Consider the following 72,089-nt stretch of genomic DNA (forward strand, 5'->3'; position numbering starts at 1 on the left):
CTTCAGCAAGGTAGCTACTTCCACTCAAGTGTCACTCCTCATTAAAAGCTGTGTTGTTTTCGGGAAGTGGTATGTCGAGTGACTGCAGCAAGAGACCAGCAGTCAAGTCACCCGGGGCTAGGTCCTCAGCTGGTGTGAACTGGAGTAACTCCTTAGAGTCAATGGATCCGACCCTTCAGTTCTTGGGCTGACTTTGAAAGGGAATTTTGTTCATTACAGAGGCTTGGGAACCACAACTCCTGAGTTCTATGCCCAGTTTTTCCCTGACTTACTGTGTGACCTTGCACAAGTCCTTTTATTTCTCCGTGCATCAGTTTCCCCATCGGTAAAATGGGGTATGATGATATCTCGCAGGGAATCTGTGAGGCATTAACATTTGTAACACGCTTGAGAACTGTGGATGAAAGGTGTACAGAAATGTTATTATTACAACAAAGGTTGCATAACAGTTTCCATTCTAACCCTGTTTTCAGATACTCGTAACTTTCTACCATGAGAAAGTTACACATACAACCTTAATTTTGCCCTCTTGTGTGCTTGAATTAGTATACCATCCTTTATTGAACTTAATGTTTTCCCAATAATATTCTGCAGTCTTGGAAGAACATTTGTAGTAACTGAATACTACTCTGGGTATGTCACACAAGAGAGTCCAAACGTCCTTGATACAAAAAGCAAACAGTAAGCCATGATTATACAGCACACCACACAGTTACTTCATAGCTGGAGCTGGGAGAAATTTGTTAATAAAACTTTTTTTTCAAGCAAAACAAATATTTTCATAGAAAATTTTCACTTATCCCTTTTTTGTTTTTGTTTTTTACAAAAGAAAAAATTCCCCAGAATTAATAGAAATTTTCTATTTTCATTAAAATTTTAGTTTTTGAAAACCATTTTTTAACTAAAAGTAATTTTTTGAAAATTGAAAAAAATGCTGGTTTTGATTTAGTTTTTTTCATTGAAAAACTAAAACATCCAAATATTTCTGGAAAAAATAGTGAAAAAAGTAGCATTTTTTGACTAGCTCTAATCAAAACACACATTAATTGGGAAAATTTGCTGGCATATATAGACTACCTATGTTTTCAATAAAGCTTTCTTTGTAGTTAATTGCCTTATCCCTGAGCTGTACCTAATGCAAGCTTAGATTGAAAAGAATTTATCATATAAAAGAGCTAAGTCAATACAGATATACTGGACCATATGTCAATGAAATTGGTCTAAGCATACAAGAATGAAATATATAATACAAGATGTGGTAGGTTGTAGAAAAACTGATAATATATTGTATTTGAGAAATAGAATGTGATTAAAGATAATAATGCATGTCCACTGAACAGAGCGAAGATTCCACATGCAGTCTTAACTTTTGCATCGCTTTTTGAGTGATTAACTCTGCATCCTTAACTGAAGTTCTCTTAACATAGATTTTTAAACTGAATTACATGGCTGCTCATTCATGCCGAGTAGTGAGTGGAATTTGGAGAAATCTGTGTTGAGGAAAATGGGTGCAGTTGCACCTTAAAGCGAATGATGATAAAACATAGCATTTATATATGGGTGACTGGGTGGATATTGTGATTAAGGCACTGGGCTGCAAGTCTGGAGATGTGGATTCTCTGTGTGACCCTGGCCAAGCAACAGTCTCTCTGGATCTGAGGTTCTGCATCCGTAAAACAAGGAGAATATTTCCTTACCTCACAGAAGTATTCTGAGGCTAAATTCATATATGTTTGGAATTTGCTTACAGATCCTTAGGAGAAAAGAGGCATAAAATTGCAAAGTACTGCTGTTATTATAGCACTTTACATCTTCATGGCACTGTGCAATCATTAGCCAATTCAGCGAAGATCATGGTGTTTAGATTAAACTAAACTAAACTACTGGATTCTTTTGTGGTACAGCTCACAAGGGCTAATGCTGTTGTGCAAATGACTCCCAATTACTTTAATGATGGGGTGCTCACGCTACAGAGGAAACCAAGATTTACACCAACACCACTCAACAATTGGTTGGCACATTTTCCTTTCCTTTCTCTCTCTTTGGAGTCGGTTTTCCGAGGGCTGGGTGGTGTTTTCCTTTTACTCAGCCTTGGTTGAGCCACTTGCTGCTTTTTACCCCAGAATCTCCTTTTTCATTTTTGCATTAAAAGAACAATGAATAGCACATTTGTAAAAAAAAATAAATAAAAATACACATAAATATTTGCTTTTCAAACTGCTGAAGAATTGTTTTGTGCCCAGACATAATTGGAGCACTGGTCAGTTTCATAAGTACTGTATATCTCTGACTCTGTAAGCTAGAATCAGAGCCATGCAGATAAGGCTGTCATCAGAGATAACAGCAGTCAACAACCCTCAGTGTCATTATCTCAGCAAAGGGAAAAAGCAGGCAGCTCCCCTCGATATACAAAGTGTGGCAGTTATATATGTCTCCTTTACAATGATAGATGGTGGGGGATAAAGGGAAAATCTAACAGAAAACCTTGAAAGCTAGCCTGCTTGCTCCCTCCAGTCCCAAAGTGTGAATATTTTTTATACACACAGTAAACAGGCACCCCTTCCCAACACACACACACACAGAGCAGAGTAGCTACAGCAGAAGAACTCACTGACATAAGTCCATGTGAAGTCAGTCTTTCTTTTTTTGTTGTTGTTAATGGAATTTCTTTAAATGGAATAATGAAGCAGTGATTGTCACACAAGCCTAACTGGAAGGCAAACAAATCTGCCAGATCAAGGCTTTTTAATTTGAAAAAATAAATAGAATAAATGTGAATTTATTTGCTATGGTTTGATTCCTCTCTGAAAATGCTAACCGTTAAGCCCCTTTTACCTTATAATCAAACTTCAACAGCATAACATTCTTTGGAGTGTAACTGTGCTATACAAACTGCCCAGGGATTTAACAGTCTGCATCCTTCTTTACACACACACACATACACACACACACACACTGTATAAAACAGAACACTTCACCGCCACAGACTGCTGCTTCCAAACACTGACTTTTGTGTCAGCACCAATACACCGAAACATCAACACAAATGTGACATGTTGTAATTGCCCTTTCGAACACGCAGGCGAGTTGCAAAGCTCCAATCTAGTTGATTCCAATTAAATGCCTTAATCAAAGCACAAGGAATGCAGGAGACAAAATATATAAAATGAAATAAAATAAAAAACGCACACAAAATAGAACAAGTTGAAATCATAAATAAAATGTTCTGGGTCTGTTTTCTTTATATGCATTTCTGAAGTGACAAGAAACACACAGTAGGGCATTTAATTAAATCAAAGGGTAAGGAGGGGGGGAGCTGGAAATGGCCACGCTGCCTGCTATTATGTTACAGTTCACTAAAATGAAAACTTATTTTTAAACCTCTGGCATTAATTTGAGATTATTCAGATACTTAATTAAAAGTGCAGCATGTGTTAAATATTATTTCAACAAAGATTATCATCAAACCCTATGTAATAAGATCCTTCAATGCTTAGAGCGATATTTTATGCAAATTTTGGTGCCACCAAATGAAGGGCTCTTCATTTTGCTGCAGCAAAATGTTCCAGCCAGGAGAAAAGTTTCTAGAACAACAGGGGAAACTATGGATAATGCAATGCAAGGAATATCATCTCAGTGATAACCAAGCTTCTGTGATCAGCTACTTTACTGATAACACTTTAAAATAAATGACTAGGGGGCAAACTGTGCAGGCTAAGACTCCCACTACATTTAAATGGGCTAAATTCTACAATCCATGGGCTGTCTGACAAGACTGACTTTGCGCTGATGGGAATTCTGCTGGAGTAAGGACTGCAGGATAGGGCCCTGTGGGTGTTAGGAATGGGCGAAATATTCAGTTCATATAGAAATAAGGCAGGAAGCCTTTTAGAGCAAAAAATACATTTTCCTTCCCGGGCTGATATTGGCCCTTACTCATGGGAGTAGCCCCAATGAAGTTGAAGGAATTGTTCACGTTAGTAAGAGGTGTGGTGCTAAGCTTTTAAAGGGCTATGTAGATGTACAGTGCTCTACGTAGGAATTTTAACAAAAAGGATTAATTACTTGCTATTCTGAGCAATCCATTTTGCCTGAATACTAAGCCACCCAAAAAATCCAAAATGAACATCTACTACTTACAAGGGCCCTCATCTCACATGATGGCCTCATCAGTCCTGTCTTAACAAACTTCAGTTATTGACCAGGGCCAGTTTTGCATTTTTTGTTAACTGATTAATTGTATTCCAGGGAAAATTTCCTTGTTTAAAGTGAAATGTACGTGTGCTGGAGAACTTCATGTAGTTTTTTTAATACAAAACATGAGTACTTCACAGTGTGATCTGGGTAGTAATCTGACCCAAATCATATTTGCTGTTCAACAAATATTCAGTAAACTATTTGTCTGAATACCAAGAAGTATTTCTACATAGAAGAAGCCACAGTTAAACTGCAGGAAAAGCGGTTACTGTCCATTTGGGGGATTAGTTTAGCCAAGTATAGTTCTCAAAGACTCATTGAAATAATCAGGATAAAAATCTTCAAGACCACTAATGACCTAAAATATATTTTTCTGATGCATTAAAGAATTTTTACATTTCTAACACACACACACACACACACTGACTACCCCGTTGCTGGTTCTTTGATCTGAATTTGATGCTGTAGCACACTTCGGGAGCTCTACTGAAATGACAAGACATATATTTTACTGAAAGCACAAGCCATGAAAATACAGTGATGGAGAATCCCCAGGCGAGATTACAGTGATTGGTACTTGGTCTGAGATTGTTGTAACATGAAAAATGTACTGGTTGCTTCAACAATAAATACATGGGAGAACAAATAATACAACAAATAAATACATGAATAATTAAAAAAGAAGAAAAATCAAAGAAGAAAAATGCCAGCCAGTGTTTCAGGCTCTGAGACAAGAAGTGGAAGATGGTGGCTCTTGGCGCAACAGACAAAGGAAAGGATTATTACATTGACCATCATCAAAATGTACTGTAAAAAAAAAGTGTATTAAAGTCTATTAAACACATACAAAATCATGTAACTGGCTAGTTGCCTGCCACATTATCATGCACACACAATGCTATTTTACCCAACTTTGTTTGTAGGGCATCTATTCAGACTGTGAACTCTCCACGGCAAGGATCTTGTCTCCATGCTTGTCTCTGAAGTTCCTAGTAGACTGCTTGTCCTATACAAATAAGAAATGACAATACTAATAGTTCAACATGTAACACAGGAAGTGTATTTTTAAAGGATCTACTTCACTGGCAATGAAATAGAATGTTCAAGAGTTGGCAAGATTTTTCCTTTAATAAAATAACTGCAATGGACTATAACTAAAAGACTAGGGAGCACCAGCAAGAATGACCATATTAGCTATAAGTTCTCTATCTAGTCTATATTCATAGCTAAGACTATACACACAGATATAATACATACACACGTGTACACAGATAGATACAAGAACATATGCTAATACATATTTTATGCAAAATAAGCAAAGGCATTGTTCTTGGGAGGATCTTTTAGCTGCATGCTTTACAACTGCATTTCTAGTTTGTTAGTATTTTTGGCAAACGTTAAATAGCAATTCACTTTCTGGGAGAAATATTCCCCCAACACCATGCATCTTCATTTGAACCAGAGTACAACAGTTAGTGGTATCTTACTATAAAGAAATCAGACTAGTAGGATTTTAACCCCGAGAACATATGATAAATACAATGATTTTAATAGTAAAATATTTGATCATTTCCTTGTCGCTCTAGTGTACGGCACAACGTAGTAAAGGGAGTTATATTTGCAGCTCCACTGATTGATGCAATCCAAATGCTATCATGAAAAGAAACAGGATACTACTGCCCTCTGTTGGCATCTGAAAAGCAAGTTCCCTAGGAGAAGTTTAGGAAGAACCAGGGTCCGATCTACTCAATCTCTACAATTTGATAATTAATGACTTCTGGGACCTGTCAGATTTCCTGAAGGAATCATTGATTCTTTTTATTATGTCATTTTCATCCCGATGACAACACAGTCCAAAGGAGAATGAAAATATACAGCGTGATGAAGCCCTTAAACAAATATGAAGCCCCTGTGTTTTGCCCACCAGTCTAAACAATTTGATAGTGGCGATAATAACTCTGTTCACAACACAGCTTTCCCAGAGCAGCTCTTGTAAACTTTCACTGTCATAACTGCTAAACAAAACTTGGACTTTATCAAGGACCCTTTGTGCTTTATCTCTCTACTTTATTTATGTGCTACGAAATGACCCAGATAAGTGATAGAGGCTACCCAGGAAAAGGGAGAGTAAGATTTATGCAAAAGTAGCTGTACAGATATTTAAAAAGATGCAGGGTTCGTTGCAATTAAAGAGATGGAAATGAAGGGCTGTAGGATGGGAGGAAGTGCTCAAAATTAAAACTGCAAAAGAAGTGCTGCAGAGTCTCAATAGAAGTAACCTCGTTGCAATCGTTTTCTTACATCTTGGACAAAAAGAGGGCACCCTGCTATTCTCGTATAAGGCTAATTCTCTTCTCTCATATAAGGTTAATATAGAAGGTTTTTCCGTCCTCATATAAAGCTAATATGTAATTATATCTTGGCATTCAGCATCAGGATGAACAGTCATCTTCAAGTAGCACAAATGTTCTTGGGGCCTGATTCTGTCTTTACCCTGATTATGAAACACTAGATGAATGCCAGAAAATTAAACCTATGTGAGTTTAGAATCAGATTTCCGAATGTAGTCATTTAAAAAAGTAAATTGCTATTCCTTCTAATAATGTATATACGATGTAGGGTTCAAAGCTGCTCCCACTGAGATCTCTGGCAAAACTCCAACAAATACATATATACAGGTGGGTGCATAATGAGAAAGACAAGTAAGAGTGTGTGTGTGTGTGTGTGTGTGTGTGTGTGTGTGTGTGTGTGTGTGTGTGTGTGTGTGTGTGTGTGTGTGTGTGAGAGAGAGAGAGAGAGAGAGAGAGATTGGTATTTCAGACAGACATACGGACTCCCTACACATATGTACATACAGTTGTGCAGGTACTCATGCACACACACAAACATTTCATATATTGCAGATATTTAAATCATCTGATTAATATGGGTGGGAATGTAAACTTTAAGGGAAAAATTAGAGTTCGTAATATGAAACAACCAAGGGAAGACTGACCCTTTTAAAAAAAAATGTTCAGATGACAATTACTGCATGCCAGTGCATCCTCTCAGGTGACAGTTTAACAGAGCAAAATAAACATAAACAATTTTTTTTGATAATGATAAAAACGCACGTTGCTATTTCAATGACATAGGATATACAATTGCAACAGTTTCCAAATGGATTCAGACTTTCAGATCAAAGCCAAGGTTTGTCCATGCTGAACACACATCTTCAGCCTAATATTACATTTAATAAAAACAGTCAAAGTTAATTCCTTTCTGAGGGTCTCTCAGTTTCCCCCATCTTATCTGGGTCCATTTATTGGCTCAAACAGGCTTCAGAGTAAGAATGGCATTCATTTCTGAATGTGATACAATGCAGAAAACAGTGTTTGTTTTTAAAAATAAGTAGTTATAATAGCTTACTGTGTGAGAAAAGCCTAGCAAAATCATATGCACAAAGTAATAACTCTTAGTATTGTATTTTGCACATTTTATCTTTGTTGCTATACCCCATTGCCTTTGGAAACAAATTAAATTAGATACATATTATTTAGCAGCGCAAAACTCACTCTTAAATAGCATAGTAAAACATACTTTAGGTTTGGCTGTGCTAGTAAAGATCTCTGTCTGAAGAAGAGCAGTACTCAGTGGAAAAACATAAAATGTTGGAAGTTAATGGGTTCTGCTTATTGAGTTTTATCTTTATAAATTAATACAATTCCAGCATATATATAAGATCTTACATTTGTTTTCCTGTATTTTACCTGCATGGAGCAGTGGTATCCAGGTCATACTTCAAATGCTAGAACTGATTACATATCTTAGGGAAAAATTACCTCTGGTACAACCTCCATTTCCTAGCAGTTGACATGATTCCCCGTATACATATGATCATGGGTACTGGGTATGCATAAAATACATGTTTGCTGGTATTTTTAAATTGTCTGTGTACACAGGAAGCTTTCTGTTAACTGATGACTTTATTAGTCTTGACTGGTTTTAAAGGGATAACGGCAACATGTTTGAAGTGGGTTTGTTGTTTCTTCTGTAATACGAAGTGAAGGAAGAAAAAACTAGTGTTCTTATTATTTATTGACTGGCTAGACAGTTCAGTCTCAGATATCTGAACCTCAAACATCCGAAGCTGACTGCTCTCCGAAACGTTATGTCCCACAATATCTGTTAATTACATAGAAAACTCCCTCCATTATCTGAAAATTTGATTATCCAAAATTCTTCAATGCTCCCCCACTACATTTAGATAATTGAGGCTGTACGGTGCATAACTGCAGACAGTTAGAACAGCAACAATTATCTTTCAGCTGATATAACTATCAATAGCGTGTGTACAGCATAGACTACAAAGGTTCTATTGTGTGTATGTAGCGAGATTGAGATGAGATAGAGATAGTTCTGGGAAGCAGGCTTCTTAGTAGTAAGACTACAGAATTGGTGTCAAGAGACCAGAGCTCTAACTACCACCTATGCTACTGACTCTCTCTCTGTTACCGTGGGCAAGCCATTTACTTTCTCTGCACATTAGTATCCCAACCAATAATAAGGGAATAATGATAATTATCCATCTTTGTAAAGTGCTTTGACACCCTGAGATATAAAGCATTATACAGAAAAGTGCTGGGCACTATTGTCATTTTAATCATGTTTTTAAAACTTAGTTGAAATAAGGGATTGAAAATATAACTCAAAACATTTAAAGAGCCAGACCTTCGCCTGGTATAAATTAGCACTGACTTCAATGGAGCTATGCTGATTTACACCAGCTAAGAGTCTAGCCCTTTAAACATAAGTTGCCACATATAAGACAATCAGAACTAAAAAATTGTTTATACATTAAGTACAAATTATTCAACACAGATTTAAATTTATTAGGGCAGTCAATCCCAGTCAACTCATGTGATTAACTCAAAAAATTAATCACGATCAGAAAAATTAATTGCAATTAATCGCAGTTTTAGTCGCACTGTTAAACAATAGAATGCCAATTTAAATTTATTAAATATTTTTGGATTTTTTCTATATTTTTAAATATATTGATTTCACTTACAACACAGTATGCAAAGTTGACAGGGCTCACTTTATTATTATTATTTTTGGTTACAAATATTTGCACTGTAAAAATAACAAAAGAAATAGTATTTTTCAGTTCACCTCATACAAGTACTGTAGTGCAATCTCTTTATTGTGAAAGTACAACTTACAAATGTAGAATTTGTTTTTGTTACATAACTGAACTCAAAATAAAACAATGTAAAACGTTAGAGCCTACAAGTCCACTCAGTCCTACTTCTTGTTCAGTCACGCTAAGTGAAACAAGTTTGTTTACATTTACAGGAGTTAATGCTGCCCGCTTATTTACAATGTCACCAGAAAGTGAGAACAGGCATTCACATGGCATTTTTGTAGCTGGCATTGCAAGGTATTTATGTGCCCGATATGCTAAAGATTCGTATACTATTTCATAGTTTGGCCACCATCCCAGAGGACATGCTTCCATGCTGATGATGCACATTAAAAAAAAAAAGTGTTAATTAAATTAGTGACTAAACTCCTGGGGGGAGAACTGTATGTCTCCTGCTCTGTTTTACCTGCATTCTGCCATATATTTCATATCACAGTAGTCTCAGATGATGACCCAGCACATGTTGCTCGTTTTAAGAACACTTTCACTGCAGATTTGACAAAATGCAAAAAAAGGTACCAATGTAATGTTTCTAAAGCTAGCTACAGCACTCGAACCAATGTTTAAAAATCTGAGGTGCCTTCCAAAATCCGAGAAGGTCAAGGTGTGGAGCAGGCTTTCAAAAGTCTTAAAAGTCCAACACTCTGATACAGAAACTACAGAACTTGAACCACCAGAAAAGAAAATCAACCTTCTGCTGGTGGCATCTGACTGACTGAGGTGATGAAAATGAACATGTGTCAGTCCACACTGATTTGGATCCTTATCAAGCCGAACCCGTCATCAGCATGGATGCATATCCTCTGGAATGTTGGTTGAAGCATGAAGGGACATATGAATCTTTAGCGCATCTGGCACAAATATTTTTCTTCGCTGGCTACAACAGCGCCATGCGAACACCTGTTCTCACTTTCAGGTGACGTAAACAAGAAGAGGGGAGCATTATCGCCTGCCAGTGTAAACAAACTTGTTTGTCTGAGCAATTGGCTGAACAAGAAGGAGAACTGAGTGGACTTTTAGGCTCTAAAGTTTTAAAGTTTGTTTTTGAATGCAGTTATTTCTTTTGTATATAATTCTACGTCTGTAAGTTCAACTTTCATGATAAAGAGATTGCACTAAAGTACTTGTATTAGGTGAATTGAAAATATTTCTTTTTTTTACAGTGCAAATATTTGCAATAAAAATAAATATAAAGTGAATACTGTACACTTTGTATTCTGTGTTGTAACTCAAATCAATATATTTGGAAATGTAGAAAACATCCAAAAATACTTAAATAAATGGTATTTTGTTACTATTTAACAGTGCAATTAATCGCACGATTAATCATGATTAATTTTTAATTGTGTGATTAATCAATCACTTGACAGCCCTAATATTTATCATTGCATAATTTTTATGCCTCATTACAAATTGGTATCAACTGTTGGCATTTAAACAAGGTTAATACAGATTTCAGTAAAATAATCTAATCTGTCTAAGTATTTAGATGGTGCTCAGAGATCCTAAAATACTTTACTCTCTCTATATAAACAACCTAATTAAAATGCAGCCACCTCTTGGGTAAAGCCTGTTGGTGGACAACATGCTGTATACCATTGCCAGGAAGGACAATTGTATTGTCCAAGGACACTTGGGTCAAACAACAATTCTTAGGAGAAATGCTATGGGATCTGTAATGTCATAGAATCATAGAAATGTAGGGCTGGAAGGTATCTCAAGAGGTCATCTAGTCCAGGGGTTCTCACAATGAATTTTTTGGTGGCCACAAAGTGTGGCAACCAACTCTTGCTTATGGCCACTCTGACAAACCAATCTCTCTGTCCCTCCTTCCCACAGCCCTTCAATGAGAGCCCACCCTGGGGAAGGGGGTTCAGGAACTCATCAGCAGCCTGTAGAGTTCCAGACTGCCCATGCCCAGATGGGCAGGAGTAGGGGAGCTGCCCAGGGGAGCACTCTGGGGACCAAACGCCACAGCTGCCTCTACTGACAAGAGCTGCCTCTGGCATCACACACACTGGCCCCGCGTGTCTCCAGAGGCGCTGCCTGGAGCCCCCGAGAAGGCTGCAGGTCACTGATCCCTGCTGGTGGCACCAGCACAAACACCAAGGGAATGCATCTCGCTGCCCTTGGTAACAACTATTTAGGACCAACAGCTTGGTACAGCAGGGATGGGGCCACTGGTTTGCGCGACATCTCCGCCCATGCTTTGGAGGCTGCCATGGCCACAAAAAAATCCATTGGTGGCTGCATTTGAGAAACACTGAGTCCACCCCCTGTACTGAGGCAGGATTAAGTATAGGTCCCACAGAGGAGACAGGACCTTAATCATTGTGGTCTCACTGGAACAAATGTACAAATACCATAGAAAATAAATGCTGTATCGTTATTCTAAACTCATTGACCACAGGTGTGTGATGCTTTGGGGTTCAACCCAGACCAGCAAGGGGTTGCGTCACCATCTGTCCTGCAATTCTCGGTGACTTCAATGCTATGCTGCTGTGGCTCACAGCCCTGACACCAGCGGCCAGCCTACAAGCGCCGAGTTCACACCCTGGCTTACACCACCCAGTTACTTTTGGCAGTGACCCCAACACCCTCCCAGTTCTGAATTTCCCCCACTGGCTCTCCTGATGGCTTTGCTTACCTTGCACACAGATTTGCTTTTCTTTGTCTTTGATCACACCTTGTCTAATTTACATTCCCTTGTCTGGAACAGGCAAGGCTTAGGCACTGCTTGCTAAATATGTTTTAAGAACATATGTGCAGCACGTATCTATAAAGTCTTGTTGGTTTACCATCCATATTAATGATCAGCGAGTTATTAGTTTTCCAGAGATACATTACATGCCATATCTTAATATCAGTGAGTTGCGATGCACTGAGTATGTCAGGCCTGACAAGAGTTGCTGACACAGAGTAGTGAGCCACCAGTGGGACTCTGTGTCACAAGGTGAACAAATGCCCAGCCTTGGATGTATAATATAGCCTTGCATAGTGCAGACATACCTGTAATCACCATAAACCAAACTTCTTAAAAGCAGACAGAATGTGACCCTTTTGGATAGAGAGATGACACCTGAATACTCTGCTATCTTTTTGCTTTGTCTCACAAGCATCTGATATTCCACTTGAAGACTTTTCCACATGGTGGTTTCTGTATATCAGCCATCTCTCTTGGAGTGCTAAGGTGAGGGAAAAATTCTGCGCTCACTTAAAGTCTTTTATTTCTCTTGTAACATGGACATATCGGAGAGCAGATTAACTGGGGGAGCGGGAAGGGAGGGAAAAGGGGGAAGAAAACCTCTTGTGATATCCAAGGGGGACCTTGCCTTGTAAACTAGTCTCCTGCATGAAACTGAAACAAGAATGTGACTGGTTGATCCAGAGGGGCAACCAAAAGCAAGGAAGAGCTTAACAGACCTGAGATTTTCATTTCAGTGCAGCAGCAGGTATTATGCTAAGGTCCTATCTACACTACAGAAATAACTGCACAGATGAGGAAAACTAGTGTGTTAAAAGATACTTTGGCCACAACTATAAAACATTTTTATGCTATATATTTAATGTGTATCAAGTTTTGTCAGCTACAGACTCGTGTTTCATAAAAGGGATCTCTCAGTTACAGCATTCTCTCGCTCTAAGGTTTCTGTACTTCCACCTAGGGAGCATACATTAAACCCCACTGAATCTGCCCCATTGTTACACCTAATGTCATAGTAACCCAGTATTTGAAGATGTGAATCATCTTTACTGTATACTATAAGTGCCAATTATAATACTACTAGGCTCTTTTATCTGAGCACTTTAGGAAGGTGGGTAACCAGAATCATCCTCTTTTTACAGATGAGGCACAGAGAGACCATGTGACTTACCCAAAGTCATAAAGTCGGTCAGTCAAGAACAGAACTCAAGTCTCTGGATTCCAGCCTCTTGCTCAATCCACATTTGATACTGAAATGTATCATTTATCATAGCAGATCAGACAATCAGTCCATGGCGCCCAGTCTCCTGTCTCTAAATAGAGTTCAGTGAATAGTGTGTAACAGATCATTTATTAGATGAATTTAGCCTCATTTTCTGCATGCAGAACATCCATGAACAGACTATTATTTCCTTCATTTTTTATTATTAAAAAATTATTCAGTGGGCTTCTTTAGGTTTGTTTTTGTTTGGGTTTTTTGGTAATTTTTTAAAGCTGCTTCAGTTGATCAGTTCTCGGTGAGTACTTCAAATTTGCTATTTGAGCAGTGACTGGTCAGATCCGTTGCATGGTGTCATTTCTGTCCCCTGACTGGAGGAGCACACAGGGATGTCAGGGCCCAAACCCTCTGACATGCAAATTTCACATTGGGCTTCCATGTGATTTTGATATTTGAATTCTGGGATTTGATTTACTTCATGCTAGTATAACTGAATGGCAAGAACATTCACGGGGCTTGTACGCAAGAAGAATGTGAACATGGTCTCAGCTAATTCTCTTTTAAAATTCCAGTGAATGAATATAGACCTTTTTTCCCCCCTTTCATTATTCCCCCAGCTCTATATCCAGAGTATCTGGTATCCAATGTTTCTGACAACATGGTGGCAGAGGCAATTGCAGCGGGAGAACAGAAATTTCTTCCTGACCCCTGCAGATGATCAGTTTATACCTTCAAAACATAAGATCTAAATCAATCCTTCTAGCTGCCCATCTCTAGAACATCTCTAGAACACTATAGTACTGGATACTAATTTGACTGATTTGAACTTGGTAGCTTGAAATTGTATTTGATTTCACCAAAGGTTTTTTTCCTTCATGTGTGTTCTCCAAAGCCCATTAATTTTCATGTGCAATGGAAACACAGGCTGGGATTTGAGGGCTATTTCTTCTACTTAACATGCAATCTTAAAAAAAAAAAAGTATACATTTAGCTCTGAAACCTGAAGTGTTCTTTGAGGGAAAACGAATACGTTTTAGCCTTAAAGGGATCACAGACTGCAATTATATAAGTCTTGTTAACTGATGTTAAAGATAGGCTGGAAAGAATGTATGCTGAGGCCCTGTAATAAAATGAGCTCCTTTACTCCTTTCAAATGTTTGCAAGCCTTGGAGGTTATCCAAAGGTCGAATACAGGAAAAGTCTTGGTGAACAGAAAACATAATCATGAGCTTTTTTAATATGAGCCCTTTCTGTAATAAAATAAAATTATTGTAAGGGCGGGGAGGGCTAGCTCTGTCTCCTTAGATCTAGGGCCAGGGGGGCTGAGCTTTAATCAAATGCTGCTGTTCTATCCCCCTCCCCGAGCTGAGCCTGTTGCTTAAAGTAGAGCGAACCCAGTTTAGGTGCGTCAGGGTGTGGTGCAAAAGTACCGGGAAAGGAATGAGATAGGTCGCAGCAGTATTCTATAAAGGTGCAAAGACAAGAGTTTGGAATTGCACGCCCTTGGGTTCACTGCAGAATGGGGCAGGCACTCCAAAAAAGAAAGAAATCTACGGTTCTTCATCATTGGCTAACTCAGCTGAAGAAAGACAGAACAATACCACCCTTTGTTTATATTAAGCTTTTTGTTCTGAAGGATCCAAAATCACGGTATAGAGCAGATAAAGGAGAATAAGTCACCTGCCACTGAAATGCAGCTGCTTCTGGAGTGGAATGGAACCACCATTTAATTTCTCCCAGGAACCTGCACAACAGTGCTAGAATGGAAGTGAAGCATATGGAGAATACCACATCCAACTGCAACTCCCGTACAGGGGAACTTGGAGAGGCACATTATAATTACCCAGATTGAAATTTGGACAGAATACAAGGGGAGCAATCTCTACTTTTGCAAAAAGTAGTTCTTTAATGGCCATGAGTGGTCTCTGACAGAAATACTAGGATGAGTTTTGCTCTCAATAAAGCACTCTCCATCTCACTTAACCCTCAGTCATTTATTATGAAGGCTATGCCACATGACCCGAGTCTCTCAGATCCACAAAGACAAGGGCTTCCCCCCATTCACTTCATGAAAAAAAAATCTTCTTCCCAAGTCTGGAAGTCTCCCTTCGCTCACTCAAAATATGAGTCTGGCGATGAATGAGCAGCAGCAGCAGTGGATAATTAAATTAATGAAGAAGGCATTATAGATCAATGCAATGTGGCTCCCCCCCTTTGGAGAATGTGCTCCTCCCCTCCCCCCCCCAATTTCTCCTTGCACCTCCTCCCTCCTCATTTCATTTCCCCACCCACATCATCATTCTGTCTCCAAAGGGCTCCCTCCCTCTATTGATTAACAAACAGGACACAAACAAACACACTTTCCTCCTCTCTTCCACCAAAAAAAAAAAACTTTTTTTAGGCAGAACCAGAGACAATGTACAATGGTGGTGGAAGGGTGGCCCTGAGCCCCCCCCCCCCCCAAATCCCCCCCCCCCACCCCCCAGGCCCCCCCCCCCCCCCGGCAGGCCAGGCACCTCTCCCTCCCTCCCTCCTCCCAGCCAGCCCCCCCAGGCCTAGAGCTAGTGCTGCTCACCCTCAGCCCTGTGGCCTAGGCTGCCCCAGCTGCCCCAGCCCCCCCTCCCCCCCCCTCTCCTGCCCTGCAGCCCTGCCCCAAGCCGTTGAAGTTGTCTCAGAACATGAGCTTTTTATATATGCCATGTGCCATGCAGGGCAGGGTGGTGGTGTGAGGTGAGCCTCTGGGGGGCATCAGTCTAGTCTCCTGTCGAGGGGGAGATTGTGATGAAAGCTGGAGTGAAAGAGCCCACACCCTCTCTCCTCACAGACCCTGCATGCATCATATAAAATAAAAAAATTCCCATGCAGACTGCCACTGCCAAAGCCAAGTGGGTGGGTGCGTGTCCGCGCCGCCCATAGGGCCCTCCTAGGCCTCTAGCCTCCTCCTGCCCTATGCCTATGATGATGTGGGCAATTAGGGCTGTGTGTGTGCCAGTGCAGTGGCCAGTACGGTGTGAACATGTGGCTAAATCTTGCTTGCCTGGGCCCCCTAGTCCCACACTCAACTCAGGCCAAGCAGGATATATATATATCAATTATATATCACAGTCACAGTCACACATTCACCATTCCAGCACCCACTGTGTTGTGTTGTCAATGTGTGGTTTCATCAATGTGTTTCTCCCTTCTCCCGTTTCAGTTCAGAGTTCAGTGGTTTCCAGGTTTTTTTGCAGGACAGAGACGCCTCCCAAATCCCCAACTAATATATAAATCTACTACACTTATTTTGATTATTTATTTATTATTTTTTTTTTTTAAAGGCTCTCCCTCCCTAAGACTACATTGATTCACATCACCACATTCAAACAGCAGTTGGATTGGATTGTGTTTCCTGATCTCTTTTTGAGGGTATTGACTCTATTTTCATTTCATTTCCTTCATTTCTTCCTTTTTCCTCTTCTCTCTTCTCCTCTGGCTCCTCAGCTTTAATCTTGCACTCCTCCTTTTGTATTTTAGCTGAAAATTCATCAGAAAATTCAGTTAAATCATGCCCTTGAGAATTCAAACTTTTCCCCATTCAGGTCCCAACCCGCTGACTTCCAGGATACTTAAGCACATGCTTAAAGTCAAGCATGCGCCAAAGTGCCCATCCTGAATAAAGATATTTGCCTGTATTGGGTCCTAAGGTAATAGGTGATAGCCTATAGAGGCGACATGTACTCTGAATGGCTTGTGGAGGGACAGACAAGGAAGCACCAAAAGCCAGATTGTCGAAAGTGGTCAGCTTCTGCCATCGAGGATGGATTTTCCAAAGAGTTCAGCTTCCAATGAGGTAATAAAATATGTGGCAAGATTTTCAAATGAACTCAACAGGCTGGGTGGGAGGGCTTTGATAAGTCTGACGTGAGCGTCCCAGCAGGAGCTGCTGAGCACTTCTGAAAACCTAGCCTGCTGCGTGCTGAGCCCTGGCAAATCTGGCCTCCAAGCCCCTTGGAAAATCTGTCTCCACAACATCGACTTTAAAAGTCAGGCTCAAAAAGTAGTTTTTGCACCCTCAGTGAGCTCACAAACAACAAAGGATTTTGCTGAAACTTAAAAGAAAAATTCACCTTGGGGCAAACACTACACATGGGCATTTTCTGACCCCAAAACATGAATGTTTGAAAACATGAGAAACATGTGAATGGAGGTGGCTGTAATGGAGAGTACTTTGCATCTTTAACTCTAATGGATGCGATTAAATGACTGCTGTAATGAGTGAAAAGCTCATATGAGAGAGAGAGGGAACAAGATGGGAAAGGAAGGAATAATCCCAAGCAGCAATTTTAGTGAACTTCAAACTTTCCAAAGGAAAAGATTCTCCCCTGGCTTGAGGCTAAGCATGAACATGTTCATACCAGCTGAGTATTCAAGGTGCATTTGGAAGGCAAGTTTGGAAGACTAGATTTATTCTTAATTATGGAGCCATGCCCTCCCCCCATATTACTGGACACCAGCCAGGCAAAGAGTCTGTGAGCCTATGATTATAAAAAAATGCGGGGGGGGAGGTAGGAAGGGGCACCATATACATCCACTTGACAGTCATCCAAGCTAGAGACCCATTGCTATGATTGCTACCTCTGCTGCTGCTGACTGCAGCACCTTGGCTACTTCGGCTGTTGCCACCCTCTCTGCTGCTTTGGCTACTTGTGTTTTCACTGCTGCTGCTGCAGCTGCTCCTTCTGGTGCTTTCACCGCCGCTGCTGCAACTGCTGCTCCCTCTGGTGCTTCCACCACTACTGCTTCAGCTGCACCTTCTGGTGCTTCCACCGCCACTGCTGCAACTGCTACTCCCTCTGGTGCTTCCACCACTACTGCTTCAGCTGCATCTTCTGATGCTTCCACAACAGCTGTTGCAGCTGCTCCTTCTGGTGCTTCCATCACTGCTGCTGCAGCTGCTGTTCCTTCTGGTGCTTCCACTGCTGCAGCAGCCCGTTCTGGTGCTTTCACCACTGCTGCTTCCATACCTGCTGCAGCTGGTGGTGGTGCTGCTGCTGTCTCCAGTGTAATCAAGTGACTATTCAGCAAAATGCACCTCCCAGAGGACAGTACAGGCCTGCAGAATCTGAAGGATGGCCCTGATCCGTTTGGCAATATGCAAAAAAAACATTAAAAAAACAAAAAATCATCATGGGATTGGTACTACGTTCAAGGCCATTGCCTGTCATTATAGCAAACAGCCGAGCAGGGGAAGGAGGGGGGACATGGAACCATGTTAGCTGGAGTGATAGCAAGACTCAGAGGTTCAGAGCCTCTACCTGATAACACAGCTTCAATTATCAAATTCCAGCATTATTGCTACACGGATCAGAGTCACTTAGGATTTGGGGCTTGATCTCAGTCCAGTAGCACAACCATTTACCAGATTTTTTTCAGTATTTTCATGTGAGGTGGCTTGGGAAGTATTCAGAGAGAGAGAGAGAGAGAGAGAAATGAAGGGAAGACTGGCTCATTTCCAAAATCTGTTTGCTCAATATCACAGCAAAAAATCTCTTACCAGCAATTGAGTATGAGACCTGGGAACACAGAAACTGAACCGTGTGTTTTTCCCAAACTGTCATACCCTTCTGTGTGTGCAGAGATGCCAAAGGATTGCCCCATAGACAGGAACCATCAGGCACAGGTCAAGCAGTCATTGTATATAGTCTTTGCCCAAAATTTCTGCCAAGGCACTTCACTCCTGGTCCTGGCCCACAACACTCCTTGCTGTTCCAATACTGGGCTCCCCACACAGTTCTTCCAACGCAGTCCTGCAGGATACTTTTAAAATATGCTGCTATTGGACTATGCCTTGGACTAGGATATTCCTTCTGGCGGCACTGGAAAATCATCAGCCCATATGGAAGAGGTTTTGACAATCAACTGACATTATTGGTAAAAATCTGTAACAGAGTAATACACATAACTGACATTGGCCGACATGAGTAGGCAGTTCCTGTCTCAAGCTTACCTTCTCTTCTTCAGGTTTCTTTTCAGAGGCTCTATCCAAACTATTGCATCTGACCTGTTGAAAAGGTCAGGTATCATATTAGCTTGTAGCTAAAGGTGTCCACGCCACATAAAACATACTTATTATTAATTATCGTAGGAACACGTTGTCCCTATAACAACATACATTGAAAATATAATTTCTTGGAGGGTGTTGCAATCTAACTGCCAGTTACAGGAGCTGGTTTCTGCAATACAGTTGACAGTCCTTTTCAGGAATGCTAAATCCAGCCCAGGACATAGGGAGGACCTGTGTGGTGATGCTAAACGGCACAAGGTGTGTTTAGTTAATATGCGAGTAAAAGAATCAGAGAGAGCCACAGGACCTGTCAGTGCCCAGCAGCCTGAATAAAGAATCACTATTATATTCATGACAATCAAGCTCTATCTATTCTCCGTCATGGCGGACACTGCAGCCAATAGATCAGCAACAACCAACAGACATCTAGTTTTTTTTATTTTTAAAAGAGCTCTTTCCAAGAGTGTGATCTCTCACAGCAGTGCATATGTAGGACTCCTGGCCCTGCCACAGACTCCCTGTGTGACCTTGGACAAATCACTTCCCCTCTTCCGGCTTCAGTTTCCCCATCTGTAAAATGGAAATAATGATAAAGGCCTAAATTCATTAATATTCACAAAGCCTTTGAAATACTGGCACAGAAAGTGGTCCAGAAAGTCAAAGGGTTATTTTCTCTATGTGCATTTTCATACCACAGACTATCGTGTGTATCTATATTTATTCTAAAAAGTAAATGGTAAGTGTTTGGTTGCAAAATTTTATGTAAATTGCTTTGTCAAAGAATGATTGTCTTACAGGGATCATCTTAAGGGAAAAATCCAGTAAATAACAGGGGTAGAAAAAAATCTGGTTTTCCATTTGTGAAATGTCTGTAGCAGACTGTCCCCACAGTTGTACTACCAGCATCACAGAGCTTGGACCCCAACACAAGCAGAGACTTTTCACCAGGACCCCCAAGCTAACAACCCCAACACTTGTGAAAACTGGTCAGGAGGGTGATTTTATGTCTCAGTCAGCAGGGTGATGGTGAGGACGGACACAACAATCACTCCTAAACAGTAGCCAAATAAGACCCAACAGACCTTCTGACAGACTGTGGGATTTCCAATGCAAGCCCACTCAGGATACTGCAGGAAGGTCACAGCTCAGGCACACTTCAAATATCACTACCCAGGAACCTTGCAGCATTTTTGCATTATGAAATGGCGATGACATGATCACTCAGTGCCATTTAGCGGAGTGAACTAGAGAAGAAAACAAAAACAAGACTAAAAGAGCCATGAAAGAAAGGGCAGGGGGCTAAGAGCCAGGTACCGGAGAAGAAAATAGAGAAGGTGAAAAGTACGGGAAAGAAAGAAATAAAAAAGGGAACAGGAGGAGACAGAGAGGTGGAGAAAGATTTAGGATAACAGACAAGAAAGGGAGAGAAAAAGCAGGGAGAAAATCACCCCAGGAGACAGAGACAGTCGTGTTTAGGGTATGTGTACGCTGCAATCCAAGTTCTGATTGCAGCTTGGGCAGCCATCCTCGTATTAGCTTTACCCACACTAGTGCTAATAAAAATAGCCGTATAGATATGCCGGCCCAGGCTTCAGCAACGCCAGTAGGTACCCAGGTTCCGGGCGGACTTGTACAACACGTGCTGCTGCCACATCTTCCTTGCTATTTGTAGAAAGGCTAGCCTGGGTAAAGCTAGGCAGGGATATCTACACAAACCAGGGGCATAGCTTGGAGTGCAGCAGACACATGCTCTGTGTTGTACTCAGGAGCTGGCAGGAGACCCAAAGGGCAAAAGCTGCCTGAATGAATCCTGCTGGATGTGTGTAAGTCACTCACCTACAACGTAACTGCCCTTTGTAACAATCTATCTGAATATCTGCCACTGCTTCATTAAACGGTAGCCCTGTAGGTCTGCTGACAAGAACCTACTTCTCTCCCCTTTGGTAATTACCCCGAAGGCTGTCATGCTGACTGGCCACGAACCGCTGCAACAAGCAGCCTTTCATGATGCAAGCTTTCCCTTTGAGCCTATCTGTTCACAGGCAGCAGGTAAAGGAAAGCTGATGTCTACCTAACACCACCTCCTGCCACGTTTATGTTTTCCCACTGCCAAGACACACCCTCCCACCCCTCTCTCAGGAGGGTGAATCTGAACTCAGTAGAAAGACAGTCCCCTGCAACACTGCAGAAGGAACGGGAAACGGCCCACCTCTCCTACTGCACAGTGTGGATACCAACTGTGACTATTCACAGCTGATCTAGCTGTGACTGAACACGCTGCAAGGAAGAGAGATATAGCCGGACTCTACAAACACGAGGAGAGGAAGCTTGGCTTTGGGGTTAAGGGCCTGGATTGAGATTCAGGATACAAGCTTCCTGTGACACCATGGGCAAATCACTTAATCTATACCTGTTTCCCACCTGTAACATAACTAATAACGGGTATGTCTACACTGCAATTAAAAACTCATGGCTGGCCTGTGCCAGCCGTCTTGGGCTTGGGTTAAGAGACTATTTAACTACAGCACAGACTACAGCCCTGTAGCGGGACTGAGATCTCATGGGTCCCACAGGGACCCGCTGCCATAATAGCGGGAGTGGGTAAAATGTACTTTGTTGCGGGTGGGCTTAGGTGGCCAAAAAAAACCCCAACAGACTTTGGTAATTGGCAGGAAAACACAATCTCTCATCAATTTGTCATAAATAGAATTTCAGCGATATAAAGCAAGTTTTTCTTTCTTTTTTTTTTAAATAAAGGTTTTAATACTTGAATTTAAATGGCGGATAGAAAGAGATTTGATGTCTATTATAACAGGAGTTCAAGCTTGCTTTTTAACATGGTGCAAGCAAGATTTATTTTATTCTTTTAGTGATAAAAGTTGTGTCTGAATTGTGTTTTTTCTTTGTTTGTTTTGGGGGGGAATTGGTCTCTCTTGCGGGATTTGCAGGATTTAAGGTTTTTGCATATGGGAGCAGGATAAAAATGCAAGAAACAACGCAGGAGTGGGTATTCCGGGGTGGGACGGGAGTAGAATTTTAAAAAATAGTCCCATACAGGGCTCTGGTACAGACCTTTGGGTTTGGGCTGGAGTCCGGGCTCTAGGGTCCTGTGAAGTGGGAGGGTCCCAGAGCTTGGACTAGAGCCCAAGTGTCCACACGGCAATTAAACAGACCCTTAGCCTGAGCCTGAGTCAGCTGGCATGGGCCAGCCATGTGTGTCTAATTATATTATATTGTTTTGCCCATGTTAAAAATTCTTACCACTGTTTCATTGAGAAGCTGTAGCGCCTCAATGCTTCGGAGCAGGGACTTGTAATTTGGCAGGGAGGTCACTCTGGTTCAGGGTTGTGCCTTTTGCCGTCCCTGTAAAATTCACCCAAATTTGGCCAATTTATAAGCCTCTTTAAAATCACAGTTGAGACATTCTCATTGGAGATTTGAGAGCGCTTGGAGCTAAATTCTCTTCTGAATGTTTGATTTTGCAACCTTAATGTTCTTTTAATATAGGTTTTTATATGTAATTTATAAAAACAATAACCTTTAGTGACATCTAAACCTGTCCCAGGTTTCCTTCCAGAGTTTGGAGACAAACAAAAGCCTTAGAGAAATGATATAGTATGACATGCACACATTCGGCCACTGCGCGGCAAACTCTGCTGACGGGGTTAATTCATTTCAAAAGTTGACTGTTGGTCAGCAGAAACAAGGAAGAGATTCATGCAGTTGCAGAGCATGGCTGGTTCAAGCAATGAATATTAATGAAAGGCACAAGATTCAGGAAGCAAACTTGTCTCCTGCCCCAAATTCCCATGAAATGCCAGATGAGAAGAAGGGTCATTCATATGCCCCAGGCAGAGCTCCACTAGGATTGGTGTCATCCCCCCTCTAGCATCTAGGCCTAGCTGATAGCCACAACATTAGGACTTTAACAGCGTAGAAAGCAGAGCAAGGTAGGAGAAATACAGCAGAGGTGACAAGTTAGCACTATTGCTGCTTTGAGACTGTAGAAATTTTGAGCCACCAGACATTCTCTTCTGTATTCATGTCAAAGCTGTTATTACCCAACTCAGTCACAGAGCTTGGGTCATTAAACAATACTGATGGGAATGCTGTAGAGAACTCTAGCCACCTATCATCATATCACTGAACTGCGTCTTTGATCTCTGTCAGAAATATCTGATTTATATCACACTTTAATAGCTCCCAAAGAACCTTAAAAAAGTTACCACAATGCTTATGGTAGAACTCTTGAAAAGCCAAGGTAATCATTGACAAAAACAGAACTTCTAACTTCAAAAACTTCTAATTAACAAGAGGGTCCTCTGTAACATGCAACCTCCCCCACATAACAACTACCCAAGTGACAGACAGATTTCTACCTCCGAGATGAAGATTTCTATCCACAAGTCTGACAAGAGAAGGATGGAAATGCATGTCACTTCTTGATCATCCCATGAGAGCCTGCGGAGATGAAAAAGAAGGAAAAGGTCAGGCTGAAGCATGTGTGTGTCTGTTCTGGGGATGTACCCCATGTGTAAAAGAGAGCTTCCTTCTTAGTGTGGCCCCTCCTACTTCATCAGGAGGAGTCTTCTTTTCTGTTCCTATGAAGTAGGATATGTTCATAAGTCTGGACATGCAGACAAGTCCAGACAAGCAGGGCATGTGCCCTTAACAGCTAAACATAGAAGCTGCCGCGAAATTGCCTCACCGCTGAAATGCGCCTGCTGCCCTAACGGCGCACAGACCCCCCCCCCGAAACAACAGGGACTGCTGCCCCTTGCAGAATGCCGCCCCAAGCACCAGCTTGGAATGCTGGTGCCTGGAGCCGGCCCTGGTAGCAAGTCCAGAAACACACAAAGGATGACCAGGTGTAATAGGAGAAGGTTGTGAATTCAAAATCCACCTTCTTCTCTCTACTGCTAAAACCAGATAATCAGTGGAATTCAGCACACCTAAATGGGGACCTCATAAAGGGCACATATCCGTCAGAAGGTGCAGAAGAGACCTTTCTTGTAAAAATCTGTCACAGTCCAGACCTCTCCCAAAACAACACCTACAAATTATCTGATGGGGTATTTTTTATTTGCCAATCTCCAGTAAAACAGGATGAAAACAAAGTATTCTGATTCCTTATGCTGCTGAGACCAAAATGGTAAACAGTAGTATAGTTATGATGAAGGGAAATCAAGACAGGGCGTACATATGACAAGAAACTGCAAAAGCTAGACAATTTCACTTATAAAAATGGAGAGTTAGAGGGGCTTTGACAGTGGTCTTACTGAAAACGGATCAGATCTTTTGTGTAACAGACACAGTATAAGAAAAAGGGGTCACTCAATGAAACTAAGGCAGGGAAATTTAGAACAAATTGAAAGGGCAGAAAAGATGAATCCTGTTAAGGATCATTTAAAGAGCTCCCATTATGATTGTTTACCTAAATGATCCCTACCATCCAGGCCCAAAAAACAGTGAACTATCTAAGAGTATGTCTACAATGGCAGAGTTACAGTGCCGGCAGTTACAGTGCCGCTCAGAGAGTGCTGAATGGAACCCGCTATTGCGTGTACACACTGTCAGCTACCTGTGCAATAGTGTGTTCACACTTGCGGCACTTGCAGCAGTATTCAGAGCGGTGCACTCTGGGCAGCTATCCCACAGAGCATCTCTTCCTTTTCTGCCACTAAGAGTTGTGGGAAAAAGGAGGGGGTCGTGGAGCATCCTGGGTCCTGTCCCAATGCCCTATGATGCATCGCTTCGCATCCCAGCAATCCCTGTGCTTCCATCCGCATTTGGCACCATCTTTCAATGGTTTGTGTACTGTGCACTCTGCCTCTTCGGTCTGCAGGAATGGATCCCGCACTGTTGACCAATATGCTGCTCACTCTTACCAACACATCACAAGTGGCAGTGGAGTTATTCCTTAAACTACAAAGGCAAAAGGAGTGCGACATTGATTTTGCTACGCGTGGTAGCTACAACACGAGATTGCTTGCGGCATTCATGGCGGTGATGACCACAGTGGAACGCTGCTTTTGGGCTCGGGAAACAAGCACTGAGTGGTGGGATCACATTGTCATTGTCATGCACATTTGGGATGACAAGCAGTGGCTGCAGAACTTTCGGATGAGGAAAGCCAAGTTCATGGTACCGTGTGAAAAGCTCGCCCCAGCCCTGCGGTGCAAGGACATGAGAATAAGAGCTGCCCTGCCATCGGAGAAGTGTGTGGCGATTGCACTGCGGAAGCTTGCTACTCCAGACTGCTACCGATCACTCGCTAACCAGTTTGGAGTGGGAAAGTCGACCGTTGGACTTGTGTTGACGGAAGTGTGCAGGGCCATTTATCGCATCCTGCTCCTAAAGACCGTGACTCTGGGCAACGTGTGTGACATTGTGGATGGCTTTGCACAAATGGGCTTCCCTAACTGCAGAGGGGTGATAGATGGCACACACATTCCAATTCTGGCACCAGACCACCTACCCACTGAGTCCATCAATCAGAACGGGTATTTTTCAATGGTTCTCTAGGCGCTTGTGGATCACTGTGGGTGTTTCATGGACATTAACGCAGGCTGGTCCAGAAAGATGCATGATGCATGCATCTTTCAGAACACTGGCCTGTTCAGGAAGCTGCAAGCAGGGACTTTCTTCCCAGACCAGAAGATCACCGTAGGGGAAGTCGAAATGCCCATTGTGATCCTGGGAAACACTCCCTACCCCTTAATGTCGTAGCTTACAAAGCCAGACACGGGGCACCTTGACAGCAGCAAGGAGCGGTTCAACAACAGGCTGAGCAAGTGCAGAAGGGCTGTTGAGTGTGTTTTTGGCTGTTTAAAGGCCTGCTGGTGCTGCCTATACGAGAGGCTGGACCTGGCCAATGACAATATTCCTATGCTTATAGCCGTGTGCTGTAGCAGGTACAGACTGGGCCAGGAGGTTGACAAGAGTGTGTTGGCATTGTCTGGGGGTCACTCAGAAAACAGTTTTGTGACAGCAGCTGCAGGGGGGTGCGGGCGCAGAGCTGTTCGGTTTGTAGTACTAGTAGTGCCTGGAGGATGTCCACTTGGCGCGCCATAATATTTAAGAGTCACTCCATGGCTTCTTTCTGGTGTGCCGCCTTCTCCTTTCAGTCCCTCTTCTCGCTGTCCCGCCACTCCTTCAATTCTTGTTTTTCGGCGGCGGAGTGCATCATGACCTCATGCAGAAAGTCCTCTTTAGTTCTTCGTGGCCGCTTTCTAATTCTCTGCAGCCATTTAGCTGGTGATGACAAAGAGGGAGGTTGGACTCCCAAGATCATATCTGTGAAACCAAAAGGCAACATTTTACAGCAGTATTGCTTGCAAAACACAGATCACAGATTTAAAACACAGCCACTATTCACATACCTGTCACTAACTGGCTGACCCCAGGCAAGCACACATGAGCCACAAGACCCCCAAAATGGTGAGTAACTGCAGGGGCAGGTGAAATCAGTGTTCCAGGATCATACTGTACACTGGGCAGGTGGCTCTTGGGGAGAGCCAGCACTGTTGGGGTGGGGGGCTCATAATCATTTCTGTCCCCACATTTTCCACAGGCTGTGTTCATTATGGAAGATATCTCGCTGCTGAGGGTGAGCAGGGAATCAAGGGAGGGTCTTCTCCAAGACTGCGGCTTCTGCTCTGGTCCTTATGTGGCTTGCTTGTGTGCAGCAATGGTCCCCCCCTTAGTGACGGCAGAATAGCATGGGAAAGTTACCCTTAATGGGGCAAGAAACAAAGCAGCTCTGCCAAAAAGCCCGCAGCAGTGATTGCCCAGTAACTCCATGGGAGTTTCCTGGAGACCTCTAAGACAGATTCCCATGAAGTGAGGGAGTCAATCAACAACCTGTTCTACCACTTATACTAGGCATCTGGTGGTAGGCGCATCATCCAGACACAAGCCTGCTTTCTGCAACCCTCCTGCCCCCAACAACTCGCTTCAGCGATTCCCAAAATCAAAGCCACTTACCAGGGGCCTTCTCTCCTGTTTGCACTTCACCAAGATCCGACAGCTGTGATTGGCTAGCCTCCTCTGGGGTAGGGTAGAGCTCCGGGCTGCATGCATCTCTGACCTCCAATTCGTCCTCTGCCTCTGGGTCCCCCTCCCCATCCTCGGCCAAGATTTCATCCTCCTGGCTCAGTCCACTCTTGACTGGCACACGAGACACCGAAGTATCCACAGTGGCCTTCGTAGTGGAGGTGTGGTTGTCACCGAATATCGTGTCCAGCTCTTTGTAGAAACGGCAGCTTGAGGGTGCAGCACTGGAGCGGCGGTTTGCCTCCTGCACCTTGTGGTAGGCGTTCCATAGCCGGTCCTGGCCCCTTTCTGTCATGCATCGTGAAATCTGTCCATAGGTATCATAATTCCTACGGCTGGAGTGCAGCTGGAACTGGACAGCCTCCTCTCCCCAAATGCTGATGAGGTCCAGCAGCTCGGCATTGCTCCAAGCGGGGGATCGCAGTGTTGTAATCGCCCAGGGTGTCTATACTGGCACCGCACCTCCCATCAAAGTGGTTTTTTTAACAGCGCTGCAACTGCTCAGTTTCTGTGCACTAAGTGGCTTGGCAGTGTGTACAGCTCGGGAGTTACAACACAGAAAGCTGCTTTACTGTACAGAAACTTGCCAGTGTAGACAAGGACAAATCAGATACACACATGACAAAGCCCACCTTGTCAAGCATTTTACAGAGCCATGGCAGGTCAGTCAGGTTAGAATTGGCTACAACTGGCACTCCCATAAACTGGGACATTCTTTTTCAGCGCCGCTCATTTACACACTAACTATCATTTTGGTGCCTATGGAAAGGAATCTGATGGGACTGTCATGCTCTGTCCTCTTATACATACATGTTTCCGTTCCTCAGATAACTGGTTTGATGGGTTTGCAACCTGTATTTCACTCACATAGTTTACTAATTCATAAGAACTTTCATTCTCTGGTGCATTTTAGGAATTTTGCAAACTTTTATAGTGCTTATAGCCTTGTCAGCCATCTAACCCAATGATTAAACAAAATCACCTTAAAGGAAAAGCTTTGTTTAATATTTAAACACAAATGTTAAGCTGCAAAACATTAATTTTTAAAATGATTGTTACACTAATAGTAGAGCCAGGACAGAAGCTGCTTTGTTCTGTTGGAAACTAGCCTCTCTGTGATGCTGTCCCAAGTGATGTAACTTGTTTAGCGAAATGGCAGACACCATGAAGTAGCTCCAAACACCAACTAGTGTTTAAAATTCTATTTACTAAAGGTCAAACCCCTGACACAATGCACAGCCCAACACTGCACTGGGATTCCACAGGTACATGTGGGGGTGAAGGAAAGAAATCTCCCCCCCCGGAAAATCACTCAGCAGGAGTAGCCGTGCTCTACAGCTGCTATTGCAGCCTCAGAGCTGCAGTAGTCTCTGCAGCTGCTTTTGTGTTTGGTCTTTGTCTACTTAGATCGTAAGCTCCTCAGGTCAGAGACAGTGTTTTGAAGTCAATGGGAGTTTTGCCACCAACTGCAATGCAAGCAGGGTTGGACTGTATTTCATATGGCCCTGTAGCGGTGCGAGCACTTACCCCTGCAGCGCCTCCTGCTGGTCCTCTCCGGGAATTAGCATTTCCAGCCTCCGGAGCGCCCTCTGCAGGTCGGTGTCCCGCTGCTGCTTGGCCCCCATGTCCCTCTCAGGATTCTGGTGCCTCATTATCTGGGGTGCTTTCCCCTTGCAGTACAGCCCTCAGTCTCGGGGTCTCTCCTCCCCAGGGAACCCCCATCCCCTATTCCCACCTTGCCTCAGTCGTAGGCTACTGCCAGTCACCAACTAGCCCCCGCTCCCTGGGGCAGACTGCAGTAGAAGCCATTCATCACAGGCAAGGGGGTTTTGGACCTGTTGCCTTTCTCTGCAACCCGGTACCTCTGTGGGATCTTGGACAAGGCCCTGCAGCCTGGGGAGTTGCCAGCCTGGAGCTCCCCAGCCCTGTCTGACTCTAGGTACCCTGAGCTTCCCAGCAGCCAGGCCCCTCTCTCTCTGTGCTTCTGGCCCACTGCCCTCTTATAAGGGCCAGCTGGGCCCTGATTGCACTGGTTACAGTGCCCCATCAGCCCAGCTTTTCCCCTACCACAACCCTCTCCCAGGGCTGTTTTAAGCCCTTCAGGGCAGGAGCAGGGTTACTGACCCGCTACAGGCACCAAAGTCCATACATACAGTGCGCAAGAAGAAAAATACTGTTTTACCCACTCCTGAAATGCAGCCACCTCTGGAGGGGAATGTTATGCTTGTTTACCACTAATGCTCCACAACAGTTTAGGAGACATAGCAAAGAACAACATAACAAAAACCAACCCTGCTCATATTGTCGAAATTTTTATTTGTGAATCAATGATAAAAATGTGCCAAAATTGCTATGTATTTTATTCAATCAGCTCTACTAACTGAAAAATATAGAGCGTACTCAGGGCAGCCAGAATGTAATTGACATAGCTGCAATTTAAGGAATTCTTGCAGAAATGTCTCTGGGGTCTTCTTTAATCACTGCAAATGATCAGAGATTTATTGGGGGGGGTGGGGGAGTAGGAAGCAAGCAAAGCTTTTCTGGGTTCATAAGGAAGCACTAATCCAAGACCTAAAATCCAATGAGAAAGTGGATTATTTAAGGAAAAGACTCCGTCCCTATAGTGAAAGTTTTCTCCACCCTTTGAGATAAGCCCATCAGTTCAGATGAAATGTTAACAGCCTGGAAACTTTGCCAGAATCTATGATTTTCAAATTAGTATTTTTCGGAAGATACAAAAGAAAATGGCAATTTGTCTATTCTTGCTTTCTTGCATTGCATAGATATTGCTGCACTTCACTTCCAGCCCACGGCAAAACTTGGGCTATACTAAAATCCCAAAGGAAAACCCACTCATGGTATTTCCAACACAAGCCAAGGAGCAGAAAAACTCCCATAAGAAAGACAGTTCTCAGGAGATTCCCAGACCAAAGAACTCCAGATCAGTTTGCACAAACCTCTGGATAAACATCTGAAATACTTAAGGTTCAGTAAGAAATTGGCCTTTTCTACTGCATCTCTCACATAGACCCTTCATATGCTGCTTGTCTATTTAGGTTGTACAGTGTTGGGGGCAGGGCCCATGACCATAGGCATTTGTGCATTACCTGCACTATCGGACGTTGAGGCTGAGCCTTTTGGGCGCTGCTGTGATATAAATCATAATCTGATGCCATGGGCCAGGACTAAACAATGGGACCTTCTTGCCCCATCAGCCCACACCAGTTCAGGTGTCAAATATTGGTGTCAAATTCAGCAAACAGGCGAGTTTTAATACATGAAAATTCATTCGACATGGTGCATCCAAGTGATCAGAGAGCAGCAAGTGAAACACATGGACCAAGTCAAATTAGAACAAAAATGAAAAAAGTCTTTTGGAAAAAAAATCATCTGTGTATCACTCTTTTCCCACCTCTTAACTATGCGTGCTGGTCCATCCAACCGTACACTACATCTCTAAATTAGAGACGGGCTAAACAAACACTGCTATTGATGAGAGCAGCCCAGAAAGGGTCCCATCAGAGGGATCAGGCATGTGCTAATCCTAGTCTGACAAAAATTCCTGTGGAGACAAAACGGGTTTGGGCATCCTAACACTGAGCTAAAATCCCACTCTTCCCCCCCTTGTATAAAGTAGGCAGTCTCACAAAGAATCAAACCGTAGATTATCTTCAGAGTTATTGTGATTCGACTATGAGCTTTCTCGTCAGGCTGCCAATGGGGAAGGAGAGGGAGAAAGCTTTCTGAATCAGGCTGTTATCATTTATACACCATTACAATCCAAAATGAAAAACGACTTGCTCCAGATTTGATAGAATAAAGCATCTTGAGATTCAAGAGAAGTACCCAATTTTCAATAAAGATATTAAACCTAAGCGTCACACACAAAAAAAGGAATAATTACATCGCTTTTTGCTTTGAGTTTTAATGTTAAAAGTGTCAATTTATAAAACTAGGTGAACAGCCACAATTCATAAGCAGACTGCAGCTAATTAGGCCCCTTTTGATCCCTTATTTTGCCTGGGAGCTTATTTAAGAACTTTACACCAAGCTCGAGGTTTCGGCACACTTGTGGACTGGGGGAGGGAAGGAGGGCTCAGCAGGGCATAATTCTTTATGCTGTTTGCTTAAGGTAGACATCTCATTTCCTAAGCCAAGCAGTACCATCCCAAAAACCAGCGAACACTTCCTAGCAGCGAGATCTGCTATTATTCGAGATCTTTGGATGGGAGGCATTATAGAGTTTTATTATAAATCATGAGGGATTATTAATAGTATGATTTTCCATACACACGGTCTCAATCTGAATGATTTTAGATTAAGAAAACAAGACAGAACTAATGTCAAGTCTTCAGAAAAGCTCAGAGTGCATGTGTCTCCTCCAGAACAGGCTGCCTCTGAGAACAAACTGGCTGCTGACTCTGTCCAGTGGCGGCATTCTTAGAAATGTAAAGGTGCAGTGTAGAAAGAAGAAAAGCGTTGCAGTTTCATAGATTTTACTTAGATTGTAGTGTAGTCTACCAAATGAAGAGATGGAAGCCCTCTCACTTTGGACACCTAATACACTACACTATCAAATAGAGTGTAGGGGCCAAATTCTGTTCTGTTTCACCATACAAATCTGGAATAACACCAATAAAAATGATGGCTTTACTCTGGATTTACACTGAAGTAAAAGAGTGTAAAATTTGGCTTTAGTGGGCTAGACAAGATGGGACCCTATAGGACTTTTCCACCTGTAATTTTGTGGCTATACTATATCACACCATCTTTTTTCTTTCCACAATGGGCTCCTCTAAGACCTGCCTCAGAGACCTCAGGGTATCCCACCACTCTACTCCCAATTTCCCACTTTGTTCTCTGTGGCCCACACAGACAGACACACTGCTCTTAAACGGAGATTTGTAGCAGGAGAGATGGGATTGACAGTCATGAGCTCCTGTTTCTGGACTTCTAGGAGACTCGCCACAGCAGCAGATACATGACACTTTGCCTTGTCGCAGTAGGAAGCAGACTCATCAGGCATAATGGATGAACCGTAGTCTGGCTCCCACAAACACATCTGGAGGGCCAGTGGAGCCAGAGTGACTCAATGGCAATGGTCTCAACTCATGAAAGCAGCTGTTAGTTGAGTTGACTCCTGGGCTGAGTAGAGGATTTTTTTATGTCTTACTTCATCACTGACAAAAAAATGTGGGGTGAAAACGATGAGGTTACACAAATATTAGCTGCTATGTTGCAACAGGAAGATGCTTACGAGAAAGGGGAATTTCAAAAGAGATTGGAGTTCCTGGGAATTGCAACTGGCAGGAACTCTTTCCTTTTAGCCAAGGCTCATCTACAAGTCACACAGTCAACAAAGCAAGTCTAGGCATTTTCAGAGACCATTCCAGCTGGGAGGAAAACACCAGTTGCAGCTGAAGAAGTGGGTTTTTTACCCCCAAAGCTTATGCCCAAATAAATCTGTTAGTCTTTAAGGTGCCACCGGACTCCTTATTGTTTTTGTGGATACAGACTAACACGGCTACCCCCTTACTCTCGGTCACAGTTCCTTTTGCCTCTGTTCCAAGGCCTCACTCTCCAGGCCTTGTAACAGAGAGTGCCAAGACTTCGTATCTCTCCTGTTTCTTCTCCTGCAACAGAATTCCCTACCTGTAAGTCCTACCCCTGCTCCTGAGATCCACTCTCCAGCACCAACCCTCTTGTGTTGGACTCAGCTTCTCCTAACCAGGGTGGTTCTTCCCTTTCTGCACAAGCTCTCCTTTAGCTCAGCAAAGGTTCCCCAGCTCTGGCTAGTCCTTACCATTGAACTTGTACCCTTCTCAATTGTTCTCTGTACCAGTTCTCCTGTGCTGCTACTGCTTCTCCTCCTCTTCCCTGGGTCTCTCCTTTGCTTCTCAGGCAGCTGTCACCTGCCCTTCTCTGTCTCTCTCAGGCCTGGTCTACACTAGGACTTTAATTCGAATTTAGCAGCGTTAATTCGAACTAACCGCTCAACCGTCCACACCAGGAAGCCATTTAATTCGAACTAGAGGGCTCTTTAGTTCGAATTTGGTACTCCACCCCGGCAGGTGGAGTAACGCTAAATTCGACATGGCTAGCTCGAATTAGGCTAGGTGTGGATGCTAATCGAACTTAGTAGCTCCGGGAGCTACCCCACAGTGCACCACTCTGTTGACGCTCTGGACAGCAGTCCAAGCTTTGATTCTCTGACCAGCCACACAGGAAATGACCCGGGAAAATTTGAATTCATTTTCCTGTCTGGGCACTTTGAATCTGACGTCCTGGCTGGACATCGGGGCGAGCTCCGCAGCACCTGCAACGCTGCAGAGCTCTCCAGCAGAGGAGTTCATGTAATCTCTGAATAGAAAGAGGGACCCAGCATAGACTGACTGGGAACTCTTCGATCTGATCGGTGTATGGGGCGAGGAGTCTGTGCTTTCAGCGCTGCGCTCCAAAACAGGGAATGCGAAGACCTACGAGAAGGTCTCCAAAGCCATGAGAGACAGAGGATACAGCCGGGATGCAACGCAGCGCCGCATGAAAATCAAGGACCCCAGACAAGGCTACCAAAAAATCAAAGCGGCAAACGGACGCTACGGAGCCTGCAACCACTGCCCCACCAGTGACCGTGGACTCTGACGATGGGACAGTGTCGACGGCCAGTTCCTCGGCGATGTTCACGGACGGGGAAGATGAGGAAGGGTTTGTGGAGGACGAGGCAGGCGACAGCGCTTACAACGCTGGTTTCCCTGACAGCCAGGATCTCTTCATCACCCTCACGGAGATCCCCTACCAACCCTTCCCGGCCGTTAACCCGGACCCTGAATCAGGGGAAGGAGCAGTCGGTAAGTGCTTTAAACATGTAAACTTTTATTCTTAATATAACAGGAATCTGAAGTATGTGAAAAGGAGGTCTCTATATATATGGGGATAGAACAGAAATCCTCCTGGGAGATCTCCACGAAGCTCTCCTGGAGGTAATCGAAAAGCCTCCGCAGGAGGTTCCTGGGGAGAGCTGCCTTATTGGGTGCTCCGTGGTAGCACAGTTTTCCGCGCCAGGCTTTCATGAGGTACTCAGGGAGCACTGGCTCCCCGAGCACGGCTGCATCGGGCGAGCTTTCATGCAGCATGCGCTCTATATCTCCTTCAGTGACCCTCCTCAGGGTGATCTCGCTCGGAGACTCCTGCATCTAATTAAGGTAATTACTGTAATGTTACGCCTGGTCCAAAGTATTTTTAAAAAATCTACGGACACACGGCATAGCACAGACTCAGCACGCAGCTGCGTGACGAGCGTAACGGAAAGCCAAAGAATATAATGGACGCTCATGGAGGGAGGGGGGAATGAGGACGCAAGGTATCCCACAGTTCCTGCTGTCTCCGAAAAGTATTTGCATTCTTGGATGAGCTCCAAATGCTTCTAGGGTCAAACACAGTGTCTGCGGTGGGTCAGGGCATAGTTCGGAAATTTGCGCACACACCACACCCACCACCAGAAGTGAAAACAATCCTCTGTTGAGTCTTTTACATGTCACCCTATCTTTACTGAATGCTGCAGATAGACGCGATGGTGCAGCACTCAACACCAACATCCTTGCTCCCCCCACGCTATGGATGGCTGATGGTGCAAAAAGATGGAAATCCGTCCTCATCATCAGCCTCTTGGCACATGGGGCAGTGCAAAAGGGCTGGTAACCATGCCGACTAGTATCAGTAAGGTCGATCAAGGGCGCCTGTCCCTAATTTTTGATGGCTGATGGTACAATATGGCTGGTAACCGTCCTCATCATTGCAACAGGGGGCTGAGCTCCATCAGCCCCCACCCTTCATTGTAAAGTAATGAGTCAATTGCCCCTGGACTAGCAGAGGGATGATGGGCTCCTTCATCCACACTCCTTAATGTCCTGCCTGGACTATCATTGCAGCTGGAGGCTTCCTTCCAGACATTTCTCACAAACAAGTCACTGTGTCTTATTCCTGCATTATTTATTACTTCATCACAGAAGTGGGGGGACAATGGTATGGTAGCCCAGGAAGGCCGGGGTAAGAACGGAATGAACAGGTGGTGTTGTTGCAGGAGCACCCCCTGTGAATAGCATACAGCTCATAATTTATGCAGGATCGGACACAGAGCAGCTGTGCTCTCTGGTTCTATGATACAGTGGTTCTCTAGTACACTTGCCCATAATCTAGGCAGGACTGATTCTATTTTTAGATACCAAAAAGGAGGGATTGACTCAGGGAGTCATTCCCAGTTTTTGCTTTGCGCCCTGGCTGCTCGGCCAGGGGCACTTATGACAGCAGCAAATGGTGCAGTGCAAAAGGACAGGTAACCATGCCCATCTTATTACCATCTTATTACCAATTTATGGTATGGTTGATGGTACAATATGGCTGGTAACCATCTCTGCTGTCATGCAAAAGCAAACTCATGCTGCTGTGTAGTGCTGCTGGCCTCTGTCAGCGGCATCTAGTACACATACGGGGACATACACAAAAGGCAAAACAGTGTCCATGGTTGCCACGCTATGGCGTATGCCAGGGCAATTCTGGGAAAACGGGTTTGAAATGATTGTCTGCCGTTGCTTTCCCGGAGGAAGGAATGACTGGCGACATTTACCCAGAATCCACCGCGAAAATGATTTGTGCCCCAGCAGGCACAGGGGTCTCAACCCAGAATTCACAGAGACAGCCTAGACTCAGTTAATTGTTCGCCAAAATGTATCTTTGCAAGGAATTCACTCCCTGTTTCCCATCTCACAGCTTCCACTGTCTCCAGACCTGCCACAGCATCCCCCTCGCAGAGGCTGGCAAAGATTAGGCGGTGAAAGAAAAAGACAAGGGACAAGATGTTTGAGGAACGTATGGGCTGCTACCTAGCAGAGGCGGACCAGCAGAGCCAGTGGAGAGAGACCATCTCTCTGTGCCAGCGCTCACACAGCGAACGGGAGGAGAGGTGGCGTGAGGAAGACAAGCAGGCGACTGAAACGCTGCTTGGACTAGTGAGGGAGCAAACAGACACGCTCAGGCGCCTTGTGGATGTTCTGCAGGACCGCAGGAGGACAGAGACACCCTGCAGTGTATCTGCAACCGCACTCCCCTGCCACAAAGTCCCATACCCCCCTCAACGAAAGTAATCAGGAGGAGGGGCGGCCGGGGACGTGAATACTGTCACTGCACCACAGCACAGTGCTCAAGTACCCAAAAGCTCTCATACCCTACCTTTGCCGAAGTCCTTCACTTCCACACTCACAGTAGTCCCAATCCCAGTCCCATCCCCTAACTGTGTACTTAATTAATAAAAATGCTTTGCTGTTAATTACTGTTTCCGTTATGTTTTTTCAAAGAAGACTGTGTTTGAATGGGGGCGTGGGAAGGGGTGGTTAATTGCATAGGACAGTCACCTTTCCCAGGGTACAGACACGGGGCAGGATCAGCAGCGGGTCACACACACGGTGCAGTCAGTAGGCACCCTGGTCGGTTTTGGAGGTGGTTTCCAGGATCTGTGTGGGCAGGGAGATGTGACTTTGCAGCAGGGAGGCGGTTACAGATCTTATACAGCGGTCCTTGTCCTGGACCGCTGAGTCACGCAGCTGAGGAATCTGTATCCGTCCTCCTCCACCACAAGGTCACATATCCGCCACACAGAATTCCATAAAGAGGAATGGCAGGCTCCGTTGAAAAAGCATTCGGCACTGCGGACCGCTCTAGGAGCAGGAGCCTGTCATTCCTTGAGTTTAGAGGCGGTCTTTACATCACCGCACACCCTACCCAGCACAGCCTGCATCCCAGTTTCAACCCTTTCACGAAAAGTCATGAATAAAGAAACGTTTGTTAAGTAATAATGGGACATGTATTTTATTTTTACACGTGTGCTGGAAGTGGGGGTAACGGGGTGAACGGGGTATGTAACCGAAGAGGAGAGTCAACAGTAACTGGGTAAAGAAACAGGGGCAGGTTCAGCTTCTCTGTAAAGAAACTGAACAGTCACAGGTCACGCTGCTCGCTGGTATTTGAAGAGTTCCTTGTCGCTGTCCCAGGCGCCTGTATAGGGCTTCATGAGCAAGTGCATTAGCGGGCAGGCTGGGTCCCCGAGGATGACTATAGGCATCTGCACATCCACAACAGTTATTTCGTGGTCCGGGAAGAAACTACCTTCCTGCAGGCGTCTGAGCAGCCCACAGTTCCTGAAAACACACGCATCATGAACCTTGCCCGGCCACCCGACGTTGATGTTTGTAAAACGTCCCCTATGGTCCCCCAGTGCTTGCAGCACCATTGAAAAGTGGCCCAATTTCTCAGCAGCTGACTGTGGAAGAGGTGGACGATAAAGTGCGAGGAGGAGAAAACGACGATGATCGCAGCGGGCTCCATGCTTGCAGTGCTGTGGCGTCCGCGCTGTCACTGACCAGAAAAGTGCACGAACAGTGCACGAACAGATTGCCCGCAGGCGCTTTCAAGGAGGGAGGGAGGGAGGTTGTGATTGACGGTTCAATGACGACACTTACCCAAAACCACCCTCGACACATTTCTCCCCCCAGCAGGCATTGGGGGCTCTACCCAGCATTCCAATGGGCAGCGGGGACTGCGGGAGCTGTGGGATAGCTTCCCACAGTGCACCGCTTCCAAAGTCGACGCTGGCCCCGTGAATGTGGACTCAGAAATTCAAATTAGTGTATTTAGTATGGATACACAAATTCGACTTCATAAGGTCGAATCCACAAATTCGAACTAAGTTGATTCGAAATAGTCTTGTAGTGTAGACAAGGCCTCAGTCAGTGCTCTCAGGCACCTCTGACTCAAGAGCTCTCTCCCCTTTCTACTGCCCAAGAGCTCTCTTATAAGATCAGTTGGAGTGAGCTGACAAGTTGCAGGTGCACTGGCCTCTTCCCTCTTAAAGGCCAGTGTCCCCTGGTGGCAGGCTAGTAAATAGATTTTCCAGAAGACAGATGGAGAAACTGGGCACAGAGAGGTTGAGTGTGTTCCCCAAGATGTCAGAGCAAGTCAGTGGTAGAGCCAGGAAGAGAACCAAGGTCTCTTGACTCCCCGTCCAATGCTTTAGCCACAAAACTATCCTTCCTTTCTTCCTTCTTTCTCAGGAGCCACCAATATTTCCATGGAATTCAGGCAATGGTTACTCGCTGGGAGCAATGAGATGGTGATCAAGATGCTGAAGATAAACACTGGAACTTGTGGATCCAGATAAAAGGCTATGAAACACTCTATTCCAGAAACAATTCCAAGGAATCACAAGGGCTCTGTTGGCTCAATTCCTTTTGTGCTTCTAACACAGAGGGAAACATTCTCAAATGCAGGTGTGGGTGCAAGTCAAGTCACTGCATTGGTAAGACATGACATTTGTATATAGGTTAGCTTTTGTTGTGGGCTTTTTTGTTTGTTAATTTACCAGTCTCAAAGGGCGACTGTCAAGGTTGGGAGACTCCAAACTTGACCTACCGTCTCTTTCTTCTCCCTTAAATCAATTTGCATGATCCAAATATCTATGTTTTGCCACTTAAAAATAAAATAATGTATGTATTTTGAAAGTTAACCCCCTTCCCCCAGTATCAGCTACTCAAAGTACATACAACAACGAAATGGTGTGTGCTGATCTACAGTCCAAAGCAACTCTGCAATGGCAAGCCAGGGCCTGTGCATCCCAGCACTCAACAAAACTTACAACCAATCAACAAAATCACATTTAATACTTAACAATACTTTGCAATTCAATTGCACCTAAGTCCAAATATCTTAAAGTACTTAAATATGAATTATGTCTCCTAATCCCTCTGTGGGATAGGTCTGTTTTACTGATGAGGAAACTGGGGAACAAGAGAGGTTAAATGACTTACCTAGGGCCATATTGATACACTGCCTGACCAGAAGAAGAACTTAGCAGTCCTGACTCCCAGCCACTCTCTCAGAGAACTAGACAATGATCCCCCCCATTGCAATACACTGCATTTTGGTTTTTATCAATTAGTTATGTCTGCTATTTCATCTGATTTTAAATAAATCTGTATAGTGCTTGTAGTCCCACTAATTGCAATCATATAAAGTAGAAAGGGAAACTTATCTCATTCATTTCCTCACCACCACCCTCAACCAGTGCAGGGCCATACACTACAATACATTCCCCAATGCTTCATCCAGCCCCCTTTAAATGACTCTGCGTTGAGGGATTCCACCATTTCCCCTGGGAGGCTATTCTGCAGTTTAATTGTATATCAGAAAGCATCTCCTTTTGCATTCTGGGTAGGAACCTCTGCACTCTGCTTTGCCGTTCTATAACGTGGTCTAAATCGTGTCATTTTAACCTCCACTCTCTCTCAAGCTGATACACAGTGAGGGAGTCTCAGGGCACATTTAAAGACCAATCACTGAGAATTAACTGGAAAAGCTGCACGAACTCTTGGATATTTGTTCTTATAAGAAAAAAGCATGGTAGCTGCCTATGGTGCTGCAATCAGGGACAGTCAAGAAAATGGGGAAACCACCATCTGTGAACACACAGTTCCAGCACAGACACTAGCTGCAGCTGTAGTCTCTCACTCAGCCGATGCGGTTTGCTAACTGCTGGTGTAAATATAGTAACAGAGTTGCACATATGGCAGGCCACAGGGGCTGTTTAATTTTAGAAATCAAAACTATCAAGTAATTAAGTTAGTCATCCTTCCGCAATTCGGGACCAATACAACCAGTTCCAGAGGCAGTGGTCACAACCACTGTGGTTTGTTTGCGCGCGCGCACACGTGTGTGTGTGTAAGTGTAAGCAGCAACTGTCAGACACATGATTGTACTTTTCTGAATCTAGTTTTTCAAACTAGTATCAGACAAAATTAAAATTCTGAAGAGGTACCTTAAATTAAAAAAATCTATGTCCGTGGGCCTGCACTGCAGCATGTCACTATGAGAGTAGGTGTTTGAGATTCAGATCCAGGGCATTTCTGATATGAATAAATAGGTACCAAAATCAGGGATGGAAAAATGTTCTGCATCCACTAGCCTTTTTCCCTCTGGAGGCAAAGTGTATGTTCAGATGTATCTTAGCTCAGCAAGTGAAAGGATTTTGGAGGCCTCAGCGTGGTTCTGTGTGAACATTTATCAACTTTGCAAAGTCACCACACAATTCCTAATCTTTTTTTCAGGAGAGGCTTGGGAATAGCTGAAAAAAATCAGAGAGCAGGTCAGGACAGAGGTGCACCAGCAGAGCTGCCTGGGCATCCAGGTGTTGCTGGAGCTGAGAATTGAGCTATATTGGCAGAGCTGTCAGGATCCTGGGACTGGAATACGAGGTGGCGTTCCAGGTCAGGCTTGTGTGTGGACACTGCACAAATCCTAACTACATGATGCCTATCAGCTGCTAGTCTAGTTCTGCTGTGCTAAATGAGGGTTCTGAGCCTTTCTACATTGATATCAACACATCCTGCACACTTACAATAGAGACCTTGATGCCGCAAAGGATAAGCAGCTTTCTTCAGGGAGTTTATCCTGCGAAGCAGCACCAATTGCATCAGGAGGGCTGCAAAACCCATCAATATCTTTCTCTTCCAGTTAAAAACCAATGAAGGAGGAAAGCAAACAAGTCAGGGAGGGATTTTCTGTTTCTCTAGTCAAACATGCTAAGAGCAGTTCAAAAGAGGCTAATTAAATTCCAAAATCCCCAAGCAAACACGCTAATAATGATTTTGAAATGAGCAGTTAACCAAAGAAGCTTTCAAGGTGGGAATGGTTTGATACAGGAGAAAATGTGCATAAGAGAGAGTTGTACAATGTGTGTGTGCGCAAGAGAGAATATCTGTATATACCCTATCTATCTAAGTATATATACGTGTGTGCGCGCACGCACATGTGAAGCGCACACAGTCTCCCCATGTCAACGGTGGCACAGAGAGGACACTTTCGCCCATTACTTCACACTACTGAGAAGAAAAGCAGCCTGACTGTTCCCAGTGAAGTTTCAGATGTACCGAAATTACTCCCTTTCACTTACATATCTAGAGCTCTATTTAGCGACCACAAAACCAGGCCAAAAGAGAAGCAAATGCATTATTTACCCTCTCTTGCATGGCAGTGGGGAGTTTTTTAAAACCCAATCTATCCCGCTCTGTGTCTCACATCATCGTTCTAGGCCAAGTTCAAGGAACAGGAGTCATGGCCTACCACAGACGCAGAATAGTTAAATGTAACATACAAGTTCATTAGCCAATTGCCTTATGGACCTCCACGCCTGATACTTTTTGGCCCTGCATCCTGTGTCATCAATTATGCCAGCACAAAGTGAGCTTAAAATGCTGCTATTCTGATCTGCAGCAGAGAATCAGAACCTGTGTGTGTGAGATCCATGTCAGACCTACAGAGAAGTTATGAGTAACACATCAAGAGTGCCTGGGAAAAATCTAATTTAAGTACTGTGATGGAGCAAGGCCGGATGGCTACAGGAAAGTACTGAGGAGCAGGTATGTTAGCTCCAGGCTAAGCAAATCCCTAGTACCATGGGAACCAAAATGGCAGTTGCTCCAGGCTAATCAAGGCACCTGGGGCCAATTAAGAACTTTCTAGAAGGCACCGGAGAGAGCTACATTGATTGGAGCACCTGCAGCCAATCAGAACAGGCTAATCAAGGCACCTGGGGCCAATTAAGAACTTTCTAGAAGGCACCTGAGAGAGCTACATTGATTGGAGCACCTGCAGCCAATCAGGACAGGCTAATCAAGGCACCTGGTATAAAATGGGGAGCTTACTCCAGTCTAGGGAGGAGGAGCCAGAGGAAAGAAGTGCGCATGAGGAGCTGGGAGCAAGAGACACAAGGAACTAAGAACTGAGAGGGAGGTACTACTGGAGGATTGAGGAAAACACCATACAATCAAGCAGCATCAGACACCAGGAGGATCCTGTGGTGAGGATAAAGAAGGTGTTTGAAGGAGGCTATGGGGAAGCAGCCCAGGGAGCTGTAGCGGTCAAGCAGCGGTTACAAGTAGCACTATAGAGACTGCTGCAATTCACAGGGCCCTGGGCTGGAACCCGGAGTAGAGGGCGGACCCGGGTTCCCCGCTAGCCCCGCTACTCCTAATCAGACATAGGAGTAGTTGATCCAGACTATGGGTTTCATCCAAGGGGAAAACCACTGAGGGGAAGAAATCCGCCAATAAGTGCAGGACCTACTAGAGGAGAGGAGGAACTTTGCCACAGTACTTATATGGTCCCCACTACCATAGTATATGAGCACCTCACAATCTTTTATGCATTCATCTTTACAATAACCCTTGGAGATAGGACAGGGCTACCATTTCCACTTGAGCATTGCAGAGAAGGGAATTGAACCCAGGTCTTTGAAATCCCAGGCTACCAACCTAATCACTAGGGTGGATACAAAAATTATTTTTTAAAAACAGATGTTTTTAATTTAAATCAATGTTTTCATTTAAATTAAATATAGGAGTTTTTAAATAAACCTATTTAAAATTAAATTTGAAATTATGACAACCTATATTAAGGCCTAAAATTATTATAATCTATTAAAATAATTTAAATTAAATACAAAAAATAACATTAAGCAGTACATGTTTGCTGCCAAGTTTTAAAGAAGCTCAGACCACTGAACTGATGGAAATCACTGGCTAAGCACCTGGAACCAGAGTTCGTTGAAGTGCTAAAACAGCTTTTGTCAGCAGTAGCCTCTTCTGCAGGTGCAGAAAGAATATCTTCTTCATTTCAGTTTATTCAACTAGTTCAATTCAATGACTAGTTCATTCAAATTTAAGGAACCAGCTGGGGACTGAAAAAGCAAGAAAGCTTGTTTTCTTCTTCCAACCTAGGAATAACAACGAGGATGAGATCTACTAGTTCTAAAGTCTTGAAAAACATTGTGATCAGAAACAGTCAGTTGAATTCCATAATTACAAATAAAGGAAGTATTATTTAGTAAGTTAATTAGTTTTCAATGCAAAACATGTTCAGATAAACTTTTCTCCCCTTATGTATCAAGCATATTTAAGGTAGTTTTATTTAATAAAAAAATGTAAATGTTGTTTTTGTGCATGTTAATTGAATTTGAATTTCTATCCAAATACAACTTGACACCAACAGCAAGTAAAAATTCAATCAGATAAAAAGTTATGCTATGTTGTTTAAATATATTTAGTTTCAAATAAACAAGTTTTAATGGTTACCAACCAATGAGAATCAACCTTTCTTTAGGAAAATAACTAAAAAGTACACATGTAAAACTCAATTAAAATCAATAATTTAAATCAAGTTTTTCTGCTTGTTGATTTAAATCCTGATTAAAATTGGTGACTTAAATTGCTTTGATTTAATCAATCCACCCTGCTATCTTCTCTCTTAATCAAATGTCAACCAAACATAAGCACATAACTCTCCTCTCTTTCTGCATCAACCTATTCTCCTCAATTCTCATGTTCTCCTTTTCCCGGTCTCTAATTTGCCCTTCTTTTCTGTGTGTTCTCACCCAAGCCAAACTGAATTACTCTTTTCAGGTAAGACTTCATGAAATTCATTCACATGCTTTACTAAAATTCAAATATACCTACCTCTTTACTTTTATTCACTAATTTTTTAATTATATAAAATTTTAAAAAAAATCAAGCTTTTCCTGCAAAACATATTCTTCATAACCCACTGTTGCTTATTACTTATGTCTGGATCATTTAGATCATTTAGATGTTTAACAATTGTTGTTTTACTCTTAATCCTTGTTTTATTATTTGCTAGGTAAAATATATACGTATAGAATTAGACTTGTAGGATAGTAATTTCCAGGATCACTCTTCTTTCTTTTTTGAAACTCAGTACAACAGTTACCTTTCTCCAGCCATCTGGCATCTCTTCCTGATGCCCATGACATCAAAAGGAATTGTCAGTAGTTCAGCAAATTTATTGGCTATTTCCCTTAATCCCATAGAGATTACGACAGGTTGATTGGTGTATGTGTATGTGTTTCCCCTAGAATTCTTGTAATTCCATTAGTTGCTTTCTGTTGGAAAGAATTAGATCCAGGACAGCTTCTTCTCTAATTGAAATTTCTACTTTCTGGATCATAAATTGTCTTCCACACAGCTTCAAAACCTCTTTGATGATGCTTGAGAGGCTGTATTTGTTATCCAACAGACTTCCAGGCAGTTAAAATCCCACATCAGTGTATCTTTTGGTTTCAAGTGCCATAAGAGTTGGCCTAGTGATTGTTTTGGCCACCACATTACTGGAAAGACATTGACAAGCACGAGAGGGTGTTCAAAGAAGAGTAAGAAAAATGATCAAGGACATATGTGATGCAGATGAGTTCCTTTGAATACCTAGAGGCAGAATGGGGGAGCTCTCCATCTCTTGTCCCACAAGCCCCTGCGTGCAGTCAACCCTGCAGGGTGACTGGACTCCTCTCTCCATGCACGTGTACAACCCCTGAAGATCCCATCTCTCCAGGGTAGAACACACACGACAACAGTCATTTTAACTTTACATAGCCATCCTGTTCTTCAAAAAGCAGCTCTTCCTGAAGTGACATCACAGATAGCTATTTGGAAGATTGCCTTGGTTGGCCAGAGAGTCCATCTAGGGGTCAGAGCAAGGAACTGGGAGTCATGATTCCCAGCTCTGGGGAGGAATGTTGTCAGGTAGTTAAGAGCAACTGAATTGGAATCAGGACTCCTGGGTTTTTATTCCACATTCTGCCACTTGATTCACTGTGTGACCTTGAACTAGATACTCAGTGTTATGCCTCAGTTTCCGACTCTTTAAAATGAGGAAAATAGTAAGTGCCTAACACATACTACGTATGCAATTGAAAATTAATGTTTGCAAAGTGTCTCAGGTAAAAGGCTCCAGAGAACAGTAAAGTATTATTGTTGTGAGGTGGCCTGGGCTTGTCTTGGATGGTGCTAGGAGCTCTGATCTTTGTATATGAATTTTTTCTAGCACTCCATGAGTTCTTCTGCATAGCAAAGTTAAAGGGAGTGAGAGAGAGACATCCACATTTGATTGGCTGTGACTAGCTGCAATTAAAAACTATAATTTATTACCCTGGATTACGAGTATAATTTCAATGCAGAGAATTAAGGTTTTCTTCTGAGATGGAAATAAAGATTAATTTTTAATTTCCTTTCTCATTGCACATTTAAGAGCAATGGACTCCGCAGAAAACTACAGGTCAAAATAATTTTATGGGGGGGATGACAATGTTCCATTGCTGAATAATTTAATGCTCTTGTTGCCTTTTTAATATTTGACTGCAGCTCCCTCATGTGAGACGACAGCAGCAGATGCTGTGTGTGTGCTTGCGCTGCAGCAGTTAGGTCAACGTGACTTTGAGACAACAAAAAGTTTCACTGTTCAGCGCTCGGGTGAGCTTCAGGACTTCCCCTGCTGGTGCAAGCTGCCTCTTACAAGCCAGGAAGATACAGTCTTTAGAAAGGGATAGGCAGTAAGTGCTGGAATGGGGGCGAGGTGGGGGGAAGGGTTGTTGCGATGAGATGAGCATTTGGGGAGGCAGCATGAACCAGAACAGAGGGTGGAAGAGTGCATTCAGCTGCACAGCAGGTGCATTTCATCTGGGATATGCTAGGTATATTCAAGCTACACAGTAGATCGGGGTAGTCAATAGGCAGACCGTGGGCCAAATCTGGCGCGCCAGATGCTTTCAAATGGGCCACAAAATCTTTTTATTTACTTCTTATTGTTATTACAGTGTGAAATATGTTTCTCTGGAGTCTGGACCTTGACTATACCTTGACCAAGAAATTTGGACCTTGACAAAAAATAATTGACGACCCTTGTAGTAGATGCATTCCCACTTGGGGTATGCTGGTCATAGTAAACAACATCCAAGAGGAAGTTTGCAGGCAAAGCCTATTATTTATATTCCCATAGCACATCAGTTGAACACAATAAAAATTCTGGTGAGATGATGGAATCCCACAAAGGCTTTGATACAAAGGCTACATCGTTTTCCAAAAACAACTCTTAAAGGTAGCTAAACTGGCACAGTAAAATCTGGGAAATCCCCCCAAGCCACACACTTCCAAACCCAGTAGCACCCAAAGTAGGGTTTAATGCAGCAAGAGAAGGGAGTACTAATTCATGTGTATCCATTGCTTTCAGGAACAGTTTTTTCTCTGTTAGTTACTCTTCCTGCTGCTTCAGGATGACACTGTTAAATGCCCTGTGCCCAATACCTGACCCTTTAAAAGCTGCTATCGGAGGATATCTCATCAAAATACTAAAATGGCTTATATCATTGGTCCAAGACTAAGAAATTAACACAATAAATAACCATGCTAGTGACTTGGATTCCCAACTAATCGAATAACCCCCAAGCCTGCAGCAGCACGCACTAGAGGACCTAATACTAGGCCTTCCCATCTCTAGTTTTTGTGTTTTATTTACAATAATTGGTATCTCAGGGTATAAATGGGATTAGATGCTTAACTGCTTGAGGGTTAAACTGATGACTATTTAGGGTCAGGGAGGAATGATCCCTCAGGAATTATCCCACTAGCAGACACATCGGGGTGAGGAGAGTGTTTTGTCAGAAGAGGGCTTATTCCATGAGTCAACTCCTTAGAACTGCAGAGGGACCTCAGCTCCTTCTTGTCTCCACTATGTTTTTAGTGTAAAGCTTTGCTAGATGACGACAAGGGGGACATTTAAAAGTGATCATTCTGGACAGATAAATAATGGCCATTTCACTGTGACTTTATATAGAACCTCTCACCCAAGGATCTCAAAGCAGACAGATTATTGTAGCTACCCAGTAAACTGGTTTTCAATATGTTCTAGAGTAGCTATCCCTCTTGGATGTCAGAACTACACCTGATTTCAGCACAGAACACTAGCAGAATTAAACACACAGTTCAGTGCAAGACACTGCTGGCTATGTCTGTTCCTGCTTAGTTACTGGGAGTCATGGTGCATAAGCTGACTCTGAATGAGACTGCAATTTCATGAAGCAGAATCTTCTCTGGGAGGAAGTGTGGCTCTAGGGAATGAATCCCCTTTGTTCAGCAGACAAGCATTTGACTCTTCTCATGCTCTACCTATAGTTGTGGGAAGTCTGTTAGGAGCCAGTCCTGAGCCTGGGGAATGGAAGATCACAATATTGTGTGGCTCTCACCAGAAATTAGGTTTAAAAGTTGTTTCCCTCTTCATTCTCACTGCTTTCTGGATTGGAAAATTGAGACTGGACATATATGTGCGCACACAGACATGCACACGCTTTCTCTTATTGGGACCCCTCTTCCCAAAATTAAGATAAATGTCATTTGTCTATCATCTTCCAAATGGTCAACTTGATTAGACCTCAAAGGTGGCTTAGTAGATGACTACAGACCAATATTGTGGCTCTTAAATTGGATCTCCGTGAAATAAAAAAATGAAGGAAAAACGGAGATAGCAGTTAGCATGCTATGATATTGGGTAGCATAGAACAAAATCAGACAGTGCACCACATCAGCATGCTGAGAGAGCAGGCCATACCACCTTGTTAACATGCAGATATCAAGTTCTACATAGATGACCGTCTCCTTGTGCAGGAACCAAACTTTTTCTGAGGTTTGAAATTTTGTTACATATTTTTCCCCTGTCTCCAGGGTGCAGGCAAAAGACAGTTCCTGTGATATTTCCATCCTCACTAGACATAGAAGCCAAAAAATCACACGGGGAAGTCTCTTCCAGCTCTTCCATATATGTCACAATGGGCCTGCAGTCTTTGGGTGCTTATTCAGACCATACCTCAGCCTTTCTAGGTTTGTCACAAAACTCAAAGAAAACTCCCCAAGTCCCTGACATTCCAACTGTATTACAAGTCACATCCACTTATCACAAATTTAGCGTCTGGCAACTGGGGACTGTTCTAACCATTCAGTGCCTGTTTACTTCCACACGCTCAGGCTAGGATCTTATTCAGATCTCACAAGCTAAAGCATGGTTAGTCATTAGATTGGGAGACCTCCACGGAAAACCCAGGAACTGGAGAAAGTGGTTTTGGTGATTCAGTAGGGAATGGTCTTCCTTCTGAGTCAGTGCTGAATCAAACCACCCGCACAACGTTAAGAGACGCTGTGTTTAGGATGAGGTTTAAAAAAAGAGGCCCTAAATGTTTGTAACCATTAAAGTTCTCATAGCACTTTTTGCAAGAGCAGGAGTATTTACCTATTGCTTTGGATGATTTCCAACTTGGATAATTAGTACATTCTGCCATGCTAAAGTCTCTGTGTATTTTCAAGTTGGATGTGGAATTTTACTTCACTGTCTGTCTTAAATAGTTGTGTCACATACACTCTTAGTCAGCCAACCTTTTTAAACCCTCCCCTAAAAAATGTGGATCTATTTCAGTAGTGGATGAAGCATTTCCTCCACATAAAAGGCCTTATTCTGACAGTGCAGAGCATGTCCAACTCCCGTGGATTTCAATATAGAGTTGCAGGTGTTCTGCACCTGTCTTGATCAGGCCTAAAGAGTGTGTGAAGCCAGATTTTTAAGTACTCTGTGCCCACAATTGGGGTCAGATTTTCAAAAGAGCTCAGGTTCCCAGGAAGGCTAAATTTTCAAAAGTGTTCAGTATCATTCAGTCTGACACTAGTGGACAGATTTTCAGAAGAATCCAATATGCTGAGCTCTTTTGAAAATCTGGATCTGAGCTTTGAGACTGACTGGGACAAAAGGAGATAAAGAATTGCAGGCTATTACAGTGAATCCTTCTCAGGGCCTTTCAACACATGCTCAGTGTCCAGTAACCAACCGGTATCTGAGCACAAAGCCTGGTACGTTTCTCCCAAAATGGAGTTTAGATGTTTGTCTTTTCTGAACTTACTGTTCTAAAAACACGAGTAACCCTGACATAGCAACTGTCTCCTCCTTATCATAGTCACCAAAAAGACTGAAAAGAATCTAGCAGCACAGGCTTATCTTCCACAAGATGTTCAGACACCCAGGTCTGTCTTACTGATTAGCTTCTACTCACTGTTTCACTGGAGTTTTGCTGTCTTGTTTTTGAACACAGTGTGTGCTTGCCACTTCCTGAGCTGTTGAGTGCAGCATCGTTTGCAGATGGTATCAATTTGCACCTCTGGAAAATGGGATGGTTTACATAGAGGATCCTCACCATTGGAACCTTTTGATAATCAGGACAAGCAGCTGCCCCAATTTCATGGGAACATGCTGGAGTCCTGGATGATTATACTGAAATGAAGGCTATGACCTAGTTTCACTATAATAAATAGATTGGCCAGTGCTCCCCATTCAGTACTCTGGGCAGATCCTCCCTTATTAACTTGCAGATGAACTCTGGATCCAGCTGCCTCTGTATAGGGTTCCCTGGGTGAGCTGTGCATACTGCTATGGTGGGAAGCTCCACGCCTTGGCGCATACCAGACCCATGAGACCAGGATTTGGTACCCTCAATACTGTCCTTCACATTTATATTTGCAGGCCTTGGGCTCCCAGTTCACCTTTAAGAGTTGTGAAAATGGGTCAGGGGTTATTTTCAGGAGAAAGAGGGATGTTGCAGGGGGAAAGGACAAGAATCATGCAGGTCTGGAGGCTAAAAAGAAATGGGCCATCAGAGGAATGGTACATGTTCATTGTGAGCTAGATAGGAGACAATGAGTAGGCATCTCCCAGAAAAACACCGTGGCCTGACCTCCACTTCCCCACCCTCCAGCTGACATCTCCTACACCCTCTAAACCCATCAAAATGCTCCCACACTCTCTGGAAAAGTTTCTCAGCAGGATCCCCAATATACCAAAAAACCTCTTGCATCCAGACTGGTGACAAACTGCCCTAGTCAGCACATAACAATATGAGGCTCTTCTCAAGAAGACATGTTCTGCGAGCTATGCCATTAGAAGAAATAGCTGCAAACACAGATTCCATTTTCTCCTCAGTTTATCCAGATAGGCTTCATGGTGCCAGAGTGATATATTGTTTAGTTTCCCAGTGGTACTATCAATAAAAGTTTCTGCTGAGGAATATCCGAGCTGTCTTGATCACCAACTATACATCCCTCATGCAGCCTCATTCACATCTGTCAGTCACCCTTATTCTGCTCATTACCTCTTTGACTGCTCACAAAAGAGGATTGAACTCAAGAGTAAACCACTATTGATTTCACGAGCAGCAGAATTAGGCAAATGTTGAGTGCTTCTGAAAATCTCACCCAGAAAGACTAACACTACAATTACAGAAATCTTTACTCCTAGAATATAACAGATTGGCCCAATGGCACAAGTGACCTAGACCCCGGGAAGGAGTCCATTTAATAACAATAAAAACACCATAGGTCAGATTCTAACCCCCTTACTCATGCTGAGTAGTGCCTTACTCCAGGGATCATACTATTGAGGGCAATTGGATCACTCCTGGACTAAGGTGCTACTCCAACATGAGTAAGTATAGGTATAAGAATCTGGCCCTATGATATTAGGGTTGAATCCAACCCCTTTGAGTTTTAGAGATTAAGGGATTTGGATTTGAATCCCAGATTTAAACCCACCTCTACAAATTTGGTTCTTGGATCCAAAACCAGTAAGGGATTATTTTCCAGTGTGACCACATCCCAAACAGAAATCATGAGATTTCATCCCAATATAGCAGAATTCTCAAGACGATCTCATGAGATTTCCAATATTCAAGATGGCAGAAATCTGAGTCTCAACATTTCAATACTACTGAAAGTGGATCCAGATTCTCTCTCCAAGCTAAAAGCTGAACCATAGCCGAATCCAGGTTAGTACATTGCCTCCTTGGTCCATATCTTTATCTTGTGTTGCCATAAGTACTGATAAAAAGGACTTAAGTGCAAATGCCAAGAACACCATTACAGAAGTACTTATAAGCACAAATAAGTATGCTGTGGAAACAGTATGCATGTATTTTCAAGCGAAAGCATAAGTACTAGTTCACGTACTTTCAACTCCCAAATTAACTGTCTGGTCAATATATGGACAACTACCTAAATAATATAAGCACATAGTAGAAGAGAAAGAAAGAGAGCAACAATGAAATTTTATCCATATACACAAATAAGCATGGAATAACAAAAATATCTCTTAAAAATGTAAATAAATTTCCCTTCCACTTTATATATATATTTATTACAATATTTTGTACAGACAGCATCATTCCATGAAATAGAAATTTTTCTTCAATTGCAGCATAATCTTGAACATCTCATCCTGGAGACGGTTCCTTCTTGGCAAAAGGATATGCCCAGCGCTACTGAATAGTCTTTCCAGAGGAGCAGCGCTTGGCAGTGTGGTATTACATTTGATAAAAAGCTTAGCAATTGATGGATATCTTTTCAGTTGATTCAATTCATGTGATGGATCACTAAGGTATTGCATCCCAACAATCCTTAAGATGGAGGTGTCCCCTGCTCATCCAAGCCATAGAGATTAGTGGCAGCTTTGGGTGTTTAACTTGTTCTATAGGCTTTGGTCAGGTGTCACAACAAATCAGATCTTGTATAAAAAAAAAGTTCCTCTGCAGTTTTTCTATAATCCTGATTCTGCAGCCAATGCAACTTAAAAAATGGGTCTATGACACAGAAATAACGATGAATGACTTTGTACTTCTGCTACTCACAGCTGCATCAAAAATCAAAATATGCCCAAATCATTTTCTAAGTCACTTCTTCAAATTATCTACCAATCAAGAACTGTATTTTGGGGAAAACAAGTCAAGTCTGGATTTCTGCACAAGCACAGTAGACAGAACTGTACCATAGAAAGACTATGTTCTCTTCCACCGGAAGTCTGTAAAGTGCAGTTGAAACTGGGACATCACCTTCAGCCACTCACCTCAGAATTCCAGCTCTATGTTGGTGAATTTTGGCAGCTGAAGTCACTCCATCACAATATTAATCCTACCATGCATGTCGTAAATGTGGTGAAAGCAATCAAACGCTGAATTCCATTGTGTAAAGGCAGGTTTGGGGATTGTTTTTCCAAGTGTGTCATTCACAATCTCAGCACTCTCTGAACTTTGGTGTGCAGCGTTTCTTAAGGCAAAGCACTTACCCAGCATACGTCTGAAAAGATGCTTATATTGAGAATTCTTGGCAAGAGCCTTACAAGCATTGATAGTTGCTACCAGTCCAGTGTGTGCAAAAAGCAGGTCATATTGACGGTAAGTAAAATATTCAGTCATCAGTATCGCTTGACAGAACTTCAGTACTCACATGGCTATATATATCAGAATCTGGGCCTGTCCACTTGTTTGCTAGCATCATCCTCCAGCACTCCAGGTCCCAAAAACAGTGTGAGGGCTTTAACAAAATTGCTACCATTGTCTGTGACCATGTTATTTTTGTTGAGGCCAGATCAAACTATGTGTGGCTTCTCAGTTGCTAGAGAAATGATCTTGTTGCATGGATGTGTTCCAACAAAGTGTTAGAAACCTAAGACTACTGACCCTCTTGTTAGGTTAGCTGAGTCAATCCAGTGACAGGTAACACCCAGGTAGCGTCTCGCTTGATATGTCCACACATCTGCAGTTGTGCAAACATAAGGCACAGATGCCAGTTTGTTTTTAACTCTTTCAAGAACCATGCAGTACTGTCCCACTAATTTATTTCTTAAAGTTTCTGTACACATAACAGTGGCCTTGGGAATAATTCCATTAAGTAAAATGTAAAAGCTTCAACAATCAACAGGGGCAGCATATCACTAACAACAAAATTGAGAATTAGCTTATCTATTTTTTCTTTGGACACTAGTGCAGAAAAGTACCCAAATAGAGGGCCTTGTACTTTGGAATATCCTCAGACACTGTAAAACAAGTCATCACCAGCTTGCTCGCCTCCAAAATCCTTCCTTTTGTGCGTCATCTTCAAATATTTTTCTCCACTGTTTCTCTACAAAACAAATAACTATTTTATTGAGCACTGCTGTGCATATATTAATTTTTAATTATTATTCCGATCCCATACAAAAGGAAAACAAATGCTAAAGTCACATATACTACAAGTACTGCTTGTGCCTATGTTTTACTAACGGAATTAGAATAAATATGGTATTTGTGGCCTTTTTTGGCCAGAAAACACATCAAAACAGCACTTGAAGAAATAATAAATATGTTCAACAAGGGGAAAATATAACTAACAAAAAATTAAATGAACCATATTTAATTAATATATAATTATTTACCTGCAATGTTTGGTGAAATTTGATAGTGCCTTATATTGTCCACGAATTGTTTCCCCATAATCTTCACTGATATCTCATAGACTTTAAGGCCAGAAGGGACCATCATGGTCATCTAGTCTGACCTCCTGCACATTGCAGGCCACAGAACCTACCCATCCACTCCTTGAATAGGCCCCTAACCTCTGGCTGAGTTACCAAAGTCCTCAAATCATGATTTAAAGACTTCAAGAAGAATCATCTGCCAAGCAAGAACCGTGCTTTGGAGCTCTCACTACAATCTGCAAATGGAGATTGTCTTTATTTTCAGACTCCATTATTGACTGAAGAAATATTCCAGGATTAAAGAACACCCAGAAACGATTTACAACTCAACAGGAAACGAAATGGGAAGTACCATCAATGACAACCACCAGTAGTGGTGCTAGGCAGAAGCAGATTAAGCAATTGCTTAGGTCCCAATTTCCCAGAAGTCTGTTCAGCACTGGAGCAAGACCAGTGGCTGGTAGCTGTTTTCCTATTCCACCCTGCAGGGGACACAGCTACTGGTCTTATTCTCTCAATGCAGGACACTGAAAGGTGTCTCTCTGCCTGCCTTTCTCCGTCCTGCCCTTCCTCCTCCCAGTTCTTTCACCCCTCCCCCCAAACACACACACACACCCCTCTGCTGGGCCAGGCTACCAGTCTTCCTGCAACTGGTTGCAGGGACCAATCAGAAGTGAAGCAGGGGGGCGGGCGACCATCACCCTCTGTGGCTAGTGCAATAACAGAACCAACAGAAAGAAATCCCTGGCCACTGGAACTGAGGGCCAGAAGTTCCCAAGAGGAGGAGTGGGCTATGGGGGCCAACCAGAATCCAGGACCATTGGAGGGATGTGATAGTTTCAAAAAATTATTTTGAAAATGTGCCTGCAGATAAAAAAAAGTTAAATATCAAAGGTATTTAAAGCATCAGTAAAGTACTTTGAAGTACTTAAGTACGTGGGAACACTTAAACAATGCTCTTTTCATTGACAACACACCGATATGATTAACTCACTCACCCAAAAATACTGAATGATACATAGCTATAAACCAACAAACTTATCCTTAAGAACATTCTTTGAATTCTACGATGACTTAAAATAATGAACATTTTTATTTATAGGGTGCCCGGAACCCAAAGGCCTCTGGAAATAGGTATCAGCTTCTGCTCCTTATTAAATAGTGCCACAAATGTGCAATAGTGCTTTACTGACAAGAAGAATGACATCCTCCCCATGAAGGGCTTGCAGTCTAAGTTCAGACATGTCATAAAGAAGGAAGGTTAAAATATTGCAGGGGAGAGGGAGCAAAGACAGGACCACAGCAATATTATTACATGCCGCTTGAGGGTTATGCAGGTTCTTTTATTTATCATTAAACCTCTTCATCTTTGAGACTCAGTATGGTCTAATGGCTTGACTGGGAGCCAGATAACCTAGATTCTATTTCTGGCTCTACTACCAGCTTGCTATGTGACCTTGGGGGAAGTCACGTCATCTCTCTGTGCCTCTTTCTCCCCTCCTGAAATTTGTCTGGCTTGTCTACGAAGCTATTTGGAGCTGGGACTGTCTCTCCCTAGGTGTCTCCATAGTGCCTAGCACAATGGAGCCCCAATATAATTGGGACCCTTTAGGCACTACTGTAATACAAATAGTAACAGGGGTTTATTATTGTTATTTAACTTATCGTGCAAATATTTCTTGTTCATTCATGTAGTTAAAAATCTCCGCTGCATAAAATCAAAATATAAAGACAGGAAATTCTGTTTGTAAAAATCCAGGATGGAATTAACAACAGCTGATGTTTACAGAGAGATTTAGCCAATGGAGTTTTGCACAGCTCTCACCCTTTATGAGAAGTTTCACACCCATCAAACAGCCTCCTTTGCGTATCTTGCTGAAAATTACTCACAGCACACGAATTGGCATCCAATAAACTCTAAAACCTAAGCCCCTTTTCCACTGCAGCAAAGCATGGAGGTTTGGCACACCAAAGAGGTCGCTGAGTCATAAACTACCTCCAGTTCACACCTCGTGAATGTGCCTCAATCCAAGATGGTGGAATTACAAGGGTGAAAGGGGATTTTGGACTCCATAGTCCATTTAGTCCTAGCCCCCACTCTGATAAGAATGTCAGCAAGGGAGCCATAATTAGCACCACTTGGGACAGGGTTATTTGGGGGTGTGGACACCTACCCACTGGGAACTGGAAAAAGAGCCTCCCAAAATCATTCTCAGAGGAACCACCAGTTTCAGTCAAACATACTGTACCCTAGCTCTGATTGGAATAGGTTGACCTAGAAAAGAAAGGCTCAATATCCTAGTTCCCAGTCCTCAGTGACCCAAGACAACCCTTTCAGAATAGCTGACACCTTACTGCATAGTAGTATCACTTACGACAGGAAGTGTGACACAGGAAAGAGGCTAGGGAGCAATTGCCAGGACCCAACGTACTGCTTTTGGGATAGGGGACCTGTAACTGAAAACTCTGACAAAAACCCATTAATCAAAGACACTGGTTAGATAACTCTGATCAGCCAGGCCTCACAAAACCCCCATATGACTCAGGGCCTCACACACCATGTGAATAAAGTGGCAGTTTATCCTGGCTTATGCCTAGCAAACACAGCTTTGAGAAAAGGACACCGTTTTTTAATGTTTTCCTCCTTCAGGCACTGAATGAAGAAAGAAAAAACCCAAGTTCTGATGAGAAAGATAAATTCTCAAAAACAGTGACAGACGCCCAGAGCAGATACCAGGGGAAAAACAACACTGAGATCCGATTAGCCCAGTGAATCAGCGCTGCGGACGGTATCTCTAAACCAAAACACCCTTCCCTTTCCCCCTCCTATGCTCCCCTTTCCGTCCCTGCAAAGGGCCCCCCCCACTCAACTGGAGTTAGGGCCCAACACTGCAAACGCTCATGCACGCCAAGATTCCCTGTGACACTGGTGATGGAAACGCTTGGGTCTGCAGGGTGAGGCCCTTGGGAAATACGGTGAGAAAGCCACTGCTTCATCTCGCTGTCCACAAGTTTCCCTGTGCATCTGCTGTTGCTCTGGCTCCTGCTGTGCAGCTATCCTCTCACCTGTCTCGTTCCCGTGGCCAGGGGAATCTCTGGGCTAGCATGATTCAAAGGGATTGGCCTAGAGGACGGGAAAGAAAATATTAAAAATCTCTGACCTACCAGGGATTTGAGCCTTTGCCCCTTCACAGCCTAGCCTGGCGAGCCGACTCCCTGACCGACTCACTCGTTCTCCAACTGCCAGACTCATTCTAGAACCTTCTTTGCAGGGACTCTCATGTCAGTCTGACTCCCCTGCTGCATCTAAGCTTCCCATGCACAGAGCGATTGGGCTGTCTGTTTATCAGTACTCTCCCTTCCCAGCTCAGTCCACTCTGGGATCAGAACTGCACCAGCTGCATCCACATTTAACCACTGTTTATCAGTAGCTGTCTCTCTCAGAAGCACTGTGCTTTGAAACCACTGGGGTCCAGCAGGCTGGGAACCACAGGAGGTGATGGAGACCACACGCTGATCTAGATTTGGCCTCTCATGTCCATAATCCCAACTCCATCACTTTCATCCTCACCCACACACAGGCTCTTTTTCAGCTTCAAGTATATCCCTAGGATTCAGGCTCTAACCTCAGCAAACCTTACCGGTTCCTCACCTACATCAACCTCTCCAAAATAATTAATCAATTCCTTTCCATCCCTGTTATGTCCTTGCCTTTGGTTATTCTGCAACCCCCCCTCCTCCTCTCTGGAGTCTCCAACATATCTCACCTCACTCCCCCTCCAGTCTACCCAAATTCCCATTACTAAAGTAGTTTCTGCCCCTAAAGTAGTGTTCCCCTCATTGTATCCTTCCATTAGCTTTTCCTTGCCTTCCTCACCAAGGTCAAGATTCACATCTCCACTTTCCAGGCATTGCACAAATCCCATCTTCATTTCTGCTCTCATTTCTTCCTAACTATCTCAAGCATCCCCCTTACCTGCTGCCTTCATCTCCTTCCACTCTCCACCAAGCTTGGGTACCAGTATGTAGGCCCATAGCATCATCTCCATGTCACCCCTCATGCTTGCGCTACCTCTCCTGTTAGAAACTCCTCCTTAAAAACATACTTCCACAAAGTCTTTAAAATTGCACTTCAGACTCTGAGCAGCACCCGGTGTATGTTGTCTGAACAGTTTAGTTTGCATTTTTTCTAGATTGCAAGGTCCTTCAGGCAATGAGAGGATCTTCATGTCTGTTTGCACAATGCTATGTGTGTTGGTGCTCAGTAAATACCATAATGAGTAAAGTCACGAGAAACAGGACTAGCCGAGTTTTCCACGTCATCCCTCAATTCCTTGACAAGAAACAAGTGGCCAGTCCAGAGAGGGATTGCTGTCTGAAGTGAAACATGCTATCCCCATATCAAGAACTTGGGGAACCCCAGTGATTCCTCCTGTAGTCAACTTTGATGTCACATCCCCCTACCTTTGGTAAATGATGGCCCCAATTCCCTCACACAAACCCCAACATTATTTTAAAACATGCTGCGTGACAGGATTAGAGCAGCAGGGGTACTGCAGGTCATAACTGAGATACATTGGCAGTGCTGCAGGTAGCAATATGAGTGCTGGAATAGCACACAGAGGGATGCTATGCCCCACAATGTTTTCCCTTGAGAGTCAGGTTTCTAGATGTTTAAATTCACTCCAGCTTTAAGAAATGAGAAAACAAGGCTGTAGGGAATGAAGCCAAGGAGACTTCCAGGAGACAATCGACTTTTCTACTTCCCCTCATGCCGGGCTCATGGCATTTCAACCAGCCCGGCGGTGCTCCAGAAAAGAAGGAAGACAGAACGAAGGTGGGTGAGAGAACACACCAGCAGCCTCAAGCAAAAGGAAAGAGGAGAAGGAGAAGGATGGGCTAAATGTGGGGATCCTGAAGGGCTCCAGCATCTTAACCCTTTCCATACTGGGAGTAAATGGGAAAGTTTCCCCAAAGGTGCTGCAGAATTCATTTCCCACTGTAAAAGAGGTGTCCATTATCATTACAATGCAATGGCTTAATGTGCGTATGATACACAGAGCAATACCCTCCCAACCACCCATCTCCCGAACCAGGGAATTTCCTCTTTCTTATTGTATGGAGTCAAGTATCAGAGGGGTAGCCGTGTTAGTCTGGATCTGTAAAAGCAACAAAGAATCCTGTGGCACCTTATAGACTAACAGACGTTCTGCAGCATGAGCTTTCGTGGGTGAATACCCACTTCTTCAGATGCAAGTGGTGGAAATTTCCAGGGGCAGGTTTATATATGCAAGCAAGAAGCAAGCTAGAGATAACGAGGTTAGTTCAATCAGGGAGGATGAGGCCCTGTTCTAGCAGTTGAGGTGTGAAAACCAAGGGAGGAGAAACTGGTTCTGTAATTGGCAAGCCATTCACAGTCTTTGTTTAATCCTGAGCTGATGGTGTCAAATTTGCAGATGAACTGAAGCTCAGCAGTTTCTCTTTGAAGTCTGGTCCTGAAGTTTTTTTGCTGCAGGATGGCCACCTTAAGATCTGCTATTGTGTGGCCAGGGAGGTTGAAGTGTTCTCCTACAGGTTTTTGTATATTGCCATTCCTAATATCTGATTTGTGTCCATTTATCCTTTTCCTTAGAGACTGTCCAGTTTGGCCAATGTACATAGCAGAGGGGCATTGCTGGCATATGATGGCATATATTACATTGGTGGACGTGCAGGTGAATGAACCGGTGATGGTGTGGCTGATCTGGTTAGGTCCTGTGATGGTGTTACTGGTGTAGATATGTGGGCAGAGTTGGCATCGAGGTTTGTTGCATGGGTTGGTTCCTGAGCTAGAGTTACTATGGTGCGGTGTGCAGTTACTGGTGAGAATATGCTTCAGGTTGGCAGGTTGTCTGTGGGAGGACTGGCCTGCCACCCAAGGCCTGTGAAAGTGTGGGATCATTCTCCAGGATGGGTTGTAGATCCCTGATGATGCGCTGGAGGGTTTTAGCTGGGGACTGTATGTGATGGCCAGTGGAGTCCTGTTGGTTTCTTTCTTGGGTTTGTCTTGCAGTAGGAGGCTTCTGGGTACACTTTTGTCTCTTTTTATCTTTCTCCTTATTTCATCTTGAGTGTACTGTAGTTTTGAGAATGCTTGGTTGAGATTTTGTAGGTGTTGGTATCTGTCTGTGGGTTTAGAGAAGATGCGGTTGTACCTCAGTGCTTGGCTGTAGACAATGGATCTTGTGGTGTGCCCGGGATGGAAGCTGGAGGCATGAAGGTAGGCATGGTAGGGTGGTGTTAATGTGTCCATCAATTATTTGCACCGTAGTGTCTAGGAAGTGGACCTCCCGTGTAGATTGGTCCAGGCTGAAGTTGATGGTGGGGTGGAAGCTGTTGAAATCGTGGTGGAATTTTTCCAGAGTCTCTTTCCCATGGGTCCAGATGATGAAGATGTCATCAATGTAGCGTAGGTAGAGAAGGGGCGTGAGTGGACGGGAGCTGAGGCGTTGTTCCAGGTCAGCCATAAAAATATTGGCATATTGTGGGGCCATGTGCCACTGATCTGGAGATATATATTGTCATCAAATTTGAAATAGTTGTGTCTGAGGATAAAGGCACAGAGCTCAGCAACCAGTTGTGCTGTGGCATCATCAGGGATACTGTTCCTGACAGCTTGTATTCCATCAGCGTGTGGGATGTTGGTGTAGAGAGCCTCTACATCCATGGTGGCCAGGATGGTGTTTTCTGGAAGGTCACCAATGCATTGTAGTTTCCTCAGGAAATCAGTGGTGTCACGGAGATAGCTGGGAGTGCTGGTGGCATAGGGTCTCAGTAGAGAGTCCACATATCCAGACAGTCCTTCAGTGAGAGTTCCAATGCCCGAGATGATGGGGCGTCCAGGATTTCCAGGTTTGTGGATTTTGGGCAGTAGATAGAATAGCCCTGGTCGGGGCTCTAAGGGTATGTTGATTTGTTCCGGTGTTAGTGTAGGGAGTGTCCTGAGTCTACAGACAGACATCATCTTCCTTTCCAAATGCAAACGGATGGACATCATACCAAATGGACTAAAGGTAAAAAATCCACTGCTATCTACATACTACACAGACCACAGTGAGAGATTATGCCATACTCTATCAAAGAAACTGAGGAACCACCTGATCAGCCTCCTATACAGCAAACAGGAAAACATCAAAAAAGAGCTCTCCAACCTGGAGACTCTCATCAATAACCAAACTTCCATACAAACGGACTTCACTAAAATAAGACAGGAGATCTACATCACTCACTTCACCTCTCTACAAAGGAAAAAGGACTGTAAGCTGTCTAAACTCCTACCTGCCACATGGGGCCACAACCGTGGCCCCTAACCCACCCAGCAATATCGTCAATCTATCCAACCACACACTCAGCCCAGAAGAAACGTCTGTCCTATCTCGGGACTCTCTTTTGCCCTGCCACCCCCACCAACATGATACAGTTCTGCGGCGATCTCGACTCAAAGAATACTTTCAGGACAACACTGAACAGCGCACTGATACACAGTTACCCTCCCACCAACAGCACAAAAAGAAGAACTCCACATGGACTCCTCCTGAAAATGACAGTCTGGACCTATACATTGAATGCTTCACAGGCAGAAATTGTGGAAAAACAACATCGCTTGCCTCATAACCTAAGTATGCCATCCACAGCCTCAGAAACCATCCTGACATTATAATCAAAGAGGCTGATAAAGGAGGTGCTGTTGTCATCATGAACAGGTCTGACTACCAAAAGGAGGCCGCAGACAACTCTCCAACACCAAGTTCTACAGGCCACTGCCCTCAGATCCCACTGAGGAATACACTAAGGAACTGAACCATCTACTCAGGACACTCCTACACTAACACCGGAACAAATCAACATACCCTTAGAGCCCGACCAGGGCTATTCTATCTACTGCCCAAAATCCACAAACCTGGAAATCCTGGACGCCCCATCATCTCGGGCATTGGAACTCTCACTGAAGGACTGTCTGGATATGTGGACTCTCTACTGAGACCCTATGCCACCAGCACTCCCAGCTATCTCCGTGACACCACTGATTTCCTGAGGAAACTACAATGCATTGGTGACCTTCCAGAAAACACCATCCTGGCCACCATGGATGTAGAGGCTCTCTACACCAACATCCCACACGCTGATGGAATACAAGCTGTCAGGAACAGTATCCCTGATGATGCCACAGCACAACTGGTTGCTGAGCTCTGTGCCTTTATCCTCAGACACAACTATTTCAAATTTGATGACAATATATATCTCCAGATCAGTGGCACATGGGCACCCGCATGGCCCCACAATATGCCAATATTTTTATGGCTGACCTGGAACAACGCTTCCTCAGCTCCCGTCCACTCACGCCCCTTCTCTACTTATGCTACATTGATGACATCTTCATCATCTGGACCCATGGGAAAGAGACTCTGGAAAAATTCCACCACGATTTCAACAGCTTCCACCCCACCATCAACTTCAGCCTGGACCAATCTACACGGGAGGTCCACTTGCAAATAATTGATGGACACATTAACACCACCCTATGAAAACCTACCGACCGCTATGCCTACCTTCATGCCTCCAGCTTCCATCCCGGGCACACCACAAGATCCATTGTCTACAGCCAAGCACTGAGGTACAACCGCATCTGCTCTAACCCCACAGACAGAGACCAACACCTACAAAATCTCCACCAAGCATTCTCAAAACTACAGTACCGAAATAAGGAGACAGATCAACAGAGCCAGACGTGTACCCAGAAGCCTCCTACTGCAAGACAAACCCAAGAAAGAAACCAACAGGACTCCACTGGCCATCACATACAGTCCCCAGCTAAAACCCCTCCAGCGCATCATCAGGGATCTACAACCCATCCTGGAGAATGATCCCACACTTTCACAGGCCTTGGGTGGCAGGCCAGTCCTCGCCCACAGACAACCTGCCAACCTGAAGCATATTCTCACCAGTAACTGCACACCGCACCATAGTAACTCTAGCTCAGGAACCAACCCATGCAACAAACCTCGATGCCAACTCTGCCCACATATCTACACCAGTAACACCATCACAGGACCTAACCAGATCAGCCACACCATCACCGGTTCATTCACCTGCACGTCCACCAATGTAATATATGCCATCATATGCCAGCAATGCCCCTCTGCTATGTACATCGGCCAAACTGGACAGTCTCTAAGGAAAAGGATAAATGGACACAAATCAGATATTAGGAATGGCAATATACAAAAACCTGTAGGAGAACACTTCAACCTCCCTGGCCACACAATAGCAGATCTTAAGGTGGCCATCCTGCAGCAAAAAAACTTCAGGACCAGACTTCAAAGAGAAACTGCTGAGCTTCAGTTCATCTGCAAATTTGACACCATCAGCTCAGGATTAAACAAAGACTGTGAATGGCTTGCCAATTACAGAACCAGTTTCTCCTCCCTTGGTTTTCACACCTCAACTGCTAGAACAGGGCCTCATCCTCCCTGATTGAACTAACCTCGTTATCTCTAGCTTGCTTCTTGCTTGCATATATAAACCTGCCCCTGGAAATTTCCACCACTTGCATCTGAAGAAGTGGGTATTCACCCACGAAAGCTCATGCTGCAGAACGTCTGTTAGTCTATAAGGTGCCACAGGATTCTTTGTTGCTTTTATTGTATGGAGTTTCCTTCTCCTCCAGAATCCCAGTGGCATCCCAAGTGCTATCCATTACTGAAGCAACAGAGTACAGGAGAGATCCGATCCAACCAGTCCCAGGCAGTCTGCCTTTTGCCTTCACCAGCATTCTGTAGGCTAGGAAAGGGACACAGACAATTCAGGCTTTGGGCTAGAGGGGGAGGGCTCCTAGTTCTACAGAGAATTCTTTCCTAGGAGCCTGGCTGGTGGGTCTTGCCCACATGCTCAGGGTCTAACTGCTCACTGTATTTGGGGTTGGGAAGGAATTTCCTCCCAGGTCAGACTGGCAGAGACCCTGGGGGGGTTTTCACCTTCCTCTGCAGCATGGGGCATGAATCACTTGCAGGTTTAAGCTAATGTAAACGGTGGAGTCTCTGTAACTTGCAGTCTTTAAACCATGATTTGAGGATGTCAGTAACTCAGCCAGAGGCTAGGGGTCTATTAGAGGAGTCGGTGGGTGAGGCTCAGTGGCCTGCAATGTGCAGGAGGCCAGACTAGATCAGTGTTTCTCACATGCAGCCACCAGGGAATTTTTCTGCGGCCACAATAGCCTCCTGGGCAGAGATGGAGGGTTGGCTATCAGCACCCCCTGCCTGCAGCGCCCAGTTGTGGCTCCTGGATGCACTCCCTTGGAGTTTGTTGGCACTGCCAGCTGGGGATTTGTGCCCTGCACCACACTGCCTCCCGGGGGCTCCGGGCAGCAACTCTGCAGACACGTGGGGCTGGCGTGTGCGCTAGATGGGGGAGGAACCTTTGACTCCTCCAGTCAGGGCCGGTGCAACCATTTAGGCAAACTAGGCGGCTGCCTAGGGCGCCTAGTGGTTGGGGGCGCCTAAAAGCCCCCTCAGGCGAGGAGGTGAAGCGGAGGTGAGCTGGAGCGGGGGGCGCGCGGGGAGGGCCGCCCGCAGTAACGGGGAGAGGGCGCACAGGGGAACCACTCCCTGCTCCAGCTCACCTCCACTCTGCCTCGTCGCTGAGCACACAGCCCCTGCTCTGTCTCCTCCAATCAGCGCCCTGGGCAGGGAGGAGAATTAGAGCAGTGCCGTCCTGCTCAGTGGAGGAGGTGGAGCCGAGGTGAGCTGGTGGGGCTACCCAGGCAGGGTTAGCTGCCATGGGGGGGCTGGGGAGAGTCTCCCCAGGCAGGGTTAGCTGCCGTGGGGGGGGCAGGAGTCTCCCCAGGCAGGGTTAGTTGCTGGGGAGAGGGCTAGCTGTCGCGGTGGGGGGAGGGTAGCTGCTGAGGGGGGCGGGGGCTCCCTGGGTGGGGGGCTGAGTTAGCTGCCATGGGGGGGCAGTGTTAGCTGGGTGGGGGGCTGGGGGGACGCAAGGTGGAAGTTTCGCCTAGGGCGCGAAACTTCCTTGCACCAGCCCTGCCTCCAGTGGCCAGTGAGTTCCTGACTCACCTTCCTGGGGTGGAGGGGCTCCAGAGGCAGGATCCGGGCTTCAGGTCCGCTCCCCCTAGCTTCAGCCACAGGGTTCTGACAGTGAACTTCAGGCTTCAGCCCCAGGGCGGTGGAACTCGGGCTTGGAAAAATTGCCAGAGCAGCCACCAGCAAGAGTTGCTGGCCGCACTCTGAGGCCACCAAAAAATTTGTGATGAGAACCCCTGGACTAGATGATCATGATGTTCCCTTCAGACCTTAAAGTCTATGAGTCTATCAGACAGCACAATCATGTGAAGTCTGTCGCTCCAGTCTCGACAGAGGGAAACCACCGAATGGTCCTACAGGACCAGCCTGGCATCTGGGCACCAATTTGGACTTCCCACTACTTCAGCAGCCATGCCTGAAGCACTGAAATGCTGTGGCTTTTGTAGTCCACTGGCAGCCGCTTTACCAGGTACTCCTAAGCCTGGTCTTTCTTGCCTGGCTACAGGAACTGTGAAGCTTCTCTCGCACTCTCTCTCTGCATGGCAATCTTAACCCCATTAAGCGGAGAAGTGCTTTTCTTCCAGTTCTTTCTGTTTACTACTTTTGTATTCTATAGAAACAATTTGTATTCGTTGCTGTGCAGCCAGCAGAATGAGCCCAAGAGCACAAATTATTGACTTTATGTAGGGCCTAGATAAACAGTATCTATTAAAATAATGGCTTAATGGAATAACTTAGGCATTATCTACACTATGGGTACAATACCAGTCACCATATGGAGTCATAGCTATGCTGACATAACCCTGCACCGTATATACAATCTACACCAATGGAAGGGGTTTTTCTATCAGTGCAGGAATGCCACCTCCCCAGGTGACAGTAGCGAGGTCAACAGAAGAATTCTTCCGTCAACCTAACTGCATCTACACTGGAGGTTAGGTCAGCACAGCTACATCGTGCAGGGATGTGGATTTTTCCAAGCAACATAGCTATGTCAAGCTAAATTTTAAGGGTAGACCAGGCCTTAGATATTGAGGATTCATAGAATTTTCCCCCTAACAGTTGACAATTGTAAAATGGGCCAGATTTAGGAGCTAGCTATATTCCTCCGCATATCTATTTTTAACAAAAAAATTATATATATTATTGCATAATTGTTGCATATTGGGGAATACCAGGGTTCCTGAATGACAGGATTATTTGCATCCTGATCAATATATATAGTCAATGCCTTTACATTCATTTTGGCTGCTTATTTCACTTTGAAATGTATATATATATAAAATTGAAAGTGAAACCGCAAATCTTGTATAAGCACATTTTAAATGGTTAATAAACCAAATAAATTGTTGCAAAATGTATTTATTAATTTAGGTCTACACATAGGACCCAATCCTGCATACTGATCTGCAGGCAGGACTCCATGGGGAATAAAGGGGCTGAGAATACGGATTCACTCTCTGGACCGAGCCCCATAAGTTCACTATTGTCTCCGAGATTTGGGATCTTTGGCCCCAATCCAGCTACTGGCTGTATGTGGATGGGCCCCTGCACGTGCACAGAGCTCCTGAAAGTCACGGGGCTTTGTCTGCATAGAATTTACTCGTTGGCTCAGGAGTCTTAGAGTCCAGTCAAGCAAACTTTGGGCAAGTATGTGACCTTACTTACATGAATGATTCCATTGATTACCATGGGACTACTCACGTGAGTAAAATTACTCACATGGGTACTGTCAGGGTGGGATTTGCAAAAAAAGACTTGGCACTGGCCTGTTTCCACACTGATTTCCGAGGGAGCAGAGTTAGGCCAACACCACCGATGCCAAGTTCCTGATCTTTGTTCCTTCAAGGCATTGCTATGATAGCCATGTGATTTGGTGAGAATCACTGCTTCTATTTAATAGAAAAGTAAATCTCTAGCTAGCCCTTATGGCTGTGGAGAAAAGCTTGAAAATGTGACCCGAGTGCCTTCTACGGGCTCAGAAACGGAAAGGCAAACCAGAAGAACCCGACATTTACAAAAATAAATAAATGAAAGAGAATTTTCAAGCCAGTCTCATGATCTGTGTCATGGACTAACCCCTAACTTTCAATGCTTGGGGCTGCCAACGCTGCAACACTGAGCTCTTTTTAAAATCCCAGCCTCTGTGTTTGCAGGATCAGGTGCTTATTAAGCATATATCTTCCAATTTTATTTAACAGTTTTTGGGTCACCGTTAAAAGGCCCTATGCCATAGAGACCGAAATACAATTTGACAAAGGCTCATCAAAAATGTTAAGAATACTTCACATTTCACTGCCTCCAGCACGGTTTATGATCCAGATCTAATAAATAAATAAATAATAAACAACTTACTCTTGAGTTGTAAGCATGTGCTGTTTGGGCCAGAAGGCCAGCAGCAAAGACTTTACAAAACTGTTAGATAGATGCACCTGCTTACGAGTGGCTATTTTGTCCCATGTTTCTGTAGTAGGAAAAGAAACCAGAGGTTTTACCTGACAGCTTTCTACAATCCAGCCAGTGTAAGGTATAATACAGTCTTTTTTTTCTCCGGGCTGCTCAGATCTCAGGAACGCGTGCCAAAAGACTGTCAACTTGTTAAAAGTACATTAATGCAAATTCCAGAGCTTTCAGTTATGTTTATGCTAATAGAAAGCCTCCCGCTCTGTGACAGGCCCAAGTGAAGAGTCAGTAACAGGAAAATTAATTCCAGCTGTTGAAATTGATTTAAAACTAGCTTATTCATAATAAAAAATAAAGAATTCCTGAAATAAAAAATAATTTAAGAAAAGCACAAAATCATGTTTACTGCATGAGAGCTAAATAGGTTTTCTTGTTGGGAAGAAATCTTCCAAATTTAATCAACCCTGGTTAGAAGAAAGCTCAGACTTGTTATCAGGTTGTAAGTGTAGATTAACATGAAAAGAATTAGCAACGTGCGCAGCCAGATTTTGCAAAGGAAATGCAGGGGGTTTTGTCTATGTATTTTTGTTTTAGATTCCTTGTGTCTAATCCATAGGCAGGGAAACCAAATCCCATCGGCTGTGGGACAGGTAATATTTCAGAAAGATAATTGTTGCATATTGGGGAATACCAGGGTTGCTGAATGACAGGATCATTTGCATCCTGACCAATATAGATGTTCAATGCCTTTACATTAATTTTGGCTGCTTATTTCACTTCGAACCATTTTTCAATGTTTAGACAAACCAAATCCTGAGACCAAGCATCCCCAAACTCTGGTGGGGTTCAGGATCCAAATCTAGATCTAAATATCCTGTCTGGCCTGTAATCACCAAAATGGGCTGAATGTTCAGACCCTGTGTCTAAATATCACAGCTGTTCTCTTTAGGGGTAGAGGAATGGGCCTTCATGCTCTGAAGCAGGATGCACATTTTTCAGATGGGGCGATGGCCAGTTTTGGTGCATTTCATTCATAAGAGCTTCAGTGGATGGCTTTCAGGGGTGGTCAATGATCACTGTAAATTCAAACAATGTTCTTCAGTGAGCACCTCTGTTCGCCACTTAAGTGAAATGCAAGAGCTGCTCCATCGGGGGAAGAGCTGTCTGTGCATTAACCCTCTAGCACTTTGACCTGTCAGTTTCTAAGGCTCAATCCTGCAAGGTGCTGAACCATCTTATTGCCACTGCCATCAAAAGGAGTCGAGGGCACTCAACACCTTGCCGAATTGAGCACTCAGCACCCAGAATTGGGGAAAGATTTTCAAAGGAGCTGAGCTCCCATTTAGGCACCTGAATATGGGGCAGATTTTCTGAAGTACTCAGGCCCCAGCAGCCCCCACCATGACCCTCCTGGCTTGATTTTAAAAAGAGTCCAGCACCCACCAGGCTGAGCACTTGTGAAAACCAGAGTCCTTCTTTAGGTGCCTAAATAAGCTGAGCTCTTTGGAAAGTCTGGCCCATCATACCCGTCTACCACCATGGCATCTAGCTGCCAGTATAAGAATCATGAGCAGCAATTCAATTATGTCACCTAGGTAGGACCACATGCTTTGCTCTTCCCTTGGGGGACTGACCCAAAGCCCTTTAAAGTCAATGCGAGTCTCTCCACTGACTTTGATGAGCCTTGGATCAGGCCCTAGCGGAAGATCTTGTTTTTAATTATGAAAGGCCCTAGTAGCCTTGCACTGTCTATTTCTTTGCAGCTTTCATCCTGTTGGGAAGCTTCAGAACTGAAGCTTTGTAAACATTTGCTTTTTGCCTCCATTTACAAGTCTGCATATTTTCACGGGGCGGGAGCGGGGGAATCATGGATTCCATGATTTACATGGTTTTTAAACAGTATCCCTGACTTATGACACTGAGGAATTTTTGCGTGTGGGTGGATATGATGGTAAAGAGATGGACCAATTTCACTGAGAACCCTGACAGCAGCCAAGTCAAACCCAGGGTTTCACGGGAGGCTAATAGAGAGCAGGAGCTCCGCCATAACGTTGCAGGGAAGGACAAGGCTAAGGAATTTGTAGTGTGGGCTTTAATTCCTTCTAGGGAAGAGGAAGCTTCTTTGGAATGGTAGATTGAATTTCCAAACTTTGACCCTTGAATATCAACTACTTATGTTCCAGTCTACTTATTTAGCACACCACAAGCCCGGTTACTTACAATAAAACAAAGAAATAAATGTTATTCAGGGATGAAACAATACCCATGACACTTGGCTTTTAAAAAAAAATGTTTACTATATTTCCATGCGCACCCCATGACTTTTCCTATGACATGCCATGACACAAGGGCCCTGTTCATTTTTAATTGAAGAAATTGCGGCTAGGACTGTCAAGTAGACTTCAAAAGGGTGATTCACAATTGTATCCATCATCTAGAGTTCTTCACACAACGCATAGTCAACCTGTGGAACTCTGCCAGAGGATCTTGTGAAGGCCAAGACTATAACAGGGTTAAAAAAAGAACTAGATAAATTCATGGAGGCTAGGTCTATCAATGGCTATTAGCCAGGATGGGCAGGGATGAAAAACTGTGCTCTGAAGTGTCCCTCGCCTCTGTTTGCCAGATGCTGGGAATGGGCGACAGGGGATGGATCACTTGACGAATACCTCTTCTGTTCATTCCCTCTGGGGCACCTGGCACTGGCCACTGTTGGAAGACAGGATACTGGGCTAGATGGACCTTTGGTCTGACCCAGTATGGCCAATTTAATGTTCTAGAGTTAATTTATGTGGGTAGATGAAGCATTACAAATTAAATACAAACTTGATTAGTGGGGGTGGAGGAGAAATATCTTTTGCAAGATCAAAACATCCATTTAGAAAAGGGCAATTTTACTGGCCTAGACTAGGAAGGACTTGTGTGTAAAGGCTGCAGTTTAAATAAAAGACAATATTCTCCTTTGGGACTATGATGTCACTCTTGTTGGTCCTTATATAGGCTTTGTAAACTGTAGTTAATGGGCTTAGGCCTCTTTGAGAATGAGCCGACAGGAGTTAGGTTGGAAAACCAGAGGAAGCTGGATTCCTACCTGCCTGAGGCTCCTCTGGAAACTCCAGCCCAAACCCAAGCATTCAAATGTCATGAGTTGAGCCTCCCAAAAATCATGAGATTTTAAATAATAATAAACTTTGGGTTCTTTGCCTTCAGATTTTAGAACCTTCCAGATGTGCTCGGGACACATTTCCACACTTCACTCCACTACCACGAGGGCTAGAAACTTGCTTTTTGTTTTTAATGCAACTCTGATCCTCATGTAATCACTTACCTCCAGAAGGTGGGGCCTTAAGGAAAACTCCAAATATCATGAGACTGCCGATAAAATCACGACAGTTGGCAATACTGCAAATCTTCAAGTCCTAAGTGAGTTTATATTAATTTAGTGGGAGTTTGACTGGAGTAAGAACCAACCTCAGGATTTGGCCCAATACATTTATCTACAATATCTTCCTTTCGTTCTTAATGTTACTTTAGCATTAGATTGTTGGCCGGCTTAGAGGACGCTGATTTTAGGCCTGTCAAATTTTTCATGTATGGAACCCTCTAAGCACCAGCCCATTCGACCCTCTATAGAGACACAGGGATACATCAGCTATGCGACTGGGAGACGTACTCCCACAGGAACTAAGAAGACACTACAAACCTCACCACCTTTTGTTCCAAATACCAGGCACGTTTCTTCAGCCTGAGGGGGCGGGAGGAATAGCTCAATGGTTTGAGCATTGGCCTGCTAAACCCAGGGTTGTGAGGTCAACCCTTGAGGGGGCCACTTAGGGATCTGGGGCAAAACCAGTACTTGGTCCTGCTAGTGAAGGCAGGGGGCTGGATTCAATGACCTTTCAGGTCCCTTCCAGTTCTATGAGATGGGTATATCTCCATATATTATAATTATTACACAAACAGCACAGTGTACATATAATTTTAAAACAAACACAACAAAATAAAGCTTTATACTAATTTTCCCCCTGGGGAAAAGATGAAAGGAAAAAATGAGTCAATGTAACAAGTGTTAGTCAAGCCACTATATGCTCCACAGGAAGGTGCTCAAATACAGCACCCTCACAACCACCATAGTAAGAATCAGAACAGAACAGCCCAGAATTCATTAATTTTGTGATGACCATGTAACACCATGTGTACCGTGAAGTCAGTGCAAATCAGCCTATTTTTTAAAGAGAAAACCAATCTTATGCCTTCATTTCATTTTATACTTCCAAGCAGATGGTCTCCAAACTAGGAGATGCTCCTGAATGGACAAGAAGCTCACAGAAAAACACCCTTGCCATTTAAGTGCCTTTTTGTCTGCATTGGGATAGTTTGCAGATAAACTTGAACACCAGGTTCCCTATGAGCTGACTCTGCAAGAAGCACATGCTATCTCACTACTCTGACCAGGTCAAATCCCACCACCCACCCGCACACTTTCATTAGCTTCCATTTATTCAACTTCATCACCCCCAAAACTTGGCATAATCTCACCACCCCCTCAAGGCTCCACCCTTCATTCGTTCCTCCCCAATACTCTCTCCTACCACAAACCCCTCCCTCAGCATTGTAACTGCTCTCATAATTACTCTGCAATCTCAATTATTTTTAACTAAAGGACATTATCGTTCCCACAGCTGTCCGAACGTCCTTCAAAATAGAGAGAGGTACAGTCCATAATTCTGATGTCAGATGAGCACATTATGATTTTTGACACAAGGAGTGATCTTTTACAAACATGCCTAATTATAGTTGGCATTGTATGGAAGCAGCGTGTTTCACGGGACAGGTATTGGCCTGGGAGTCAGGAGACGTGGTTTCTATTCCCAGCTCTGACACCGACTCAACAGGTGGCCTTAAGCAATTCACTCAACCATTCCGTGCCTCAGTTTCCCCACCTGTGGATTGAGATTAATCTAATCATACTTAAACACCATGTAATGTGCTTTGGAGGGAAGTGCTAT

The 72,089-nt window shown here is 43.9% G+C and overlaps 1 protein-coding gene across 5 annotated transcripts; it reads right to left on the minus strand.

Annotated features, from left to right (window-relative positions):
• Positions 1 to 4,693: 4,693 nt before the first annotated feature.
• Positions 4,694 to 56,872, minus strand: LOC120409120 (antifreeze protein Maxi-like). Of its 5 annotated transcripts, none has more exons than XR_005601134.1 (5): positions 56,774 to 56,872; positions 23,728 to 23,809; positions 19,457 to 19,592; positions 19,292 to 19,345; positions 4,694 to 5,203 (listed from the first exon to the last, which is right to left on the minus strand). XR_005601134.1 is itself a non-coding variant. In XM_039546583.1 (5 exons), the coding sequence occupies exons 2-5, from the start codon at positions 23,780 to 23,782 to the stop codon at positions 17,893 to 17,895; spliced, it is 702 nt and encodes a 233-aa protein (XP_039402517.1). In that variant the 5' UTR covers positions 23,783 to 23,809; positions 56,774 to 56,868; the 3' UTR covers positions 17,878 to 17,892. The 5 variants fall into 5 exon arrangements, 2 of the variants coding, with proteins under 2 accessions (XP_039402517.1, XP_039402516.1); XM_039546583.1 differs by lacking the exon at positions 4,694 to 5,203 and adding an exon at positions 17,878 to 18,424 and having other exon boundaries at positions 19,457 to 19,517; positions 56,774 to 56,868; XM_039546582.1 differs by lacking the exon at positions 4,694 to 5,203 and adding an exon at positions 17,878 to 18,424 and having other exon boundaries at positions 56,774 to 56,868.
• Positions 56,873 to 72,089: the final 15,217 nt, after the last annotated feature.

Source organism: Mauremys reevesii, linkage group 7, assembly GCF_016161935.1.
Source record: "Mauremys reevesii isolate NIE-2019 linkage group 7, ASM1616193v1, whole genome shotgun sequence".
In the NCBI taxonomy this organism is placed as follows: Eukaryota; Metazoa; Chordata; order Testudines; family Geoemydidae; genus Mauremys; species Mauremys reevesii.

Excerpts from the sequence above, each read along its gene's own strand:
- LOC120409120 (XM_039546582.1), bottom strand. The coding sequence starts at position 23,782 with ATGCATTTCCATCCTTCTCTTGTCAGACTTGTGGATAGAAATCTTCAT. Across the intron at positions 19,346-19,456 it reads CAAGAAATTATATTTTCAAT|GTCAGATGCAATAGTTTGGA; the intron begins GTATGTTGTTAT and ends CCTTTTCAACAG. Across the intron at positions 18,425-19,291 it reads AGAAACCTGAAGAAGAGAAG|ATCAGGGCCATCCTTCAGAT; the intron begins GTAAGCTTGAGA and ends ATTGCCAAACGG.